Source organism: Setaria viridis, chromosome 3, assembly GCF_005286985.2.
Source record: "Setaria viridis chromosome 3, Setaria_viridis_v4.0, whole genome shotgun sequence".
Lineage (NCBI taxonomy): Eukaryota > Viridiplantae > Streptophyta > Magnoliopsida > Poales > Poaceae > Setaria > Setaria viridis.
The window spans coordinates 22124861-22194337 of record NC_048265.2 but is presented as its reverse complement, the minus strand read 5'-3'; the positions used below and the strand labels follow the sequence as shown (position 1 = coordinate 22194337).

Below are 69477 nucleotides of genomic sequence, written 5' to 3'. Positions count from 1 at the left end.
TTTTTGCCGTGCTGCTGGAGAGGAAGAAAGTGGAGAAATTGGGTCCGTGGGTCGTCTTTTATGGGGCGCTGAAGTGAAGATTGTTCATCCTGAAACAGGGCTTGCCCTGCCTCCTGGTATGCCAGGGGAGCTTTGGGTTCGAGGGCCTTTTGTGATGAAAGGTAGGTCCATAGCTGTCATTTAAGAAAACAATATGCTACAATACATTTTGCTCATATGTGCAATAGTTCTGCATTAATAACACCCTGCTCTTGTAGCTGTAGTTTGAATGGACAGTTGGATACACAGCGTATTAGGATATGTTTGCACCATGTGCCATTTTTGTGAAACTCACATATGTTCAGACTAGTTAATATCCTAGAAAAAGATTCAAGTTTTGGATAACTGACAAAGGATTTCAGCATTTATAGTTTTAAACAGTCTATTTGTTCATGAATGTTCTTTAAGCCACCAAAGATGCTACCAACCCTTGCAGTTATTTAGAAAATTAGGACACATGCAACAGAATATGCGAACATTTCATAAGAAATTTTGTGTGTTGGCATTTTTATATGGTGTCTTTAACTCTTGATGGATGCTGTCAGCCAATTTCAACTATATGATTCAAATCAATTTTCATAATTTCATCAGTGCGTAATAAGGTGCCTGTTCTTGATATATTATTTCTATCCCTTATATTGGATATAATACTCTAATGGCACTTTTTCTCTTTTGAGCACTAGCATAGGTTATGCTGGTGATAAGGATTCCACATCTAAGATCTTGGATAGTGAAGGTTGGTTGAGAACAGGAGATCTTTGTTATATTGACAAAGATGGATTCGTTTTTGTTGTTGATCGGCTGAAAGAGTTAATTAAGTACAAAGGCTACCAGGTAACCACTAACGTTTTAGATTATTCTAATCAACAATCTCATGTCCTAGCAGTCCCTCTGTTACGGACTTGCAGTGTCCACTTGGCTTCTCTCCTGACGGCATTTTTTTAATGCAGGTTCCTCCAGCAGAACTAGAAAGCCTGCTTCAGACACACCCAAATATTGATGAAGCTGCAGTTGTGCCGTAAGTATACACACCAGAACATGAGATAAATCATAAATCTGCTCTGTATGACACTCCAGTGAAAACTGAAAAGGGCAAGCTGATTGTTGTTCATACAGATACCCTGATGATCAGGCTGGGGAGTTGCCGGTAGCATTCATCGTTAGAAGCTCAGGAAGTAACTTATATGAAGCACAAATCAAAGAATTTGTCGCCAAACAGGTATATGCCTCAATACAGCAATTTTATAATCAGTAATGTGTAGCAGGGGACCTAATCGTTATCACTCATTGCGCAGGTTGTGCACTATAAGCAAATACACCATGTCTTCTTTGTGAATACAATACCAAAAAATGCAGCGGGTAAGATTTTAAGGAAGGACTTGGCAAAGTTAGCATTGCAGCATATTAGGTCTAGGCTATAGTATGCATCTGTATGTGTACGACCTAAGTAATTGCTGTTTGATAAATAGAATGATTAATTGCAATGTGAATTCAGATGTACATGAACAAGTATTGGACAATGGCATTAATAGATAGACCATTGTTTGCAAGCTATGCGAATGTACAAAAGATCATGCCGTTATTTTTTTTAATGTTGCTGTATGTAGTTTGGAATCTTTGAAAGGAAGATTTTTCTTTTGCGAAGTCATAGCCCCGTTTTCTTCCGCTGACTTATTTTTAGCACCCGTCACATCGAATGTTTAGATACTAATTAGGAGTATTAAACGTAGACTATTTACAAAACCCATTACATAAGTCGAGGCTAAACGGCGAGACGAATCTATTAAGCCTAATTAGTCCAAGATTTGACAATGTGTTGCTACAGTAAACATTTGCTAATGATGGATTAATTAGGCTTAATAGATTCGTCTCGCCGTTTAGCCTCCACTTATGTAATGAGTTTTGTAAATAGTCTACGTTTAATACTCCTAATTAGTATCTAAACATTCGATGTGACACGTGCTAAAAATAAGTCACCGGAAGAAAACGCCCCATAGTTACACCAAACAGTGCTGATCAGTGATCACTGTCAACATTCTGATCTAATGCGCATTAAGTGTGTGAAGTTCTTGAGGACTGAACCATCATCCTCGAGTGCTCTAGTGTCACATGACTCACGGAACGCATTAGATGGAAAGTTTGCTAACATCTATCAGCAAATATTGCACAAATAGTGGCTATTATTTTTACCTTTAACTTAGTCGACTTTGTTTAATTTCCACATTTTAAAGGTGCCACACCGTATACTAAAGACAGCACATTGGTAATTGGTTTGAGAGTTAGGGGTGTTTGGATACAAGCTCCTAAACTTTAGGAGGGTCACATCAGATGTTCGGATGCTAATTAGGAGGAATAAACATGAGCTAATTATAAAACTAACTGCAGAACTCCTATACTAATTCGCGAGACGAATCTCCATCATTAGCAAATGGTTACTGTAGCACCATGTTGTCAAATCATTGACTAATTAGGCTTAATAGATTCGTCTCGCGAATTAGACTCCGTCTGTGCAATTAGTTTTGTAATTAGACTATATTTAATACTCCTAATTAGTATCCAAACATCTAATGTGACAGGTACTAAAGTTTAGGAGGGTATATCACACCTTAATTGGACTAAAATGGACATAAAGATGGTCGTCCCAGAAGAGGCAATTGATAAAATTAAGAACTGCTACTGCATGCACAATGTTTAAATATTTATTAAGGAGGTTTAAGTATGGTGATGTGCCGAAGGCTGATGGGTGGGCTGCTACAGCATTCCCATTCCCCTGCTACAGCAATTTTTTATAGCAATGCCTCTTGAGACAGAGGAGCCCCATCTCAAAGGCTCAGACTAGTGTGCCGTGACCCGTGAGGCTGATTATGTTTATCATGTCTCGCATTTACGATATCGTTTGAGTTGGTTCTATTTTGTTGCGTACGTCCTGCCTGAAAGACTAGTAGTAACGGTTCATACTTTGGTTTCCCCCACACTGACAACACTTTCAGTGCTTTCAGGGCTCCCTTGTTCCTTCACTTGACCCCGAACGGTAATCCCAATGGCCTTTCGTTTGCTCCGTCCTCATAGACGTCATGAAATGCATGCTCTCATGTCTTTTGGGTTTTGATTATTTAATCTTACAAGCACTCCTGTCCTCGTTAGCCCTGGCTAAAAAACATCGATCCCTCTTTTCCATCTATGATAAACCCGCACATTACACAAAAAGTCGATGTATGCGCTAGCGTTGGAGAAAATGAACTGCAATCGTCGCCAGTCTTAATGCATTAAAATCCAAGAGGGCTGCAGCGGCCGCTGGCGAATCGGATTTTCATCTGACAAAATCCAAGATAAATCCACCCCCACGAGCATCACCTCTTGTCTTTTCCCCAAATCAAATCACCGAGGAATCATATGCAGGGCAAGCGTTCCCTTTTATATTCGAGATGCAAATAGCAGCTCGTCCATCTTCTCTGAATCAGCACCTGCAGTCTTGCAGAGCGTGCGTTGAGCCGGCGAGCGACGGCAAGCCAGCAATGGCGGGGTCGTGGGCGCGGGAGGCGAGGCCACGGGTGACGGCACGGGCGCACGGCTCGCGGCGGCCGGGCCTGCCGGCAGCTGCTTGAAGCGCGCGTGCTGGCGGCTGCTGCTAGGCTCGCGCAGACGGCGGCAGCGGTGCCGAGCGGGCGGAGGGGGAGCGCAGCGCTTGGGAGCTAGCGGCCATGGGGAGCGAGCTGGTGGGCGACAACGCCGAGGGTGCGGTAAGGCTCAGGGATGAGGTTGTAGACACTGTAGCTCTCGGAGCAGAGAGATCGGAGGCGCGGGGGACGGAGAGCTCGAGCGGCGGACTCCACTCCGCGGGGAGCTCGAGCGCGGACGTCGCGGGACGCAGGAGGGCAGCAGCATATTGTCTGGATCTTGCGGCGAGCCGGCGAGCAATGCCCGGCGTCCGGCGGGTTTGGCACGCGCCTCGGAGCTACTTCCTGTTCATTGGATTACGAGCGAAACCGGGTCGTGCATGCGACACTGGGTCTTCCTCAGCATTTTAGGAACGGGGTTTCTGAGAACATTGGGAGAGCCCTAATGCACCTTGTTGAAAAAGTAAATTGCTGATGCAGTGGTTTTCTAGAATAGGAAGTAATTTCCAGACAGTGGTACTGTGGGTGGCATGCCAAAACCTCTCCATCAGCACCATCAGCAGTAACTGTGTAGGTCTCAGGGTCAACTTCTATTTTTGGAAGCGCGTCATTGAGCTTCATGTCGAGCTTTGTCAAACATCGAACACCACTAACAGCTTCCACCCTTTTTTCCAATTACTCTGTTGCAACTCCAGCTTCTTTATAGCAACCTAAAGATTGAGAAATTGATCTGTCAGCCATTGTAAATTGGCAAGAGCAGACAACAAGATTCAAGCTTTTTTTCTTTTTCTTGATGTGCAAGATATTTTCTGTAGCCATGTTTCCTCAGTAGTTTGTGCAGTCAGATTGGTTCTTTACTAAACATATGGCTGAAGCTATTTGGATCAGAAATATAGAACTGCTATGGAAAAAATTATCACAAAAAATACTCACATAGTTTTTACAAATAGAAAATAGTAGTTTAACGATTGAAGCCACATTGTATTTATTATGAAAAGTCAAGAATGTCATTTTTCTTGATTGAGATAGAACCAAACAATGTTGTTCATCCATAATATATTAGAACAGGTGCAGTTGATCTACCTTGCTCACAAATGCAATCGAGTTGGAACTTCCAGCCTTTCCAAATGCACCAAACATAGGACGCATCATAACCTGCATGAAGAAAAAGATGATGCATGTTGTAACCTGAGCAAACATGTTGTATATACATGTGCATATACATTCGAATAGGATGTTGAACTATACTTCTCAACTTCATCATAGTTGACAAAGTAACTATTTACATTTGCTGAAGATCCATTTCACTACCCTTGACAAGTTGTCGTGCGCTAGCAGGGGACACAAACATCCCGTTAAATAAAATACTAAATCATCTAGCTCCCTAGGGCTATAGTTTTCCAAATGGGCCGCCCGGCCCTAGCCCGGCACTAGCCCGGTGTGGCTCGGCACTAATGGGCCCGGCACTAAATAGGCCCGAAGGGTTTTCGTGCCGGGCCAGGCTGGCACTGCGTGTCGAGGAGGCGGCCCAGGTCCGGCCCGACGGCCTTTTTATCGGGTCGGGCCAGCCCGCTGGCACGACGGGCCTTGCCGTGCTAGTGCCGGGCCAGGCACTAGCAGCGGTGGCGGCCAGCGAGCGACCCCCCGCGACGGCCTCGACGGTGGCCCCCGCGGCGGCGGGCGCCCTCCAGGTGGCCCCTAACGACAGCAGGCGCGCGGCGCGCCTCCAGCGGCCCCCCGTGGCGGCCCCAGGCGACGGCCCCCGTCCGGCGGTGGCTCTCGCCGCGCGGCAGCCACCGGCGGTCCGACGGTGGCGGGAGGGGCGGCGGCCTCAGCGGTGGCCCCTCCAGGCGGCCCTCGGCGACAGCAGGCGCGCGGCGCGCCTCCAGCGCCCCCCCCCCCCCCCCCCCCGGCGACCCCGGGCGACGGCCCCCGTCCAGCGGTGGCTCCGGCCGTGCGGCGGCCCCCGTCCGGCGGTGGCACCCGCGCCTCCAGACCGTCACGGCGGTCCCTGGCAGTTCGGCGGAGGAGGAGGGCAGGCTCGCCTCCAGGCCGCGCGGTGGCCCCCGGCGGTCCGGTGATGCTGGGTGGGGCAGGCGCGTCTCGGCCGCAGCACCTCCCGGCGGCGGTGGGCGCCCTCCAGGCGTATCACGGGAGAGACGAGAGAGGGAGGGAGCTAGGAGGAGCAGCGGCTGCTGTTGGAGGAGTGGAGGAGGGTAGGAGGATAGAGAGTTAGGTTTTTTCTCTATTATATACTGAGCTCTCAACAGTGCGATCCAACGGTTAACAGGGGAGCGTATGCTCATCCAACGGTTGGGAGGCAAGGAGACGCTGGGGTGTCGGGCCAGCATTGGGCCGGCCCAATAATCATGTCGTGCCCATGCTGGCCCAACATGCCGAGGATGCGGCCCAGGCCCAGCACTATCATCGTGCCGGGCCCGTGCTCGTGCCGAGCTTTTTAGTGTCGGGCCTCGGGCCGCCCAATGGGCCTGGCCCATTTGGAAAACTTTGCCTAGGGCTATTCAAATTGGACAGTTTAATCCCCTAGTAGAATTTGTATTTTGTTTCTCCTAGAAGTGTTTGGATCCAAATTTTGTGGTGTGGTGGTTGACACCGTACTATACCCTATCCTACATAAACATATTAGAAATTCTTTTTGTGATTATTTTCATACTTGAGAGAATCTTATACTACTGTAACCCTTAGATATGAAAATGCAAGGAAAGTAATCTAAAAAGGTTGGCAGAGTATTTTTCTAACATAGGTTATGATACCAATCATCATCCCACAATATTTAACTTAAAACCTAACTTATACAGGGTGGAAAAAATAGACATATCATTTGGAGATGAAATTGATCCATCCAAAATAACTAAAGCGATAAAACAAATCGAAATTTTGTAAAAATGGTCAAATGGACAAAGTGAATTGGGGTAGTAAAAGCAACTTTTCCTTTATGTCTATGCTAATTGTTAGCATGGGCATATATGGCCAGCCCTCTGGGCCCTGGGTAGTAGCCACACAGGCCTCCTTGGCCGTGCGCCAGCCCCATCCTAAGTTAGATGGATGGATGGTTTAGGTTAGATAAGAATATCCTCTGATTGGTGTTGATGCTATAAACCAAACCCTAGGACCTCCTTGCGTGTATATGTACATGAGCTTTGACTCTCTAAATCAATCTAATCTTTCCATAGCTATACTCGCTTTCATGGTATCACAAGTCCGGATCTTCCACCCAATTCCAACCCTTCCGCTGCCTTAGCGCGGCCTCGCGGCTACGCATCCACCTATGGCCGAGACTCCTCCCCTCACCCCTCCCACCTCCACCGCCGCTGAGAAGCAACACGCGGCCGTGGACGTTGACGCCCAGCACGAGGAGCAAGAGCGTGTCACTCAAGTAGGGCATGACGCGGCCCTTGCTCGCGCGCAACAAGCGGAGAAGCAGGCGGCGGACTTTGCTCTGGAGCGCGCCGCCGCCGCCAATCGCGTGCATGAGGCGCATGCTCACGCCGCCGCCGTCGCTGCCTTCCCCACCTGAGACGACCACAACGCCAAGTCCGCCATCTCCGACCATGAGCGTTGCCCTATCAATGACTCCATGAGGCCTCCGGCGTCCCCAACCTCCACGCTCAAGCCGTCACCGTGTAGAGCATCCAGAGCCTCATCCCCATCATGTTGGACATCGCTTTCGACAACTACATGCGCTGGCGGGAGTAATTCCTCTTGACGTTCTCCCTCGAGCACCACGTCCTCAACGACAACGCCAACACTGGCCCCTCAGACTGGACCCGCATGGACTGCATGGTCAAGTCTTGGATCTACGGCTCCATCTCCAATGACCTCGTCGAGACAGTCATGTCCGACGGCGCGACGTCACGCGATGCCTGGGTTGCTGTTGAAACTCAGTTTCTTGGCAATCGCAAGATGCGCGCCCTCTACCTCGACGCCAAGTTCTGGACCTTCGAGCAAGGTGACCTTTCCATTGCAAATTATTGCCAGCACTTCAAGTCCATGGCAGATGCTCTTCGGGATCTTGGCGAGGACGTGAGGGATCGCACCCTCATTCTAAATGTCATCCGTGGCCTCAACAAGCGCTTCACCACCATCGACTTGCATCTCCATCGCGGCATACCCTTCCCCAGCTTCCTAGATGTGCACGCGGACCTGCTCATGGAGGAGCTCACGTGTCCCACCGGTCCACTGTGCTGTCCTCTACCCTCATCGCCACCACCAGCGGTGCTGCCAGTGGGTCCTCGTCGTCCTCCAGACAACCACGCCACGTCACCCAGCAGCCACCCCCAACAGCAGGGGCACCGGTGCCGGGGGCGGCTCCAAGCCAACCAAGAACCGTCGTAGCAAGAGCGGCGGCCAGGGTTGCAACGGCTTCGGCAATGACAGCGGTAAGGCCCCAGGCAGCGCAGGCGACACTGCTTGGCCCACCACCCAGAACCCATGGACCGAGGCCATTCACATGTGGCTTGGCCCACGCGCTTCCTCGGTGCCCTTCTCGCCAGGTGAGGCCAGCAATCCTCAGCAAGCCCACCTGGTGCAGCAGGCCACACTAGCCCAGCAGCCCACCCAAGTTGGCTCCCAACGTCGCCTATGTTCAGCAGCTCCAGCAGGCGCAGGCACAACTCCAATAACCCTACGCCACTCTTGGACAGTGGATGTCCCCAGTTGGGGGGTACAACCCGATGGCCGCCTCTCCATCTTGGGATCAACAGTGCCTCACGTCGACGTTCAGCACCATGACATTGAACCAACCTCAAGGCCACGAGTGGTACTTCGATTCATGTGCTACCTCCCACATAACTTCTGATTCAGGCATTCTTTCACATTCTTCTTTACCGCGGTACCCTTTTCCTTCATCAATTGTTGTCGGCAACGGTTCCTTGCTTCGCATTACTTCCACTGGTGCAGCACATCTCCCTGGTTCTTTACACCTTAATAATGTCCTTGTTTCGCCAAGTCTTATTAAGAACCTTATTTCTGTTCTCCAGTTTACCACTGACAACAACTGCTCCGTTGAATTTGACCCCGTTGGATGCTCTGTGAAGGATCTCCAGACACGGAACGTTCTCGTCAAGTGCAATAGCTCCGAACCGCTATACCCACTTCGCTTCCCAGCCACCGCTGCCCCCACCGTTGGTGCTTCACCGTTCCTTTAGCACCGGCTCCTCAGTCACCCCGGTCACAAAGCTTTATCCAAGCTCACTTCAGTTTTGCCGTCATGTAATAAAGAAGCCAGCTCTTCTATTTGCCACGCGTGACAGTTAGGTTGACATATTCGTCTCCTGTTTCATCCGTCATCGTCACATGCATCTCTAGTGCCTTTGATCTTATTCATTGTGATTTAAGGACATCACCTATTGTAAGCGTCTCAGGGTACAAGTACTATTTGGTCATTCTCGACGATTGCACCCATTACCTTTGGACGTTCCCACTGCAGCTTAAATCTGACACATATCCTACTTTGGCTCACTTCTTTTCGTATATGACCACTCAGTTCGGCATGCACATCAAGGCAGTCTAGTGCAACAATGGCCATGAGTTCAACAACTCTTGCGCCCGCACGTTCTTCCTCTCCCGCGGCCCCCACCTGCGCAGACATGCCCATACACCTTGTCCTAGAATGGTAAAGCTGAGCGTATTATTCGTTCCACCAACAATATTATTGGCTCGCTCTTATTTTAGTCCATCATCCCGCCACCCTACTGGGTTGAGGCTTTGCACACAGCCACTTATCTGCTCAACAATCTGCCTACCAAGACACTGCAGTTCCATGCTGCACTATGCTCTTTTTGGCACTACACCTTCCTATGAGCACCTACGTGTCTTTGGTGGCACTTGTTACCCCAACCTATCCGCCACTGCCGCACACAATCCTGCTATGTGCTCCTCTCTATGCATCTTTCTCATATACTCAGCTCATCATAAAGGATACTATTGCCTTAGACCTCCTCTCCAACAAGATCATCATCTCTCATCACATTGTTTTTGACGAGTCAGCGTTTCCTTTTGCCGATTGGGCCACGCCGCCAGCCCCTGCAGCCTTTGATATCTTCGATCTTCTCACTAGTGTCGTCCATACTCCCATAGGCCCGTCATGGCCCCTTCTCTCTGCAGGTCCCCCCAGCATCTCCCTAGGAGCTCCCACATAGCCATGTGCGGCACCCGACGCCTCGCCGGCCAATGCAGCAGGAGCATTGCCCGCATGGCCCCGTGTGACCCTCGAAGCCATGACGCCTGGCATGGACAGCCTGCTGCTAGCCGGCTGCCCTACGCGGCCAGCCCCCTGCCTAGCACGACAGCCTCGCCGGCACTCCTAGCCGCCCGCGGTTCGACGGCTGGCGTGCCCCCGATGCACAGCAGCCAAGGCTCTGCCCGACCAGCTGGACTTCTTTGCTCGTTCGCTTTTACCCTTAGCTGTCATTTCTAAGCTATGTACATGCCTCCACCATTTTTGTTTGTGAAAAAAGGGGTGTTTTGAGTTGCTTTCGCTAAAGTTTCGTTCCAAGCTTAGGGATATCCGACCCTGGCTCTGCCCCAGGGTCGCATATCCCTCGGGGCCTATCAAGGGCTCCGGCCCAAGACACTTGGCGTCCTCTCAAAACATCATTTTTTCCAAACCAACCCTCTTCCTAAACGTTTGAGCCTGAAAAGAGAGGAGTGCGCGAACGACGCTCGGGCAAGACCGATCGGACTATGAGAAACCCACGCCCCAGCAACTACGGTGCCTTTGCTCATCAGCGCTTCCTGATGCACCCGACTCGCACTCTGAACTTTCCAAACCCAAAAAATAGAAACAGGATCAAAAACGAAAAAATTGCATAAATAGAAAGGCCTCTGTGGCCATCACAAAGGCAAGTTCAGAGTTACTTAATTCTTTACATATTTTTAGGCATCTTTGCCCGATACAGCTAACTCTCATCACGGGTGCTCTAGTGGGACGGCTTCCTCCTCCAAGAGCTGCGCCAAGGCCTCCGCAGGAGCAAGCACCGACGCGTCAATCTCATCCAGCTCAGCCTCGGTATAGCCGGAGGCGTACCCCCCGCTCATCGAGTTGAAGTTGAGGCGGTCGTAGTGGGATCCAAAGACGCCGAAGGCCCGCCTCACGCCAATGTGGAGTGCTTCACGGGCAATTTTGCGCACCCGCTGGTACGTCCCGAGGACACGAGCCGCCAGCGAGCTCGTCCCCTCCTCTTGGACCACCCCAAGGTCTTCGCAGACGATGCAACGGCGTCCTACAGGTTGGCGTGCTCGGTGCGCTCCGCATTGGCGGTGTCCCTCAACTGAGCAAGGTCGCTCTCAAGGCCTGTCAAAAAAAGCCCACAAAATCAGAAACCAGCGCAATGCTGCAAGTGAAGAAAAGAGGACAACGAAGTCCTTACCATCGGATTGGGGTCGCAGCAGACGTTCCCGATCGACTCCTTGGGATACAGCAGTCTAAAGACCCTGCACCTGCGACTGGAGCCTACTGACATCCTCGCTCAGGTCGGCCACCATCTTCTCGGCCTCAGCCTTCCAGTCTGCCTCGAGGTCGCGATCTCGGCTGGCCGCATCACGCTCCTGCCGAGCGGTGTGCCGCTCGTGCCAGATGCATTCGACGGTCTTCTGAAGAACTTCATGCTCCTTCTTCAATCGGGCGAACTCCTCGGCGTCACGACAGGCCTTCTCGGCGACGACCCAGAGCTTGTCCTCCACCCTCTGCGCACCTTCCCGTGCCTCCTTCTCCCGCGCTTCCAGGGCAGCGGCGTTCTGGTGTGCGGTGGCGAGCCGCCCGGCCAGCTCCCCGCTCCACCGCGCCTCCCTAGAGAGGCGTTCCCAGACCCCCCGCTCATGCCGGAGGAACTCAGGCTTCCCCCGGCTGCAGTCTTGAAGGGCCTGCAAAACAATTTGCGCTCAGAAATCGTTTGAAGAAAGAAGGACAGAGAAAGGAAAAAGATAACCACCAAAGAGAACACGATACCTGACCAGCGGAAGCGACGACGCCATCCAACTTCCCCATCGCGGAGGACAGGGCGGCACGGACGTTTGCAAGCCCGCCCTGCACGTCCGACCAGCTCTCCAACTCCTCGACATCGTCCGGGACAAAGAGGGGCCTCTGCGGTTCTCCAACTAGCGCACAGTCGCCCCCCCCCCCCCCCCCCCCCCCCCCCGCGTTGGGGTCGCATCCAACCTGGACAAGGGCGTTGGAAGACTCCCCGACCGGTGCCAACAACTCGACGACCAACGCCGACAGTCCCCCCAGAGCGGGCGCCACCGTCTCCACCGCCACTCCCGGAACAGGTGCCACCGTCTCCACCGCCGCCGCCGGGATAGGCGCCGCCGCCATCTCCACCGCCGCCGCCGCTGTCTCCACGATCGGCACCTCAGGCACGGGCACCTCCCCCGCCAGCTCTTCCTCCACCTCAAGGTCTATAACCTCATTGTGCAGAGGAACCCCAGGGGCAGCATCCTATCCCACTGGGTCGGCTATGGGGGCAGAAGACGAGGCGGAGGTCGGCGCTCGCGCTGCGCCCGATTGCGGCACCCTCTCTTCAGCCGCCACCTTGGACACCGCCTCCGTGTGGGGCGCCACAGCCTCACCGACGACACCGCCGCTCGCTCCCAGCGGGGTCACGGCTGGCCCTGCAGAAGCAGCCGGAGTGCCTTCTTCGGCGCCAGCGGCGGGTTGAAGCCACACGGAGCAGCACTGCAGAACAACGACGACTTCATCAAATGCAAGAATCGGCTCAACAACAAAAAAGGATAAGGTACGCGGGAACTTTCCACTCACCTTTCCACAGTACAAGGGCGACAGGAGTGCTTCGACCCCGAGCTCAACGCCGACCCCCGGACATCCGATAGTGGTCGCTTGCCGCTACCCCTCTACTCGTGCGACGCAGGCAGAGGGTTGGAGGTCAGTCCCGTCGACTCATGACGCGCGCCCCTCGCCGACCCCTGGGGTGCGGCCTTCGAGCCCCGCGGGGTCGGGCCCTGGGCGGGCGGTCCGCTCGACCGGCCCCCCGCGGCCGGTTGAGAGGGTGGTCCCGGATGATGAGCACACCCGGCACGAAGGCCAGGACATAACCTTCCTCCTCCTCCTCCTCGGTCTCATCTTCATCATCCTCATCGTCATCATCGTTGTCGTCGTCCATCACGACTGCGTCCCTCCGCAGCCTTCGGAACTCCACCGCAGCTTTCTTCTTCTTTCTCACCGTCTCCTTGTCTTTCCTCTTCTTCTGTGCTTCGGTAAGGAGGTGGTTCCGCTGCCTCTGCACCACGTCCTCTGACACCGGTGGACGAGAGGCTACAATGTGGTTTAAGTTACCCTGTAGATTCAAAGACTCCGCGTCAGAACAGCAAACTAGGAAATGCAGGAAAGAAGAACGAGAGTGCAAATTTCTCACCAGCGGGACGTAGCCCTCGTCCGGGCGCATCAAAGGGTGCCCCGGCACCGGGAACACGACATCCCTATCGTCCAACGCCTCCCGGACGCGCTGCTCGATCTCAGCGTCAGCAATCGCCCCCATCGCGAGGACGGTGCCATCGGTTGCCGCGCCGGGAACCATCTCGTCGAGCGAGCGGGCCCGCAGCATCAACGGCACCACCCTCCGGGTGTGGTACGCCCCAACAACTCCAGCCCCGGTTAGGCCCTCCTCCTTCAGACGGACGATGGCTTCGAGGAGACCTCAAATACTCTTCTTCTCCTTCTCAACAGGGCCATACATCCACGTTCCCAGCGCCTCCACGATGACACGGCCGGTGAACTCCGGCATGGGGACATCGGGACGGTTCTTCACATAGAACCATTGCTGATGCCACCCCTTGTGGGACGACAAGGTCTTCATCGACATATAGTCCTTGGACCGGTGCCCGCGGAGGTGGATGTCAGCACACCCCATCGGCACCGGAATCGTCCGTGTCTGGTCTCCTCTCTTCTCGGTCCTCTGATGAAGAGTGACCGCGAAGAAATACTTCCAGAGGGCGAAGTTGGGCTCAATCCCCAGGTATCCCTCGCACAGCGCGACGAACGCTGCGATGTGCTGGATTCCGTTAGGGTTGAGGTGCTGCAGCTCGATGCCGTAGTAGTACAGCAGCCCCCGGAAGAAGCGACTCGGGGGAACCGCGAACCCCCTCTTGTGGAAGTGTGCGAAGGAGACGATGTACCCGTCCTCCAGTTGCGGGACAGCCTCATTCCCGGGATACCACCACTCGTTCTCAGCAGTCCTATTGTGAAGAAGGCCCTTCTTCACAAGGTCGGTCGCGCGTGCGGTGTTGAAGGTTGACCGAGACCACAAATCCATCGCCGAGGAAGGGGAAGGCTCGACGGTGGCGATGGAAAGGTGACTGCTCTGGCTCGAAAAAGGACGAAAAGTGGACAAGGAGGCGAAAAAGGCTGAAGACGAACAGGGAGTGGAGCCAGCGAGGTAAGCTCTCTCATTTTATAGGGGGGCACGGGAAGCGAAAGGGCAATCTGATCGTAGTTATTGCGACGCTAGGTACACTTGTCACCTCCGCTTTTTTCGAAAACCGTGCACACAATCTCTTCCAACTGCAGGGAACGTCTCCCCTCCTCGTTTCGCGGGCTCGGTGTTTTCTGCCACTTCACCTCCCAGAGGATGCACGCACACGACTTCCTCCACGTACGACCCACCAATAGGTAAAAAAAGGGATACAGAGCTGAAAACGCTCCTACAACCCATTACGGTCTAGGGTTAGAAGGCTAGCCACCGCAGGGTTTGACAGTCGCCCCAGGACACTCTCGAGCAAGGGGTGAGAAGGGACGGTTCCGCTAGCGGCTACCACCCAGGCGAGCGAAAGCCAAGGGCGTCCCGACCTCACGTTCGAGTCCGAACTGGCGTTTAAGTTCATGGTTTTTCCCCGAAGAAAGGCAACGAGCCCCCGGATCCTATCGAACGGATCCAGGAACTATATGAACTGGCCATCCGGAATCTGGAGTACGCCACCAGCTTTGCCCGAGCCGGACCCCCAGAACGGGGATCGGGACTCTACCCGAACTGACCCGTTCGCAGCTCAACGAGCACCACGGTTCGTCCAACGAGGATAACGTGGCACGGCTCACCCCCTCCGTCCCAACGAACGGACGCTTGAGGGGTAACGATCAAAAGTCAATCCAACCTCTCGATCGGTCTCCTGCAACGTGCGGGGGCTCGGGGGCTGGCATCGTAACCAACGACCACGCGTGTGGTCACAATTTGGAGTTTTGGGGTAGGAGTGGTCGTCGGAACGATAGGGAATCTTCACGAGCCGAGCTATCCTCGGAACACCCGGCCTACCCAAAAACTCCCCGGCTAGACCGAACGAGCGAAACTTTTCCTCCCTGATCAAATGCAGGTTGCAGGTTACACAAAGAATCCCTGACAAACGATGAACATAGCCTCTGGAGGAGCATTCCTGCTCCACCAAAGGCTCGGGGGCTACTGTCGAGGGAAAATATTAATGACTTTGTTATTCTCCTTATTTGACGGTCGTAAGGGTCCGGGCCCACCTCCGCCGACTTGGCACGATCAGGGAATATTCCGTTTCGCCTCGCCCGACCCATTGCCCTAGGGTCGGACGCACCCGACCACCCGAGGACCGCTCCACATCCCTTGCCACAAGGTTCCGCCTCACCCGACCCCTCACCGTAAGGCTCCATCTCACCCGACCCCTGGACGCTGGGTCGGACGCATTCGGCCCCACAGGTCAAAGCTTCACCTCGACCGAGGACATGCGCGGACCTACAGATGACGATGCAGATATCGTGGGTCCTCACCGATCTTGCCATAAATGCAGATGGGACGTGCATGTCCGGAATACGGCTCTGACACACGGAGAGACGCCCGCACTCCTTGACGTGACCCGCCAAAATGTTGGGCAGTGCGCTGCTGATATGACTGCACTGCTGCCACGACTGCACCGTCCTAACCCCCCACTGTAACGTCCATCATAGGGCATTCATCGCCCATGGTACCTGACGGAGGAGGGCGCACCGCTCGGTTTCCCGCTCGGCCTGGCAAGAAGGGCACATCGGTCACGCCCCCGGCCAGCACGCGTGGCTACAGTGGTCAGCATCGCCCGCAACGTGCATGGCTACAGTGGCCAGTATCATCGTCAACTCGCATGGCTACAGTGGTCGGTCGCCACGCACGTCTCGCATGCTCGGCTACAGTGGCCGACCGTTGGGTCATCGATGGGACCCAATGGCAACCACCCCTCCTCGGTGGCCATGCTGACAGGACGCAGAAATCAGAAGGGAAGGCAGCAACCCCGGTGGCTCGGCCTGTCTCCCTCTGCTTTCCCTTCCTTCTTACCTTTCTACCTTTTTACTTTCCTTACGCCCGGCTCATTTGTAACCCCTGTATCCTCCTTGCATTATAAAAGGAGACCAGGGGGCCCGAGGGAAAAGGATCCAGAGAGACCGAACCTCGAATTCACCCAAGTACGAACCAACCGAACCACCAGACGAAAAACACCCACAGAGACTTAGGACCAGCTTCCCTCTCTCGCCCGTTTGTAACCCCTACTACAAACTTGGCACGAGTAACACGAATAGCCTCTCACACTAGACGTAGGGCTATTCCTGCCCGAACCAGTATAAATCTCGTGTCCTCTCGTGCAACCATCCGAGCCTTACGCGCATAGAAAACAAATTTACTTGCCGGAGTCTTGACCCGTGATTCTTGACACCGACAGTTGGCGCACCAGGTAGGGGGCCTTTGCGCGTACGACGATCATCACCAACTTTGGATGGCCAACCACGACATCGGCTTTGCTCCCGGCTCCCACATCCGCTTCGGGAGCCTGGACTTCCTCACCACGGGAGAGGGAATCGAGATGATTCCTCTCCTCGTCCTGCCCGCTCACCCCGTCACCTCCGGCTCCGCCGCCAGAACAGTGGTGAGCGGCCAGGCGCGCACCACAAGGCCTCCTTCGGAGGAGCGGCCCTTTGGCCTACGCAACGCCGCGATGACTTACGGTCGTCTCCTGGCACGATCCATGATCGTGCCACCCGCAAACAACGAGTTCGTGGGCGTAATGGAAACGGCCTCCGACGCTGGTTCCAACAACGGGAGCCACCACCCCTCGCGTGAGTGCTTCATGGCCGACGTGCACTCTGCGGGGTCCAACGACGACGGCGGCGAAGGGAGGCAGCACACTCCCCCACCACGCGCCGCAGCTACAGCCGGAGCCCTCGCCAGGGTCCCGGAGCAGCCTCGGCTGCCGGACGAGCGCGCGGTGCCCAATCAGGAGGTCGAGCACCCCCGCAATGAAGGCGGAGCGCGTCAACGGGCACGCGACGTCCAGCGGCGCACGCGACTTCCTTATTACCTTTCTACCTTTTTACTTTCCTTACGTCCGGCTCATTTGTAACCCCTGTATCCTCCTTACACTATAAAAGGAGACCAGGGGGCCCAAGGGAAAAGGATCCAGAGAGACCAAACCCCGAATTCACCCAAGTACGAACCAACCGAACCACCAGACGGAAAACACCCACAGAGACTTGGGACCAGCTTCCCTCTCTCGCCCGTTTGTAACCCCTACTACAAACTTGGTACGAGTAACACGAGCAGCCTCCCACACTAGATGTAGGGCTATTCCTGCCCGAACCAGTATAAATCTCGTGTCCTCTCGTGCAACCATCCGAGCCTTACGCGCATAGAAAACAAATTTACTTGCCGGAGTCTTGAACCGTGATTCTTGACACCGACACCATGCGTGAGTCCCACGTAATAAACAGATGGCATCAAACCACCTGTCTTCTACTACTATACTTGCAAAGAGAGGACTATTAGGGACAACCCACCAACATATTATGAAGTGAAGCCAACATATTAGAAACAAGCGAATAATAACGTGAGAGCAAGTAAGGACCCGTAGCAACGCACGAGCATTTCTGCTAGTGTTATTATAAAGCTATATAGAAGTGAAAATGAGTACATCAGCAAATAGTTTTAAAAAGAGTAAAATGCACCGGAGATCCATCAAGAACTCTGAAAGTATATTTCTGGATCCATAAACTTTTTAAATCGTTTATCGTAGGTCTATACCCCTCCACATTAAGCCCTAGTGCTGACAGGCACATTGACCTTACATTTCCTCTCTCATCTCTCTTCCTCTTCGTCGCTTCTCATGATCTTTGGCTGGCGCATTTAGTCAAACATGTGGGCGAGATGAGCTTCGGCGGATACGCGGTTCAGCAGCCTCGCCGTCATCTTCATCTCACGGTGCTCCAGGTCATCCATACGCAGGCATGTTCGTGTCCACGACCAGCTCCTCCCAGCGAGGGAGCTGGAGCGTGCGAGGGTTTCTTTGCCTCCGGTGAGCCCCTCCCATGCGGCGGGCTGCAGGAACGGGGAGGGAGCAGGAGCAGGAACGGGATTTGGTGTTTGAGATTGGAACGATTTTCAAAGAAATCGAACTGAATCGAGGTAGGAGATGCACAATCAGCATGACGTGTCACCGCTATGCGGTGAACAACTTAAAAATTTACGGAACTAGAAGTGCACTTTGGAGTTGATGTACCACAGTTGTGGACCATTGATGCATTTTAATCTTTAAAAAAAGAGAATTTTTTAGAGTGCTTAAAAAATAAGAGCCGTACATCCAGCGAAATCGAATGGTGGAAACAAAGAAAATACCATGAAATATCTAAAGAGAAATACCAAGAGGTATCAATTTGGTAGGACCAAGAATCAAAAATAGTGAGAAATTACTATGATATCCTTTTAATTATGTTTAAATCTATTTAATTTTTTTTAATGCAAAGCATCGTAACAAAGCTCAAAAAGAAAAAAAGAACAGCTGTTGGAACAGTTTTTTTCAGCACTCACGGCGCAGTAGCCATGGCAGCACAGGCGTACGGTGCTCACCACCAGAAAAGCTCTGCTGTTACGCTGTAGTATAGCACAGGAGGCAGTGTTCGAAATCTGAACGGCCTAAATAGCCGTTTAAACGGCGTCTAAACAATGGACGAAGGCCAAGTATTTAGTTTAGACTATAAACGGTTCATTAAACAGAAATGAGTTTAAACGGTTAAAAAAACAGAATTAAACACGCTAAACGGCCTAAACAGAATGAAATTAAATGCCATTATACAGGCTAAATAGCTATTTAATACACTGTTCAGGTGAACTTCAATTCTTACTTCCATAAAAATATATACTTAAGTTTTTTCATAGATAAATATGAATACATGCACTTAGTATTTTATATGCATAAATATATATACTTTCTAGATTAGAATACTTACTATTTTATGAGCATGATTATGTATAATTTAGTGATAAAGTGCAAAACTAATTAGACCGCTCAATTCCATTTAAACACTGTATAAACCATCTCAACATTGAAACACTGTATAAACCATCTCAACACTAAAGTGACCGTTTAGCGTTTAGGATAATAGTACGCTGATTCCAGCAGCTTTTATATATAGAGGTATTATATATAGAGGTATTGATGCTGGAGCATGAGAATATAAATCATAGCGAGGTGCGAGTAAACAAGTTACCAAGCTCACCAATCCATTAGGAGGGGCACGATCAATATAGAACAGTTAGTGTAAAAGTTATAATTGAACTTCAGAATAAGTTTGGAGTGTACAATCAACACTTTGGGTACCACCAAACCATAGTCGGATTTCTGAGAAGCCACGGACGCTCACAATCTCATCGCGTTTTTTGACCAAAAAAAACTACACATATTATTTCCAAAAGAAATTCCAGCGATAATACGCCGTGTTTGCTCATTTTTGGCCCATCGGATGACTTTCTGGCCCAAATAGCCCATTCGTGGTGCCCTATCGCACTTCCTTAAGTTAAAACCTAGCTCCATCCCGTCGGACCGCAAATACCCCAGACGCAGTCAGCCGCCGCAGACCGGGAGTGCACGAGCGGCGAGTCGCCGACGCGCCGTCACCTGCGCCTCCGCCTCCTCATCCTCCCGACGCCCCCTCCTTCGCTTCCTCAGGTGCCGTTTCTTCTGCGTTACTCGATCTGTGCTCCTCGATGCTGTCTCCACGGGATCGATGTTGTCCAGGGTTGCCTCCTCGGGCCAATAGCGATTTGGCAGTCCGGTAGTGATTGCGTTGTGGATTTGGCAGTCCGGTAGTGATTGGGTTGTCGATTTGGCTGCCCGGTAGTGATTGGGTTGTCGATTTGGCAGTCTGGTAGTGTTTGGGTTGTTGATACTCGCATCTCCGATTCCGTAGGGTTTGTGGGTTTCGTGTGTTCGCTTGATTCGAGGATTTGATTTTTATGGATGGATTCATCTGGATCTGGATAATTAATTAGAAACTGTAGGTTGATTTGTTAGTTGTACTTGTGGATCGGATGTTTAGATGTAGCTACTGTAATTCCGTTATTTTTGAGAGGCTGCTGCTATGTATCGGGCTGTATAGTTTATGTTTATTTAGTCGCAACGTCCTTTTTTGATCTAGTTTCAGATCAGGTCTGTAAAATTGTTTTGTTACTGTCTTGTAAAAGTGTTTATATTAGTGGCTTCCAAATTCTGTGCTAATACTTGCTCGTTTGCTCTCATGCAGCGGTTTAAGCTTCACCTGCAGCCATGGGTAAGGAGAAGTCCCACATCAACATCGTGGTCATTGGCCATGTCGACTCTGGCAAGTCAACCACCACAGGCCACCTGATCTACAAGCTTGGAGGTATCGACAAGCGTGTGATCGAGAGGTTCGAGAAGGAGGCCGCTGAGATGAACAAGAGGTCCTTCAAGTACGCGTGGGTGCTTGACAAGCTCAAGGCTGAGCGTGAGAGGGGTATCACCATTGATATTGCCCTGTGGAAGTTCGAGACCACCAAGTACTACTGCACAGTCATTGATGCCCCTGGACACCGTGACTTCATCAAGAACATGATCACTGGTACCTCCCAGGCTGACTGTGCTGTCCTCATCATTGACTCCACCACTGGTGGTTTTGAGGCTGGTATCTCCAAGGATGGCCAGACCCGTGAGCATGCTCTCCTTGCTTTCACTCTTGGAGTGAAACAGATGATTTGCTGCTGCAACAAGGTATAATTCCAGAAATCCCTATCTCATTATGGTTCATGATCTGAAATGCCCTTAATTACACATGCCAGTAGTCCATTTTTATTCATTTGCACTAAATTGTACTCCTTCCGTTCCAAAAGCATTGCTAGTGATGGGGTATGCAAGTTTGGTATTGAATTTGTCAGTGCATTAAGTGCCTATTTTTGAACCAGCTGTTTCCTACATATTTATGTTTGATAGTAGCAGTTCACCTTCATTGAATTGCATTTTCTGATATATGTGCAGAAATGTTTTTTCTGTAATTTTGTTTTAAGTTTCTCTCTCAACTGCTTTGAGTAGTTTTATGAAGTTTGAAATGTAGCATACAGAATGAGAACACAAGTTGTGTTATTTAACCATCTTCCTATGATTGGTATTGTTAATTAATGTGCTTTGTTAGTATTTAGTAATAATGTGCTTTGTTAGAATTTAGCTACAACTTTATTCCCTAAACTAGTGCCGTGTGCCATTTAACATTAATTGATACTGTTCTTGTGTATATACAGTTTGTCTGCTGTTCATGCGATCTCTTCAGTTAAGCTAATAATGATGTTTTATTGATAATCTGTTCGTAGATGGACGCCACCACTCCCAAGTACTCCAAGGCCCGTTATGATGAGATTGTTAAGGAAGTCTCCTCCTACCTGAAGAAGGTGGGTTACAACCCTGACAAGATTGCCTTCGTCCCCATCTCCGGTTTCGAGGGTGACAACATGATTGAGAGGTCCACCAACCTTGACTGGTACAAGGGCCCAACCCTGCTCGAGGCTCTTGACCAGATCAACGAGCCCAAGAGGCCTTCGGACAAGCCCCTGCGTCTCCCCCTTCAGGATGTGTACAAGATTGGTGGTATTGGAACCGTCCCTGTTGGCCGTGTTGAGACCGGTATCATCAAGCCTGGTATGGTTGTCACCTTTGGTCCAACTGGCCTGACTACTGAGGTGAAGTCTGTTGAGATGCACCACGAGGCTCTCCAGGAGGCCCTTCCTGGTGACAACGTTGGCTTCAACGTGAAGAACGTTGCTGTCAAGGATCTCAAGCGTGGGTTCGTGGCCTCCAACTCCAAGGATGACCCTGCCAAGGAGGCTGCCAGCTTCACCTCCCAGGTCATCATCATGAACCACCCTGGGCAGATCGGCAACGGCTACGCCCCAGTGCTGGACTGCCACACCTCCCACATAGCTGTCAAGTTTGCTGAGCTCATTACCAAGATCGACAGGCGATCCGGTAAGGAGCTTGAGAAGGAGCCCAAGTTCCTGAAGAACGGTGATGCTGGTATGGTGAAGATGATTCCCACGAAGCCCATGGTGGTGGAGACCTTCTCTGAGTACCCTCCTCTTGGTCGCTTCGCTGTCCGTGACATGAGACAGACAGTTGCTGTGGGAGTCATCAAGAGCGTGGAGAAGAAGGACCCGACCGGCGCCAAGGTTACCAAGGCTGCCGCCAAGAAGAAATGATGCGCCTGGTGGTTAATCCTGTGTCTGCTTTTGCGATACCTAGATAACTTTCACTATCACATATTAGTTTTGTCCCCGGTCATTGCTGTTGTCTCGTGATATCTCTGCTGGCAATGTGCCCTCGGTCTGTTACTCGGTTGTGACGTTTACATGCAGTTTTAATATTCGGACTCGGCGATACCTGAGATTGATGTGTCTGTTGGCAATTGTTCAATGCAAGCGCTTGGGTGTCATTAAGTTTCCTCTTTGTCCCATCTGCTGATTGAATTTGCTTGGTAATTTGTTCAGAGGTTCAAATCCATGTATATCTGATTGTCCTCCTTTAATAAATGCTGCCCTAGTTTGTTATTGGCATGGTCGTCTGCACTGTTCAATTAAGGTCCTGTTTGGGAGGAAGGTGCTAAAATTTAGTCCTGAACTAAATTTTAGTCCTCTCAAAAAGAGCGCTAAACTTAGCCTTTGGGGGTTTTAGCCTTGGGGGTGTTTGGGAGGGAGGCTAAAGTTTAGCACCTGCTGTGCCAAATGACCCTTTTACCCCTGTATAGCTGCCCCTTCGGATCGCCACCCGCTCCTTCTCAGCCCCTTCGTCGCCAGCCAGTGCCGCACGGCAGCGAGCAGCAGCACGGCGGACAGGTATTCCCCGGATTCCGGCCCTGTTCGCCAACGATGCGCCCCCTCCTCCGCCGGCTAGCCCGCCCCCGCCGTCAAGCGGCTGCAGCATCGGCATAGTGGGCATCAGCGCCGCGCCCGCCGACGTGGTGGCCACGGAGGGCGCGGCCGTCGCCGACGGGCGATGCCGCCAGAGGGCGCGCGCCCGCATGGTCCTGCTCAGCCGGCGGCAACAGCTCCGTCGACACCGTGGACCCGTTTAGCCTCCACCACGGGTCTCCCCCCGCGCCTCCTACTCCTACTCCGCCTGCTCCCCCTACCGCGGCGCGCCCGCCGGACGGCCCGGCCCCGGGCGCGCTGCTCGGCAGGCTGATGTGCAGCGATAGGTCCGGCGACGCCGCAGTGGCCAGCGAGGCGAGGCCGCATGGGCGGGCGGGGCCGGCGCGAGGGCCGGCGAGGCGAGGCCGCGGGGGTGGGCAGCGACGGCGGGGCCGGCCGGAGACGGAGGCGGCGGCGGCAAGGCGGAGGCGGAGGCGGCGGCCGGACGGAGAAGGATGGCGGCGAGGCGGAGGCGGCCCGGCGAGTTGGAGGCGGCGGTTCGGGCGAAGGAGGCGAGGAGAGAGAGAGACTGAGGGGAGGAGAGAGAGGGGAGGGGGGTAGGGGGAAAGTGGTCCGGGGGACCACTTTTTAGTCCATTTAGTCCATTTTAGCTACCCCAAGTGACTAAAGGATTAGTGGGGGTTAAAATTTAGTCCACCAGTTTTAGCTCACCTGTTTGGGAGCACAAGTGACTAAAATGGACTAAAGTGAGGGTGCTAAAGTTTAGCACCCCTATCCCAAACACCCTCTAAGCATTTGCTATTGCGGCAAGCAGTGTATGTACCCGAAATCTGTCGCAGCCACTGAAGTTGTCATCTAATTCATTGGTTAAGTAGATGTTGAAGTATTATTGGCAGTTGTGTGGCTATTACGTTTCGAATTTCAGCGCTCATTTTGATTTGTACGAGTAAAATATTGCAGTGTATCAGTGTGTGAGTGTTTGACCCCAGCGTTGTCCTTGTCCAGGGGCTACTAGCTAGTTAACGCTTTGTAACACTTTGTATATGACCCTGTTTGGGAGGAGGGTGCTAAAATTTAGTCCTGAACTAAATTTTAGCCCTCTCAAAAAGAGTGCTAAACTTTAGCCTTTGGGGGTGTTTGGGAGGGGTGCTAAAGTTTAGCACATGCTATGCCAAATGACCCTTTTACCCCTGCATAGTTGCCCCTCCAGGACGCCGGCCAGTGCCGCGACGGCGGCGAGGTGATGCACGGCGTGGAGTACACGGAGGCGACCATATACTCGGACGGTGCCGCGGCGGCAGCTGCCCTCGGGCCGTAGTACTCGAGCGGCAGCGGCGGCGAAGGCTCCCCGCGCCCGGGGCTGGAGGATGTACGGCCATGGCCTTCATCAAGACCCTGAACCCTCTCATACGCAGGAGCACCACCTGTTCCTCTCGTCGCACCATGGATGCTCTCGCAGTCCGCGACGCCGCTAACGGCCGCGGCTGCCGCCCTTCGCGCCAAGCTCCGCAGGGCCCAGGCCCTCGCCGGCGGCCGCGCGCAGGCCATCGCCGAAGCCGTGCGGTGGGACTACAGGCGGATCTCCGAGGGTGGGGCGGAGGCCGCGGGGGCGGGCGGGGCCGGCCGGAGGTGGCGGCAGCGGTGGCGGCGAGGCAGAGGCGGCGGGCGGCGGCGGGGCGGAGGCGGCGGCGAGGCGGAGGCGGCGGGTGAGGCGTGTAGGGATACGAGGTAGGCTACACTAGCGCAAAATAAAATTTTCTACCGCGTAAACCAGGAAAGCTGCCATATAAGGATCACGAGATTACCACTCGACGCGCTACTGGTGCGGAAGATGTAGATTCGCGTCGATGCAGCGAAGTGGATCAGCGTAGTCGTACGTAGTCGATCACGTCGACGTCCAGTAGCTCCTCAGCAGCTCGTCCACGTGCAGCAAGATCTCCCTCGTGCCGCGGCTCGTCGTCGGCTCGTCGACGGCTCGTCGTGGCTCGTCGGCGGCTCGTCCAAGTGCTGCAGGCGCAACACCTCCAAGGTATCCACACATGCAGGGAGGAAGCGTCGCAAGCCGGACTGCTAGATCCATGAGTTGCAAAAGGCGAGGGCGTGGAAGGCGCAGCAGATGTGTTTCGCCAAAAAGGTGTAAACCCTAGGGCGCCCCCACCCCTCTATTTATAGAGGTTCCTAACGGGCCTCTGGGTTCGAGACCCATTAGTACTTCTAAACCTAATCCAACTCCTATACGCACACGAAGATCATATCAGACGAACCATCACAACATAATATACATGCTATTCCCTTTGCCTCACGATATTTGGTCTAGCTTCAAGCCGACCGCTCTTTCTCGATCCTGTGATTCGGAATCCCTTTGTAGGTTAACTCTTAACCGTACGTAGTATGGCCATACATTTTCAGATCCGATCACTCGAGGGGCCTAGAGATATCACTCTCAATCAGAGAGGGGCAAATCCCATCTTGATTGACCATGTCTCATAGCATCCTTCTTGACAAACCCGAAAGCTATCTTTATAACTACCCTGTTATGGCGTAGTGTTTGATAGCCCCTAAGTAGGTCGATCCACATCTTGAATACATGCGACAATCTCAGGTCTAAGGACAAAGCGTATATGTTGTTTAAAGAGAGAACTACTTCTCGTGTTGGGTCAGTCCTAGCACATGTCTCCACATGTGCCCACATTATTAGTTCAGCATCTCCATGTCAATGACTTGTGAAACATAGTCATCAACTAATACATGTGCTAGTCTAATATTCATGTGTGTCCTCTCATGAACTCCGACTAGGGACAACTTTAGAATAACCATACAAGTAAAGAGTTTCACACACAATTCACATAATTGCAAATCAATTCAAGTAGCCTTTAATGGATATTCAAGGAACACAATATAAATCATGGATACAAATGGAATATCATCATCTCTATGATTGCCTCTAGGGCATACTCCAACAGTCTTCCACTTGCACTAGAGTCAATCTAGAAGGTACCTAATACCCATAGCTCTTACATGCGCATCATGCTTAGCCTGCGGGAGTGGTTTTGTCAACGGATCAGAAATGTTCAGATCCGTGTGTATTTTGCATATCTTGATCTCATCCCGGTTAACGAAGTCTCGAATGAGATGAAATCGCCGCATTACGTGTTTGTTCTTCTGGTGGTTCCTTGGCTCCTTTGCTTGCGCAATTGCCCCATTGTTATCACAGTAGAGATTCAATGGGCTGGACGCATTCGGGAACACACCAAGCTCAATGAGGCAATTCCTTATCCAAACACCCTCCTTCGCGGCTTCCGAAGCCGCGATGTACTCGGCTTCTGTCGTAGAATCGGCCACCGTCTCCTGCTTGGAACTCTTCCAACTAACAGCACCACCATTTAGCGTGAACACAAATCCTAATTGTGACTTTGAATCATCTCTGTCGGTTTGGAAACTAGCATCGGTGTAACCTGTTACAACGAGCTCCTCCTTACCTCCATAGACGAGGAACATATCTTTAGTCCTTCTCAAGTACTTAAGAATATTTTTCACCGCTATCCAGTGACTCTCACTTGGATCAAACTGGTGTCTGCTTGTCATACTTAGCGCATATGAAACATCTGGGCGAGTACTTATCATTGCATACATGATAGATCCAATAGCCGAGGCATATGGCACTCTACTCATGCGATCCCGCTCATCAGCAATCGAAGGACACTGAGTCTTGCTGAGATGTATGCCATGTGACATAGGCAAGAACCCTTTCTTTGCCTTTTCCATGCTGAACCGCTTCAACACTTTGTCAATGTAAGTATCTTGGCTTAATCCTATAAGCCTTCTCGATCTATCTCTATAGATCTTAATGCCCAGAATATATGCCGCTTCCCCTAAGTCCTTCATCGAAAAACTATTTTTCAGTGAAGTCTTTACGGACTCAAGCATAGGAATGTTATTTCCAATCAGCAATATATCATCCACATATAAGATTAGAAATACTACAGAGCTCCCACTAACCTTCTTGTAAACACAAGACTCTTCTTCGTTCTTGGTGAAGTCAAACCCTTTGACCACTTCATCAAAACGAATGTTCCAACTCCTAGATGCTTGCTTCAATTCATAAATGGATCTTTGAAGTTTGCATACCTTTCTAGCATTTTTCGGATCGACAAAACCCTCAGGCTGTATCATATACACGTCCTCAGCTAGGTTTCCATTCAGGAAAGCTTTCTTGACATCCATCTCCCATATCTCATAATCGAAATATGCAGCTATAGCTAGAATAATCCGAATGGACTTAAGCATCACTACGGGCGAGAAAGTCTTGTCGTAGTCAACTCCTTGAACTTGTCGAAAACCTTTTGCGACAAGTCGTGCTTTATAGATGTGAACATTTCCATCCATGTCCTTTTTCTTCTTATAGATCCATTTGCACTCTATGGCTTTAACACCATCAGATGGGTCAACCAAGTTCCAAACTTGATTGTCTCCCATGGACTCTATTTCGGATTGCATGGCACTCTGCCATTTTTCAGAGTCTGGGTCCATCATTGCTTCTGCATATGTCGCAGGCTTATCATTGTCCAACAATAATATTTCCCGCATTTCGCGGAGCCTTGCCGACCTTCGTGGTTGTGGCGGTGCTTCTCTTGCCATGGGTATCTCAACTTGTTCTGCTATGTTAGCATCACTCATTGATTCTTGCCCGATTGGCTCATCTTGAACTTCTTCAAGATGCTATGTCTTTCCACTCTTTTCTCCTTTGAGAAACTATTTCTCTAGGAAAACCCCGTTTCGAGCGACAAACACTTTGCCCTCTGACCGGTTGTAGAAATAATATCCCAAAGTTTCCTTTGGATATCTCATGAAAATGCACTTATCCGACTTGGGTGTGATCTTGTCCGACTGAAGTCGCTTGACAAACACTTCACATCCCCAAATCTTTAGAAAAGACAAACTGGGAACCTTTCCAGTCCACATCTCATATGGTGTCTTAACTACGGATTTAGATGGTACCCTATTAAGTGTGAAAGCTGCTATTTCTAGAGCGTATCCCCAAAATAACAACGGTAGGTCCGACTGGCTCATCATTGATCGAACCATGTCTAACAAAGTTCGATTACGTCGCTCGGATACACCATTTCTCTGAGGTGTTCCAGGCGGCGTAAGTTGTGGAACAATTTCGCAACTCTTTAGATGATTGCTAAACTCGTGGCTCAAATACTCGCCTCCACGATCAGATCGTAAGGCCTTAATTTTCTTGTCACCCTGATTTTCAACTTCATTATGAAATTCCTTGAACTTTTCAAAGGTTTCAGACTTGTGCCTCATCAAGTAGACATAGCCATATCTACTAAAATCATCAGTGAAAGTTATGAAGTATTGGAATCCTCCTCTAGCCGTCGTGCTCATTGGTCCGCATACATCACTATGTACGAGTTCCAACAAGTCTACTGCTCTTTCAGGAAATCCTGTGAAAGGCGTCTTGGTCATCTTGCCTAGCAAGCCTCACATGTCTCGTATGATTGAAAAATCAAACGAAGTTAGAAGTCCATCAGAATGGAGCTTCTTCATGCGTTTTTCACTTATATGACCCAAACGACAATGCCACAAGTAGGTAGGACTCAAATCATTAGGCCGAGGCCTTTTAGCACTTACGTTACAGACAGGTGAACCATCAAGATGTAAAACAAATAATCCATTCACAATGGGTGCAAAAGCCATAAACATATCATTCTTAGAGATCATACAACCGTTGTTTTCACTCGCAAATGAATAACCATCGTTCATCAAGCATGAAGGAGACAAAATGTTTCGACTTAAACTAGGAACGAAATAACAATTATTCAACTCCATAATAAATCCTGACGGGAGGTGGAGTTGCATCGTCCCGACGGTCAACGCAGCAACTCTTGCATTATTGCCCACACGGAAATCAACTTCTCCTCTTTCCACGCTTCTACTTCTTATCATTCCCTGCATCGAATTGCAAATATGAGCAACCGATCTGGTATCAAATACCCAAGAATTAATAATTGTATCAGCGAGAAAAATGTTGTCTATAACATTAACAACAAGCGTACCTGAGGTAGAAGTACTCTTACTTCCGCCATTCTTCAATGAAGCTAGGTACTACTTGCAGTTTCTCTTCCAGTGACCAGGTTCGTGATAATAAAAGCACTCTTTATCTAGAGCAGGTCCAGCTTTAGCCTTGGGCGCTAGGTTTGGCTTGGACACTCCAACCTTACCCTTCTTCTTCCAAGAATTGCCCTTCTTCTTGAAGGTAGGCTTGTTCTGTACAGCCATCACATGGCTGGTACTAGCGCTTTTCTTAATGTCTACCTCTGCTGTCTTGAGCATACCAAGCAGTTCATTCAGATCCTTCTCCGTCCCATGCATATGGTAGTTCGAGATGAAGTTCCCATAGCTAGGCGGAAGAGATAAAAGAATGAAGTCAGTGGCCAACTCTTTGCCCATTGGGAAGCCCAGTTTCTCCAATCGCTGAGTGTAACCAACCATCTTGATTACATGTGGTCCTACTGCTGCGTCTTCTGCTAGCTTGCACTCCAGAAAGGCTTTGGACACATTGAACCTTTCAGTCCTAGCCTGTGTCTGGAACATGTCCTTGAGCGCCACAATCATATCGTGTGCCTCATGATTTGTTTCGAACTGCATCTGCAGCTCGGGTTCCATGCAAGCAATCATAAGGCAGCTTACCTCAAAATTAGCATCGAATGCCTTCTTGTAAGCAGCCTTAACGGCAGCAGATGCATCATTAGCAGGTACTGGTGGTAGTGGGGTGTCTAGAACATCTTCCTTTTTATCGGCCCTGAGAACAATTCTCAGGTTATGGATCCAATCCGAGTAGTTTGTTCCATTCAACTTGTCCTTCTCAAGGACCGAACGCAAAGCAAACGGTGTGGTGTTGCTAGGTGTCATTTAATCTACAACAAAAGTAATGCAAAATACACTAAGACAAACGTATCCATGATAGAGCAAATTACATTAAACTATTTTAACAGAATCTACTCCCACTAAAATCAATATCCCTCTATTGATACTTAGTGATTCAGGATCCACAACTAACAAGTCTACTAGTGAGCTTTAGCATCACCGCTAGCAAAACAAGGTAGATCGGTACGCAACTTTTGCTAATCATATCACATATGACTCCTGTTGTTGGGTGACATCTCCATATCTCGACGCCCAACCTTTATGCCCCAAGATCCTTAACCGTTAAGTTAACCTTGTTAAGCAAACCAACCCTTATGCGTGTAAGTGCCGACACAAACCCGTCTAATCAAGGAAAACTAGTGGCACCCTATTTTCATAGACCCACCACTAATTGTACAAGACATGGGACGGTGCAAGTTTTAGTTGGGAGGGCATACTTACTTAAACTTTGTGAGGGATCGTTCTACTTCTAACATCACAGCATGCAGAAAGTAAAACATAAACAGAATAGCATTCACACAGTTGTGACACAGTATGGCCCGTTTTCATATGGTGATCTCCATCTCCATAGAACCTGTTCACCATGGTGATCTCCATCTCCATGTTCCATGTGCGCCATCCTCCTGGTGATGAGTCCTCCAAGAACTAGAACATGCTATTACGCCTAATAGCTAGTAAGGAAGCTAGTAATGAAGATTACATAGTTGCTTGGATCATCACAGATTAGTACGCGGACCATTAAATATATTAAGGTGACAACACATATGGCTCCTGTCGTGTTGCCGTACGCGCGACACGCAGGTCACGAATGAGTTACACACATGCATCACATACACAAAGGGGCCATACTGATCACAAGATACATACATACATACTGCAAAACAGAGTTAAGTGTCCTAACGGTCCAAACTTCGGATGCCCGAAACTCCATATTCCAAGCCAAATTTGGGAAATCTAATTTCGCCGAAAATGGCGAAGCGGTTGAATTTCATGTGTAACTTTTTCTGTAGATCAATTTTCATATAAAATTCGCCCCAATCCGAGATCGTACCGAAAAGTTACGGCTGATTTACCGAAGCATACGCACACGGCAAAAATTCCGACCTGCACATATCATGCACCTGGCGTATGAACCTGGATTTCGATTCGACCAATCACATTGATCTTCGCTCACTGCAACTGGAATTACATGTATCACTTAACTCCGATGGCGGAAACCGACTGGTAGGAGTATGTCGTTACACTACCATTGCAGCAAGAACACGAAACTTGGACATAGATCAAACTGAAAACTCGCATATCTCCATATGCCCACATCCCAAATCCAAAACAAAGCAGCTACGGCTCTGATACCATTGTAGAGATACGAGGTAGGCTACACTAGCGCAAAACAAAATTTTCTACCGCGTAAACCAGGAAAACTGCCGTATAAGGATCACGGGATTACCACTCGACGCCCTACTGGTGCGGAAGATGTAGATTCGCGTCGATGCACCGAAGTGGATCAGCATAGTCGTACGTAGTCGATCACGTCGACGTCCAGTAGCTCCTCAGCAGCTCGTCCACGTGCAGCAAGATCTCTCTCGTGCCGCGGCTCGTCAGCGGCTCGTCGTGGCTCGTCGGCGGCTTGTCCAAGTGCTGAAGGCGCAACACCTCCAAGGTATCCACACGTGCAGGGAGGAAGCGTCGCAAGCCGGACTGCTAGATCCGCGATTTGCAACAGGCGAGGGCGTGGAAGGCGCAGCAGATGTGTTTCGCCAAAAAGGTGTAAACCCTAGGGCGCCCCCACCCCTCTATTTATAGAGGTTCCTAACGGGCCTCTGAGTCCGAGGCCCATTAGTACTTCTAAACCTAATCCAACTCGGATCACATCCGAATTGGGCTTCCAGACCCTTAAGTGTGTGACCCTATGGGTTCGGATACGTATAGACATGGCCCGAGTACTCCTACTCGGCCCAATAGTCGGTAGCGGCCTCTAGCAAGACGTGCCAACTCCTATACGCACACGAAGATCATATCAGACGAACCATCACAACATAATATACATGTTATTCCCTTTGCCTCACGATATTTGGTCTAGCTTCAAGCCGACCGCTCTTTCTCGATCCTGTGATTCGGAATCCCTTTGTAGGTTAACTCTTAACCGTACGTAGCATGGCCATGCATTTTCAGATCCGATCACTCGAGGGGCCCAGAGATATCACTCTCAATCAGAGAGGGGCAAATCCCATCTTGATTGACCATGTCTCATAGCATGCTTCTTGATAAACCCGAAAGCTATCTTTATAACTACCCTGTTACGGCGTAGCGTTTGATAGCCCCTAAGTAGGTCGATCCACATCTTGAATACATGCGACAATCTCAGGTCTAAGGACAAAGCGTATATGTTGTTTAAAGAGAGAACTACTTCTCGTGTTGGGTCAGTCCTAGCACATGTCTCCACATGTGCCCACATTATTAGTTCAGCATCTCCATGTCAATGACTTATGAAACATAGTCATCAACTAATACATGTGCTACCCCAAGTGACTAAGGGATTAGTGGGGGCCTAAAATTTAGTCCACCAGTTTTAGCTCACCTGTTTGGGAGCATAAGTGACTAAAATGGACTAAAGTGGGGATGCTAAAGTTTAGCACCCCTCTCCCAAACACCCCCTATATCTAACCTGCGAGGGTGGTAGGGTGATATTGGCTTAGGTTATACGTGCACTTGGTTCTGCCTTATTTAGGATGAGCATGACACCTTTTCTATTCCAATGGAAATTAAAATGTTTTTTATATTTTTTTATTTTCTAGGTCCCAACTTTTAAGTGGATGGAATTGGTGAATTTAAAATTGTTATTTGTGAAACTCATAATTATTAGTCTAATAGAAGGTAGTATGAAACATGTCCATATGCAACAGCAAAATGATAGAAGAATAATTGAAACATACTCTACATGCGGAAAAGGTAGTCTGAACAGTGAATACCACCTAGCTGTTATTCTTTTCAGTCCCAACTTCTTATCAAGTTACAATCTGAAAAGAGTAAATTGCAAAAGACTCCGAATTCTTCCTACTCATGGAAACACGATACCACCTGAAGACTGAAGAGGCGCACACTCTTGATGGTAAGTTTCAAGGTTCCCAATTAAAATTTTAAACCCCCCCTCCCAAAAAAAAATCCAACATTCTTCTAAAAATAACAAGGATTAATTTTGGCAGTTAATGACATGCCTTCTATATGCACATAGAAAAATAGAGATAGGCCCTACTCCAATCCGGCTGTGGCAGAACCACCCAAATTAACCCGGCTAAAGTGTACTAAATATCACCTCAAATACGAACAGACACTTTAATCGGATAAAAATGGTAGTCTATCGGGTTTCACCTAATACAACCATGTATTTCCAATCAAAACAAGCACATAGTACTTGTACGAAGATGGGCCCAGAGATTACAACAATCCAAATGTAACATTACAGACGTCTCAAATTATTTATTACAAACCGAGTTCAAATCATAAAGTAGTTCAGAGTTCAAATGGTATCATGGTGAAACGATAGTCTAACGACAGTACATAGTATCATGGTGAACCCATCCATGACATCACTCACCACAATCCTCGCCCACCGAGGACGGGTCCCACTCAACCGTTCATCCCGGAGGGAGTTGGTACGGCCAAGTCACACTAGCAACCACATCATCAACATCATTACCTGAAAACATAGCCACAACAAGGTTGAGTATACTAATACTCCGCAAGACTTAGCCGTCAGGTGGCATCTAATCCACCAACTCCTATACATGCAAGGCTTTTTGGCTGAGGGGTTTGTTTTTGCCAAAAGCTTCTAAAGTGGATCCTTACTTTCAAGTTTTAGCATCAAGTTCTAGTTGATTAACCATTCTAGATAAGCACCTATTCTAAGCAAACATGGTAGAACAAGCGTCAAGCATCAATATTAAGCATCATCATTGTTCATCTTCTTACTCAATGCAGCATAGTGATCAAGTAGTCCCAAACTGTGAGAAGCAGACGATTCGAATCGAATTTCTTAACCTTGCAAGGTGGATCTAAACACACGGCATATGTGCACCATGACAGGTTCACATATTATCAACGGTTCCCATCGATCCATGACGCTTGTCCAAAGCCCACTTCCTTGGATACAAGGCCCCACCAGTCCTCGAAACGACGCCGTGCCGTGGCTGCACTTATACCCACATGATGCACCAAGGGAACCTAGTCCCAGAGAGAGCGGGGAAAAAGGTCCACACCGGTTCAATCAAGTACTAGACTTACTGATTCCCCCATACTCTCAGCATGTGTTTAGTACATTCAAACACTTGACCATGAACACCGACACGGTTTGACCTTAGCAATTTTCCTCTATACAAATGGGGCGTCAACCATTTCAGGAACATAGCACCCAGCCCCGCCCGTCAACCTTATGATTCCAACATAAGTAAACAGACAACTCCTATAGCTCGCGAGTGATAGGAAATCACTTGACTTTTACCGTGTCCCTATTTAGCATAGCAACTACGTGACCTAACATGCTAGTATTCAAAACATTGGCACTAGGAGCATGCAACTAAGGTTTCAATACAACTCCTATGAACTTAATGCACAAACATAAGTAATAAGAATATGGTATAACTTTAGAAATCAGGGTTATGCTCTTGGGCTTGCCTTCTTGTCCTAAGTTAGCCTTGGGCTCTTCCGAATCTTGGTTTGGGTCTTGGTTCGTCTCGATCAGGTTCAGCTCAGTGGGAGGGTGTCCTTCTTTAGGCTCCGGGATGCATATGCATAAGATTCATTCACCTAGACAAGTTTATAACATTTCTCTTTATTTTGGTCACATTCACCTAGACAAGTTTATAACCGTTCCTTTTCTTCACAAAACAAGCATGGTTAGAAAGAAAACATAGATTTATTTTGATGGTGATTGTGTACACATATAAAATTCTTAGAAACTTATTATTCAAAAGACAATAGTGGGTGTCATGTTGGTACTGTTTAGTAACCTTTTTAGGAGTGATCATGTTACTGATAAAGAACACAAATAATTACTTGTGAGCTTAAAATCCTAGTAGCAATCATCATTCATAACTAAACTAGCTTTTAACATGAATAAAAGTTCAGGAAGCATCTGCTAGTATATGAACATGAATGATTTACAAGAGCTTTCCCCCTACACAAGAAATCTACTGTAAAAATTTGAGATGGATTTGACAACCACCGAATTTACTAAAAATCAAATATGGTCATTTTGCAGATATCAAGAATGATTTATAACTAGATTCCTGTCATCATTTTAAGTATACAAATTTTACAGGAGGGTTTTCAATACTATCATAGACTACTGTGAATTTATTAGGATTGTATAAGTATGAGAACTATTTATTCCATAATAAGGAGATTAAACAACATGCATTTTGTTAAGCAACCAAAAATGCATATTCCACAAGGATAAATATTTTTACTAGTCAGACATGAGCATCAAGAATCTAACAAAATTTACTTTGCATTTTTATCTATTTTCCACTAATTATCATGCAAATAACAATATTAAGACAGCAATCAAGCATTTAAATTTAAAACAATATGAGCACCATAGATTCTACTAACACAAGTTGTAGATCTGGAACATACATGTTAAATGGAAGCTAACAAAATTGGTTTCACAATTTTTAGGTCATCAGATAATTTATAAGGCATTTAACAGGTCTAGAACAAAATAAATTATAGCATCAGATATGCAATAGTAACATGCCCATGAACATTTTTGAAATAAACTACACATCCTCAGGAACTAAAAAAACAAGTTTCACCTTTTTATCATTTTTATATATTTTTCTAGGCATTTTCCAAGTTTGCAGCCATTTAAATGCATTTTATTCAAATCTGAGTTTTCATTTTTACAGCAGGACCCTTAGAGTTTTCAAACTTTCACAACAAGACCCCTACATATTTACACTTAGAAGCCTAGGACAAAACTCAAGTTCGTAATGTGGTCCTCGGGCTTCCGGTGAGGGGCCGCCGTGGGGGCGTGGGCTAAGGGCGGAGAGTGATGAGGGGCTCACCAGATACTTGTCCGATGTAGGGCTTGGGGGCGGAGGGTGACCGGCGCCGGCACTCAGCGAGGCAGTGGCGGCATAGCCGCTTCCATCTCTGCTCCGACGAGGGCGGCAACGGTGGTGGCCGGGAGTGGGGCTAGGAAGGTGGAGTGAGGGTCAGGGCGGTACTTGGCGTGCTTAGGTGGCGGCAGTGGTGACCGGAGGTGAGGGCTCCACGGGGCGGCGGCAATGGCAGGCGACGGGGTTTCGGGTAGGCGGCCGGCGAGTATGGGCGCTGCCCTTTTTATAGTGGCAAAGGGGAGGAAGAGGGAGTGGAACGTCCAGCGCAGGGTCTTTGCGCATTGGGCGACGCTGCGGTGGACGAGCAGTGGGCGGCGCACGGGAGTGGTCGGCGGCCGTGCGGTGCGCCAGTGCGCGGCATGGCGCACGAACGGCGATTGGCCGGCCAGAATATGGCATGCAGGGGGAAGGATAGCATGCGCGCGGGTTGGCCAGCTACGGCGCTTGTGCTGTCGCTGGGATGCCGGCGGTTGGGCGGCGCGGTGACCGTGCCTAGCGCACATGGCGTTCCCGTGTGGCGCGCGAAGGGCTGATCTTCTGTGCGCATTTTCTCTCAAAAATTGAACTACACGGTCAAAACTCCAAATACAAAAGTTGGAGTTCAAACTATAGGCTCCAACTTCTATAAAGGTTGACATGTGAAAAACTTGACGGATTTGGAGATAAAATCGAGGGAACTTTGGTAGAACGCCGGTCAAACTGGTTTTGAATCAAACTTAAATTTTGGCCGAACTTCAACCCAGTTTTTGAACGCCTTCCACTCAAAATCAGAAAAGTACCAATTATGAAAGTTGCTCAATTTGAAGAAACCTACCACTTTTATATTGGTCAAAATTTGAGTTCTTATGTAAAATTTGTTTTTATTTTCTACCCAAGTGAGCCCCATTCTAAGGGAGTTCAACATTTAGAAATTTTGATTTGTCTTTGAGTTTAACACTTAGCAATTTGATTTTTCTTTGATTTATTTCTTAATTTCTCTTGATTTGGCTCTTAATTACTTGGAATGTCACACCAACATAGTATTGAGCAAAGTGCGGGCTGGATTGGCAAAAAGCCTGAAATAATTCGGGCAAAAAAAATGTGACCCTTTTCGGGTCGGGCTCGGGCGGAGCCGCCTGGTATTTTTTCGGTTGGAAAATAAATAACAAAATAATTAGACCGGCCTTGGTCCACTCAATTTTTTGGGTAAAAAAATGGGCGCCAGCCCTATAAAAGCCACGGGTCGGGCTAGGCTAAATTTGCTCAGGTTTATCCAACAGCTCGTCCCCCTTGCCAAATAATTGCTTGTTTTAACAATATTCCCTCCGTCTATGTTTATAAGGTACAGTATGATTTGGTATAGTTTTCAAAATAACACTTTGAGAACTCATTTATTTTATATTATATTTTCTCCATCCAAAATTGTAGGTCGTTTTGGCTTTTCTACGTACATTATTTTTACTATACACCTAGATATATATTATGTCTAGATACATAACAAAATCTATGTATCTAGAAAAACCAAAATGACTTGCATTTTGAAACGGAGGGAGTATTGTTTATGGTTATAAACTTATGATCATTGTAGAATGATCATTGTAGAGTATATTTATTGTGAATAAAAAATTAATAGTTAAATTATTGATCAAAGATTGCAAAGTTTGAATCTTGACATGCTTAACATGCAGGCAATCTTGTTTAGATTGTCTGAATAGTGAAAAATGCACTTTATCCCAAATAGCATTGCAAAATAGCTTATGGTACCTTAAATCAGAAGCCAACACATATGCAAACATGGTAAACTAAATATACTGCCTAATAATGGAGAGGTTAGGGGATTATTACTTTTCCCTGAAGTTGCATCTCTATCCGAATAGCACTCAATTTTGGTCGAGTGTGTTTGGTAGTCTCAACCCTCAAATGCTAGAATAATAACAGCTTAACAAGGCTTGTGTTTGCTCATTTTTAGCCCATCAGTCATCAGATGACTTTCTGGCCCAAATAGCCCATTCGTGGTGCCCTATCGCACTTCCTTGAAACCTAGCTCCATCCCATCCGCAAATCCCCCAGACGCAGTCGGCCGCCGCAGACCGGGAGTGCACGAGCGACGCGAGGGCGAGCACGCGAGCGGCGAGTCGCCAGCGCGCCGTCACCTGCGCCTCCGCCTCCTCCTCTCGACGCCGTTTCCTTCGCTTCCTCAGGTGCTGTTTCTTTGCGGCCCCTCCTTTCTCGATCTGTGCTACTCGATGCTGTTGCGATGGGATCGATGTTCTCATGTGTCGCCTCCTAGTGATTGGGCAGCTGTTGATACTCACGTATCTGATTCCGTAGGGTTTGTGATTTTGCGTAATCGCTTGATTTGAGGATTTTTAATTGCTCGTGCGAGTAGCGATTTGTCAGTCTGGTAGTGATTGGGTTGTCGATACTCATATCCAATTCCGCAGGGTTTCTAGACTTTGCGTAATCGCTTGATTCGAGGATTTAATTGCTGGCGGGAGTAGCGATTTGGTAGTCTGGTTTTGACTGGGTTGTTGATACTTGCATCTCCGATTCCGTAGTGCTTGTGGGTTTTGCGTGTTCCTTGATTTGAGAATTTGATTCTTATGGATGGGTTCATCAGGATCCGGATAAGTGCTTAGATACTGTAGGTTGATTTGTTAGTTATACTTGTGGATCGGATGTTTAGAGGTAGCTGCTGTAATTCCTTTATTTTTGAGAGGCTGCTGCTGGGTATCTTGCTGTATAGTTTATTTTTATATAGTTGCAACATCCTTGTTTGATCTAGTTTCTGATCTGGTCTGTAAAATTGTTTTGTTACTGCCTTGTAAAAGTTTTTATATTACTGGCTTCCGAATTCTGTGCTGATACTTGCTCGTTTGCTCTGTTTAGTGTTCCTAACAATTGACTCATCTGATGCAGCGGTTCAAGCTTCACCTGCAGCCATGGGTAAGGAGAAGTCCCACATCAACATTGTGGTCATTGGCCACGTCGACTCTGGCAAGTCGACCACCACCGGCCACCTGATCTACAAGCTTGGAGGTATCGACAAGCGTGTGATCGAGAGGTTCGAGAAGGAAGCTGCAGAGATGAACAAGCGGTCCTTCAAGTATGCATGGGTGCTTGACAAGCTCAAGGCTGAGCGTGAGAGGGGTATCACCATTGATATTGCCCTGTGGAAGTTCGAGACCACCAAGTACTACTGTACCGTCATTGACGCCCCTGGACACCGTGACTTCATCAAGAACATGATCACTGGTACCTCCCAGGCTGACTGTGCTGTCCTCATCATTGACTCCACCACTGGTGGTTTTGAGGCTGGTATCTCCAAGGATGGCCAGACCCGTGAGCATGCTCTCCTTGCTTTCACTCTTGGAGTCAAGCAGATGATCTGCTGCTGCAACAAGGTATAATACAGAAATTCTTATCTCACTTTGGTTAATGATCTGAGAGACTCTTAAATACACATGTCTATAGTCCAGATTTATTTGTTTTGCACTCAATTTGTACTGCCTATTTCTTTCATTGTGTTGTGGATTGGTTTCAATGACAATGCTAGTATAGTAGTATGTGAGTTGTATACTGAATTTGACAAAGTGCAACAAGTGCCTATTGCTTCTATTGAATGTTTATATTTATGTTCGATGATAGCAGTTTACCCTCATGGAATTGCATTATCTGATATATGTTCTGGCAGATTTTTTCCCGATAACCTTGGTATAAGTTTCTTGTTTAACTGTTTTGAGTAATGTTCTGAAGCTATTGGAATACTTGTAATGCATATAGAATGCAAGCACATGTGTCGCATCATTTAACTGATTCGTTTGTTACTTAATAATGTGCTGTGTTACGATTTAGTAATAGGATGACGTAACTGATGAGGTCTGTATTTGTACTTGCTTTATGTTTGTTATAGCCATCACTAGCTAACTTGGGTACGCCTGTGATATATAATTATCTACCTATTTATATATTTGTTTCTTACTGTTGAGATGCAACTTTAAACAAGTTTATTCCCTAAAGAAGTGCAGTGTAGCAGTTAATTTTGATTGATGTGATGTTTTTCCGTATATAGTGTTTGCTTTCTGTTCATGCGATCTATTCCATTATAAGCTATAATGATCTTATGTTGCTATTCTGTTTATAGATGGACTGCTGTTCTTCTGTATATACAGTTGTCTGCTGTTCTTGTGTACCATTTAACATTAATTGATACTGTTCTTGTGTATATACAGTTTGTCTGCTGTTCATGCGATCTCTTCAGTTAAGCTAATAATGATGTTTTATTGATAATCTGTTCGTAGATGGACGCCACCACTCCCAAGTACTCCAAGGCCCGTTATGATGAGATTGTTAAGGAAGTCTCCTCCTACCTGAAGAAGGTGGGTTACAACCCTGACAAGATTGCCTTCGTCCCCATCTCCGGTTTCGAGGGTGACAACATGATTGAGAGGTCCACCAACCTTGACTGGTACAAGGGCCCAACCCTGCTCGAGGCTCTTGACCAGATCAACGAGCCCAAGAGGCCTTCGGACAAGCCCCTGCGTCTCCCCCTTCAGGATGTGTACAAGATTGGTGGTATTGGAACCGTCCCTGTTGGCCGTGTTGAGACCGGTATCATCAAGCCTGGTATGGTTGTCACCTTTGGTCCAACTGGCCTGACTACTGAGGTGAAGTCTGTTGAGATGCACCACGAGGCTCTCCAGGAGGCCCTTCCTGGTGACAACGTTGGCTTCAACGTGAAGAACGTTGCTGTCAAGGATCTCAAGCGTGGGTTCGTGGCCTCCAACTCCAAGGATGACCCTGCCAAGGAGGCTGCCAGCTTCACCTCCCAGGTCATCATCATGAACCACCCTGGGCAGATCGGCAACGGCTACGCCCCAGTGCTGGACTGCCACACCTCCCACATAGCTGTCAAGTTTGCTGAGCTCATTACCAAGATCGACAGGCGATCCGGTAAGGAGCTTGAGAAGGAGCCCAAGTTCCTGAAGAACGGTGATGCTGGTATGGTGAAGATGATTCCCACGAAGCCCATGGTGGTGGAGACCTTCTCTGAGTACCCTCCTCTTGGTCGCTTCGCTGTCCGTGACATGAGACAGACAGTTGCTGTGGGAGTCATCAAGAGCGTGGAGAAGAAGGACCCGACCGGCGCCAAGGTTACCAAGGCTGCCGCCAAGAAGAAATGATGCGCCTGGTGGTTAATCCTGTGTCTGCTTTTGCGATACCTAGATAACTTTCACTATCACATATTAGTTTTGTCCCCGGTCATTGCTGTTGTCGTTGAACTTTTAAAGGTCCGCTGGCGGTGTGCCATGTGTCTGTTGTTTAGGTACCCTCTTATTATATCTGCTTGGGCAAAACTTGAATGCTTTAATACCTATGTGTGCTCTTTTGGGCATCTTTAAACGAGTTGGGAGTCGTCTAGTTATCTTTATGCAATTTGTTTCGTATTCTCTAAATGTTTGCTCCACTGATTTGCATTTGGATTTGTGGTTTCAGCCTTCCTGCAACTGAAAATGCTGTATTCAGCTTGTTCTGCTGTGTAGTATACTATTTGTCGGGATCAGTTTATTTTGGTAACTGAGTGTTTTCAGTGTCTTGCTAATTCAATTTTGACAGGAGCGTCACGTGCGATTGCATCGATTTTTGGGTCTCAATCGTATGTAAGAGATCCTTTTTGTTTAACGTACTCGGCTTTGAAGAAATTCTTCACTCTTTGAAGAAATTCTTCACTCTTCGAAAAGTGGCAATAGGTTGTTAAAATTTAACACCCGTCACATCGGATGTTTGGAGGCTAATTAGGAGTATTAAATATAGGCTAATTACAAAACTAATTGTACAGAGGGAGTGTAATTCGCAAGACGAATCTATTAAGCCTAATTAGTCCATGATTTGATAATGTGGTGCTACAGTAACCATTTGCTAATGATGGATTAATTAGGCTTAATAGATTCGTCTCACGAATTAGCACAGGATTCTGCAATTAGTTTTATAATTAACTTATATTTAGTTCTCCTAATTAGCATCCGAACATCCGAGGTGACACTGTTAAAGTTTAACACCTCGTATCCAAACCCGTTTGCGCCATCCGCGTTCTGGCACACGACGGCGTGCGTTGGTGAGAGAGCCTGACCGCGCACGACGCCGTGCGGTCGTGATCCCGCATCCGTTCCCAGTCGAAGGACGCTTTTCTCTATCACGCAGATCCCGCCCGTGTTGGCCAACCGTTGTCCCCCGCGCAGCCGCGCTTCCCTTCCCTTCCCAGATATGCAACGGCTCGTTCCGCGAACAAACCTAGCAAGCAGTGAGAAAAGATCTTATGCTCCCACACCGTCCCGTGCTCCCGGACGATATGCACTATTGGTGACAATAAGCGCTATTGGACGGCGGGTACGATTCCCCAAAAATATGACGGTCATCTTCATCAGCCCTCCGAGCTGCATCGTCCGATGAGCACGGGAGCACCAGATCCTCTCCCAGCAAGCAGTAGCAATCAACAAGCCGAGTGATGGGTTGATGGCAGGTGCGACGAACTTGGTCTCTATTGGTGACTCGGGTAACACAATGGGCGATGACTAATGATCAAGTGAGCTAACGATTCTTGTTCCAAAATCTTCTTTTCAGCACACCCTGTCCCTTTAGGCTAATTTGAGCCGGTTTGGCCTCCATGTTAAAAAGTAAAATTTCCATTCACGTGACAAGTGAAGTAACCCTTCTCCATTCTATCATTCCTCGGATTTTTTTCTCTCCTATTTTCTAGCAGACCATCTTGACTTTCCAAATTTCATGATCAATGGAGGAAAACCGCATGAGCTCCACAACTCCGAGCACTTAACATGTCGTATTTGCCCACATAGCATGCGGTGAGTGGGGTGAGTTAACTGTGGGAGTGCGAGGCCATAACACCACTAACATGCGGGTACTCGGAATCAATTTGATTGCCCTCGCACTCTTATATATCGATAATTTATAGCATGAAAAATATATCCTTCACTATTTTATCATATACGGTATACATAGCATATAATGTGTATTATATGTACATATTTACACATAGTTACGGTACATCTTCCATTTCTTTAAAGTTAATTTATGAAGTCAAACTTAATATAACACATATTGAAGGGAGCCGTGTGGGCTCCACAAACATGCAATTACAAGTGAGTTGTCACAACTTAGAAGTAAAATAATTATAAAGATGATAGAGAAAAACCGTGTAAATTTCATAATTTCTCATGCGTATTCTAACGCTACATACGCCCACCCGCTCACCAGGTGAGCCGGGTGAGGCTTCATGGTTTCTTCTAAAAGCAATTCACCTTTCCTATTTTTGGCAGCCAAACAAACCGCATTGACTTTACACAATGATAAATCAGGCAAAGACGCTTAGGAACAAATCCTGTTTCCCACACAAAAGTTCAAATAGTGCTCTCCAAAAGTTTGCTCACGTGAGTAAAATACGGACCGCGTCGAGGAGAAATAAAAGGTAAGTAATAATTCTTTTTGAGTAGATAAAAGGCAAGGACCGTTCTCATTGGAAAAGATACGGAAGGAACTCGACCGATTTCCTGGGGACTTCAGGTATCCCGGTATAAATATCGGGCCACGGCAGGGCGAAGGTCAAGCGTCAAAGGTGGCCTCTTCGTTCCAGCGCTTTCAGAGTTTCAGTTGTGCCGTACTTCCTTCGTCGACTCAATTTCGTGCCGTACTTCCTTCGTCGACTCAATTTCGTAACGTTCGGGAAGAGAGAGAGAGAGAGAGAGAGAGAGAGAGGGAGGGAGAGGGAGGGAGAGGGGATGGGCGGGTGCTTCTCCGTTGCCGGCGACGTCCGCGGCGGCATGGAGGCCGTCGGCGGGGGCGGCGGTGGGAGGAGCCACGGGGGTGCGGCGGCGCAGCAGGGCGGGCCCAACGACGCGGTCGACCATTTCTTCCAGGCGCGCGGCCTCCGCGGACTCTACACCCCCATCGAGGTAAGAAAAATGCACGCAGTCATGCTGCATCTGTTCTCCGGTGGCTGGAGTGGTTGGGAGAGGGGATTCGGTTGGTTGCGGTTTTGGTTTTGGGAGGAATTGGGGTTTTGTTGCTTCGTAATTTGGTGGGTTTTGCCTCGTTTCGAAACGGTTAGGCGGGATTGGAGATTGGAATCAGGATCCTCGGCTGAAATGTGACCATGATTTTCGAAATGTACTACACTGGGTTACTCCGCAAATGCGTTGAAAAATAATTTTGGTTTGCTACCTTCTAAAGTACTTGCGGTTTGAAGTGGGGTTTGGGGTTTTCGGCTTGCGTACGAACTAGATCATATATACTAGTACATATTCAGTTTACATTTATGGTTTCTCAAATTTTGGTTGCTAGCATCGTGTCTGAAAATTTCTGTATTGATTTTCGGTAACTTTCATACCGGAGGCTCTTTTCCTGAAAGGGATTAGGAAAGGTCAAATACATTTTAAGTTGGAGTGGGTGGTGGAGGAGCTGGATGGGGGGAGGAGGAAATATTTTGCTTTATAACTAAACCATGGGACGTGTCCAGTGACTGATTGGTACTGTGATAACTTTTCTTTTGACGTAGACCTGGTGACGCCAGACAACACTCCCTACCATTTAATAAATAGTTAGTCAATATTTATTTTGTAGACTTTCTACTTCTCTGATAAAATATGAAACAGTTCAAATAATATAAGTTTGCTATCTGCTGCTCATAAGAAGATATCTGGGCTGTGGCGTGTGGGCTCATGCATTACCATTCTACACTCATTCCTTGGTTCTTGTTACCATATCCCTTTGTGGCCAGTGCATGCACCATGATAGTTGGACATATAGGAAATGTACGGCTATTCCTTAATTGTTGGTTGGTTGGTTTGAAGTTTTTCTTAGCGATCTTTTAATGCCTTCAATTTTTGGTGTCCTACCTATTATGCTGTGTCACCAGTTCATTCTACATGGCATACTATACATGTTGCCAAGTTGATTGTGGATGTCAATCTGAGGATTTCATGTGCTGATATGTTGTTTTCTTGCTCTAATTCCAGCTGTCATTCTCAGCGACAAAACTGCGGAACATGGATGCTTTTTCCAAGGTGCAAAATAGGATTATATTCTTTTTAAGTACTTTAATCTCAATATTCTTGCTTCCATCTTGGTAGTACAAGTCTTGTTCTCCACAGGCATAATAGCATTTCCTTGTAAAATTAAGATAAATCAGTCCTGGAATGGGTGTCTCTGAGTTTTGTAATGTTGGATATTCTTTGTTGGAAGTGATACGTTATGTTGTGGAAATGAACATACTATAATTTGGTAATTGTTTATAGTTTTATTATGTTCCATATCAACATGCCTGTCTTTTACCGACAAGCGGACCATACAATCTTCACTTTTCTTACACCTAACCCACACAAAATTTATTTGTTACAACGTGTCACATTGCAATCCTGCTTGATTGCTTCGCATCTGAATTTTTTTCCTTTAAAAGTTAACATTTTGTATGCCTGCTCCAGAGTGATCCTATGTTAGTAGTCTACACTAACATAAAGGGAAAGCTAGAGGAGATTGGTCGTACTGAAGTTATATTAAATTCTTTGGAGCCATCATGGATCACAAAGGCTACAATGTCTTACCAATTTGAGATTGTCCAACCACTCATGTAAGTTTCTTATTACAGATATGTAGATATTGCTTGAACTAAGCTCCTGCAGTCCTACTAACTTAGTTTTTCAAATCATTGTAGATTCAGGATATATGATGTTGACACAAAGTACCACCAGACTTCAGTGAAGGTATTAGTATCATGTACCTTTAGTTCGTTATTTAGTTATTTTTTTCTGTTCCTCTACTCAAATTGAATAGACGAATACTTAATTACTTACTGGATGTCGGCTTAAATCAGCCAACAGCTTTCTTACTTAATTACAATATTCTGCATATGGTCACATTTGCAAATGTATATCACCAGTTATTCTACATATTGTACACGAACAGTAAATATTTGCTTCAAAGTTGTATGATTAGCTGGCAGAACAATTCTCTCAAATTCTATTTTTGAAAAAAAAGTATCAAGTAAAAATAGCCTAGAATAGAAGTTCCCTTCTACCTCAACTTGTATGCATTATTTTGTGAAGAAAGTTTCATCAAGCAATATTAAGAGAGGGCTCCTGAGAACAATGTTGATTTGATTTATTTGTAGTCAATAATTTTCTATATAACCTATAAAATCTGCATTTGTTGATCTATGCAGCTGTTGAAGTTGGATCAACAGGACTTTTTAGGGGAAGCTTGCTGCAACTTATCAGAGGTTGGTAAAACATCAATTGCATTGATGATCGCAAATACCATGAATAATTTGTCGCAGAATTTTCTGTTTTATACAAGTTATCTAATTATTTGCAAAATATGAAATGAGGCATTAATGTCTTGTCTGATTTTTGTCTTCTTTCACAGATTGTCACAAAATTTAACCATAGCCTGACATTGAATCTTCGAAGTGATTGTGGGCATGGTCTTCATGGAACAATGACTGTACATGCTGAAGAAAGCGACTCCTCAAGAATGGCAGTTGAGATGACGCTGCATTGCTTGAACTTGGAAAACAAAGATGTGCTTTCCAAAAGTGTATGGACAAATTTCCTTCACTGCTACAGTAATGTTATGAGCTGATGAAGTAGTTACAATTCTCAAAAGTCTTACTTGTTTACACAGGATCCCTTCTTGAGAATCTCGAAACTGGTAGAGACTGCTGGTCCCATTCCTATCTGCAAAACAGAAGTCGTAATTAACAATTTAAACCCTGTTTGGAGGCCAATCACTTTAACATCACAGCAATATGGAAGCAAGGTAAGTGCAGTTTTACTGATATGAAGATATTTCTGTCAGCATGGCTTAGCAATGCATAATTCAATGTTGACCTGGACCTGGTGTTGTCCCTCTCTTGTGCATTTCAGGATAACCCACTGCTAGTTGAGTGTTTTGATTTTGAGTCCAGTGGTAACCATGAACTGATAGGGTACGTAAATGACTACTGAAGTATTTGTATCTTCTGGCGTTGTTTCTAAAGATTAATTATACCTTGGTTGTCTGATAACAGGGCATTCCAGACAACAATTACACAGCTTGAAAACCTATATGCCTCAAAGTCTGGAGCAAATTTTTACAGCCATAAGGGACAAAGAAAGGTTTGAGTTTTCCTATATGTTGTGGTATACTGAACAAAAAAATCACTTAAACTAACTTCTCTTGATTTGTATAAATTGGTTTCAGATGAAAGGACAATTGTTTGTGGATCAGTTGCAGGAGAAAGTCCAGCATACTTTCTTGGACTATATTTCCAGTGGATTTGAGCTCAATTTTATGGTGGCTGTGGATTTTACTGGTTAGTTCGGTTTTTTATCTTATGATATTTTGCAGCTCTGTCTGTGTTAAAGATCTTGTGATTTTTACTTCCATTTCAGCTTCAAATGGTGACCCCCGTGTACCTCAGTCCTTACACTACATTGACCCCTCTGGCAGACCTAATTCATACCAACAGGTTAGGATTCGTCTGATTTCCTTTTTTTTAAGGCAGCAAAAGCTTGCTAATTGGTTCATTCACCAGGCAATACTTGGGGTGGGCGAAGTTCTGCAGTTCTATGACAATGATAGGCGATTTCCTGCATGGGGTTTTGGAGCAAGGACACAGGGTCATGTATCACACTGTTTTAACTTGAATACAGCAACAAATGACTCTGAGGTCAGGTTTTCATAGCATATCTTCCAACCATGCTGAACACTTTTTTATGTTATATTTCCTTCAAACCATATAATCATGGACTATCATGTGAACGATAGTATAGTATGTAGATTTGGAATTAGTATGTCACTATGTCTGTTAGCGCAGTTATGGTATTGCCAATCATGTGTGTTTTTGCTCCTGATATCTTGCTGAACATTCGACAAACTGGGCAACACACAAACCATTACTGACAGCATTCTCATTGCTTATATTGATGCTATCTTTGTTTATTCTCCTAATGATGGTGTTTATAATTGACAGATCATCATTGATGTTAAGGTTTTATTTATGAACGCAGGTTGTTGGAGTTGAAGGCATCATGTCAGCATACACCTCTTCCCTTTACGCTGTTTCTCTTGCTGGGCCAACTATGTTTGGGCCTGTCATTAACAGAGCTGCAGATATTGCAAGCCAGTCCCTTCAATACTCAAACAACAAATATTTCGTCCTGCTCATTATCACAGTATGCAATGAGATTTCTGCACATGACCTCTATTGGTCCGTGTTATTTACCTGAGCACTTTTGCAGGATGGAGTTCTTACTGATATTCAAGAAACAAAAGATTGCATTGTAAGGGCATCAGACTTGCCATTGTCGATTCTCATTGTCGGCGTTGGAAATGCTGATTTCCAACAAATGGAGGTAAAGCGAAAATCTTCATCTTTACCCTGATCAAATAAAATATTCTTGACAAATAAAATATTCTGAATATTTCCCTGTCATCTTTACCCTTATCAAACAGTATGCACATTTCCTTTATGCTGTAAGCGAAATCATTCTGTAGACAAAATTGATCCAACACCTCACGATGTTTGCTTTTTCAAGCTGAGCTGTTGCATGTTGTACCTGTCCATAGTTTAGCCTGGCAGTTTATTGCAGCACGGCTCTGCACCTTTTTAATTGCACCTGTAGTACCATGCATTCGATGAATCTACAGGCACGCCTTCCCTTGCATCTGCCAGAAAGTTTGTCTACTTTGTCTGATACTAAAACAAATGCTGTTGGATTGCAATACACTGTCCTGTGATCTTCTTTTCTGTCCGCTTAAAGTGCTTAACAATCCTCCACTGCAGATCCTGGACGCTGACAACGGTAAGCGACTGGAGAGCTCGACTGGGAGGATCGCGACACGCGACATCGTCCAGTTTGTCCCCATGAGGGAAGTCCAAGGTCAGCAGCAACCTGCACCCATCACATTCGCACTTGTTACCATCAACCAACTCCAGCTGTCACATTACAGCCACAGAATAATAACGTTGCTGATGCAATTTCATCGCCGGGCGGATCTTATGTCCTTGTGCGCAGGTGGCCAGATCTCCGTCGTGCAATCTCTCCTGGAGGAGCTGCCTGGACAGTTCCTGCAGTACATGCGCACCCGGGGGATCAAGCCGCAGCAGCAGGCTCCCCCGGGGCATGCTTCGGCGCCCGTCTACCCTCCCCAGCAGTGATCCGCCGCGCTCTACGTGAGCTGGTCCTTCAACCGAAGTGTAGATTCCGCGGGTGCCCTGTGGTAGCGTAGTACTCTTGTTCATACAGTCTCTGCTCTGCCTGCTCAAGGCCTGTCTGGTTGCGCTTGGCGCGTCGAACGCAGTTGAATCTGCGCCCTAGTTCCAGCATTAGGTACTGAACTGCGTTTATCCTCCAGGTTGAACGCGTCGCTGTAAATTCCACCAACGTTATTAACTTGTTATCCCATGCTTACATGTTCTTCTCCTTGTTTTGAGGTTCTGTTAAGCTACAAATGGAACAGATTAGATGGAGCATTTGCACTCCTCGTCTGGTGATATAAAAGAGAGAGGGGTGTCTTTGGTGGTGGTTATGAGTTGACCGCAGCCTGCCTAGCTCCATGATGGACCCCGCGGCTGGCTGGGGGAAGGGGGCACGGGGCATGTGCGTGTTAGCCTGGAGGCCAGCCTAGACTCCCTAGAGCTCGTGGGCATGTTAGCCTGGAGCTCACTCACAATCACCGGGTGAGCGAGCGCGCGACATGCCCGCCGCGCCTCCTTCCCTCCCTGGCAGCTCTGTCCCCCCTCCTATCTTTTGGTCCTCTTCCACAACCCCAATTCGCTGGAGGCGGCACCCAGCTGCCGGGGCGGCGTCCGTGCACGCCGACGCCGCCAGAGCGAGCGAGGCCCGTCGCCAGTTTAATCCGGGAGGAATTTCTTTGTTTGACCATTTTTTTTCTGGAACTCATTTGTAATAACTGAGACTGGTCCCCGTGAATGTGAGTGAGATGGTCCATGTGGAGGTGACATAGTCAGATATTGCTTTTGTGGTCATTAGATTAAGGCCATATTATTTTTTTCTCGCGAGAGTTTTCCCGTGAGTTGACTTGTTTTCCGGCACAAATCTTTTTTATTCATTAAACTCCTATTGTTTTGGAAAATAGTGGAGAGATTGCTGTTTAGGAAGTCTAAGCGGACAGAAGCTGAGGATAACTTTTGGTTAGTAGTGCCTCGAATCATTTGAGACAATTAACTCTCTGTATATCCTATTAGACATCACCATCTTTCCCTTTTCCTAACGTACTATGCCAAAGCAACGGGACAATCATGTGGACTGCTAGGTGCACCATGTGTATTGTTCCCTTTCTTCCCCTTCTTTTTTGGCACCGCTTGTTAATTTCAATACAGTTTCCCGTTTCAGCATTGGTAGTTTCAGTTGATGATGCTATGCTTTCTTAATAGCATTTCTATCTTCTTTTCCAGCACTAACAAATCCACTCATCTTAATAATTTCAGTATTGATTATAACACCTCGTTATAAACAATTCATCCCCCCCCCCCCCCCCCCCCCCCCCCCCCTAATCTCATAAAAGGTGGTGTCCAACGTTACACCACAATTCTTGCCCCTTGCCAGCCCATCCTGAATAACATTTGATTTGTTAGCATTATTCATATTGATCGCTAGGACTTGCGAATCCAAACTTTTCCTTGGACAAACTTTTTCACATATAAATTAATAACAAAAGGTGGACAAAGGTATTGTTAGATGAATCATTGTTGAGGTCACATCTAAGCAATATATATATATATATATACATACATACATACATATATACATACATATATATATATATATATATATAGAGAGAGAGAGAGAGATATGTATCTTTTGCACAGGTAATCCCTAGGAATAACTTTGTTTTCACCATCAACCTTATGTATCCTCCCTTAGTAGAATTTGGGAAGAAAAAGCCTTTAGAAGGTTTACTTTGACCATAAATTTCTCTTATTACAATATTATTGTCAATTTCCACAATAGATGTCATGTTGCAATATTTATTTAATGCGTACGCCATATAAAAAAGGGAGTAACATGTATCACTCCTAATTTTGGTACCCCTAGCAGTTTTAGAGTGGTATATGCCAGCTCTCAGACAGGAGGTTTGAGAGGGAGAGTTTGAAGCCTTCGAATTGTCAAGTTTCTGCAATGCGTAGCTCATCTGTCCCTTTCCATAACAGCATGATTGGTGGAGAATCCGTCCCACGGTTAGCAATCTACAACAACTATTTTCACTGTCACCATTCACATTGGGGCACGGGATGAACACATGGAACCAACGATTATTTCACTCCCAACATTTACATAAATAGCATTAGTGACCATTCTTATCCCTAATAACTTTCTTACCGCATCATCTCATCTACTCTTGAGCCGAATGTGACCTCGGTAGGTACCAAATGGTGCTTTCAAATAGCTAATTAACTACGTAGCATGCTATTTTAGTTCATTTCTCCTTAATTAATTGCATGAGCTAAACTCAGGCTCATTTGTGTGATAATAATTTTTTAAAGCATTTGTGTGATAAATCATAAAAACGGATGTCTGAATCGAGCTTTACACTGATTCTGCCTAGACGCATTTTTCACAAAATTTCTCGATCATCTTACCACGAACATTGTCGTTATCCTTTGAGGCTTTGGGCCTGCCCCGTCGTCGTGCAACGTTAACGTTCCAGATAACTCCTAGCACTCGATAAATAAATAAAAACTGCAGGAGATTTTATTTAAATGGCAATGCTCCCAGAACCCAATTTAACCGGACATAGTTTTCGCTGCCCCCAGGATCGGGACAAGCCCTGACAGAAGAAGACGACAAAGGAGAGAGAGAGGGCAAGGAAACCGTTGGGAGGGGCTTGGGCCGCAGAGCGAGATCAATCACAGGCAGGCAACCGCACACCACGAGCACCGGTTTGTCCTCCGCTTCCTTCCTCTTCGTCACCCCACCCTCCCCATCATCATCACCACGCCACGCTAATTTAAAATCGCCATTTATTTACCAAGTATTAACCCCGCGGCTCCGTCTCCGTCCCCGCCCTTCCTTCCTCTCCTCCGCCCTGAGGCGACCAACCAACCAGCCCCCCCCTCCCGCGCGCAAACCCTAGCCCAGCCAGCCAGCCAGCCCGCCAGCCAGCTAGCGCCCGGCCAATGGCGGAGGACGGCGGCGACAGGGACCAGCAGCAGCAGGCGGCGGGGGGCGCCGGCGCCGGGGTGGCGGCGGCGGAGGGGCGCGGCAGGGAGAGCGTGAAGCTGTTCGTGGGGCAGGTGCCCAAGCAGATGACCGAGTCCGAGCTCGCCGCCATGTTCAGCCGCGTGGCGCTCGTCGACGAGGTCACCGTCATCCGCGACAGGGCCACTAGGGTCTCGCGAGGTAACGGATCCGTACGCCTCACCGCACCTCCGCGCGGGGATTTCCCTTCGCCCGCACCGCCAATGCGACTCCCGCGCGGGGCGGCTTCCCTCGGCGCGGGATCTGGGCCGCGGGTCGCTGAGGGGAAGCGGCGGAGACGGAGCTCCGGGGCTCCGTCGTCCGTACGTCGCTTTTCTATGGGGGGAGGATTTCCTTGCTCTCGGGGGGGCTCTCAGCTGGGCTCTGAGCTTGGTCCGGGGCAATGTCGCCGCAGAGCTCGAGTTGCCGCCTTCCTGTTCGCGGATGCTCCGGCGGGGTCGAAAGGCCTCGTGCTTTTCTGGGAATTGGTTGCTTGGTTGGCTGGCCATTCCTGTGCAATGCGGTTGGGAATTTCGCGCTTTCTGGGGGATTTTGCTACCTTTTGCGCTGAATTCGTGGTACTCTTGTTCTCTGTGGGCTCTGGAGGGATGCGACGCCGTGACGCGAGCTCCATGTGGTTGCGAGAAAGCCTTGGTCAACTTTGTCAAATTCTGATCCAGCGCGCCCCTAGTAAATTTTGTAGGCTTCTGGTCGTGCTATGTAAGGAGTTGCTGCGTTTGCTTGAAACTCCTCGTTTTTCTGCCATTTGAGCTCAGGGCATTTCCCCTTCAGTGTTTGTTTGCTTGAATTACTGGTTCTTGAGCCAAAGCTGGCATACGATGTTGCAAAATTCTGTGTGCTTATATTCAGTGCTCATCTTTTGATTTTTTTCGGTGTAGGGCTAGATCAGACTTTCCAGTTTTGGTTCCACTTGGCATACCTTGTGGTGCAAACTTAAGATTTGGTATTGTGTTGAATTCTTGCGATTTAGAGGAGTTGAGCTTCGATTCGAGCTGGTTGATTTCACTTGGCCCGCTGAATATAGGCTGTCTTTGGTGGCACAGACTAACTGGGAAGTGGGAACTGAACAAAGCTACATTTTCTCTACATGTGTTTTGGGTAAAATTTAGGGACAACTGAATTGCACACATGTTTGCTGCTTTTGAGGACGAAAAAAAATTCATTGTTCTCGTAAAGGAATTCATTGCACACATGTTGTTCATGTGCAAAATTCAACTGGAATGCCATTTGGCATAAATTAAAAAATTTGATGCTATATAATGTGGATATTTAATCTGCAGATGGCAAGCTGCTAGCCTCCTACCCTTTTGTATCCTTAATTTGATCTTTGATCTAAGTGTACTGGAACTTTGCAGGTTGCTGCTTCCTGATCTGCCCATCAAGGGAGGAGGCGGACAAGGCAGTGACTGCATATCACAACAAGTGTACACTAACTGGGGTATGTGGTCATAACCCTGCTTGTTTCACCTATATTTTCCTGGGCGCAGTGTAGTGACCGATCCCTCTATAAGTTATCAACCCTGCTTGTTTCACCTCTATAATGCCTGTCTAGGTTATCTTCTTTGGGGTCCGGAATTATTGCAATGCTTTGAATTTTGCTTAACATATTGTGCCGAGCTGGTACTGTCTGTGTTCAAATCTATCTCCAAACTAATCAACTGCTTACATAGTAAACTTAGAGGTCTGAACTCAACACTAGCATTCCCATATTGTTGTTAGATGTCTAGTTTGAGCAGTCAATGGTAGAAGTGCAATTTAGGAATCTGAATAAATCAAAATAAAACTTGCCATTGCCGTTTGCCGATGCACTCTCTGACAGTGATATATTAACATGCTTCTAAGGATGGGAAATTTTTGAAATGCTTCAAAGAAAGTTTTAAGGGCCTCCATATAAAATTGCAACCAATCATTTAGGAATTATTTCAAATTCCTAACACAATTATTAAGTTATTATATTGTCAAACATCTTTTACTTCTCCCTGATGCTTTAAATGTTTCTTTTTCTCATCTTTTCTCTGTTTTAAACCAGGCATCAAGTCCATTGCAAGTAAAATATGCTGATGGAGAGTTGGAAAGATTGGGTATGAGGATCTCCAAAATTGTATCGTTTATAACAAATTTGTGCGTTGATCTTGGCTCAGTTATTTATCATTTCCACTGACATGTTTTTGTTGGGTTACTTCCAGAGCACAAGCTTTTTGTTGGAATGCTCCCGAAAAATGTAACAGATGCTGAAATGACTGATTTATTTTCACAATATGGGAATATCAAAGATTTGCAGATTTTGAGAGGTTCGCAGCAGGCAAGCAAAGGTATATTTATCTAGTGGCGACAGTAGATAGGGATGGAAGATCGATTGCTTATTCACTTTTATTACACTTTTCTGTACATTTAATTTCATCATCCGTGGATGTTGCAGCTGGCTGTGCCTTTCTGAAATATGAAACCAAGGAGCAAGCTGTAGCTGCAATAGAAGCTCTAAATGGAAAGCACAAGATAGAGGTTTGTTAGAACTAAGGATCCATTTTTCTTTTCCTGTTTGTGGTGGCAATATTTCACTCCACTTCTCCTGAAAACATCACATAACCCCACCTACTCTAAACTGGGTTTATGCAACCCAGTTTTCTTAAATCATAAGACTACTGCCACAACTCCACAAGCATGATCCAAATTGTTTTAGCGTAGTTAGCCCAAATCTTGCATTGGTATTAAGTGAATATTGCACTCGCTGTCAGTATCAGACAGAAGATGCTCAAACAAAGCAGCATGGGCCTTGCTAAATTTTAACATCGCCTTAGTTCAAAATTTTTATGTGTTGCTGACATGTAACCCCAGGCACCACTTATCGGCCACACATTGGTTAATATTTCCAATTTAAGACATCTTCTGATGGTACTGACTTGTGACTTCTGTCCTATTTTCCTAAATATTTAGAGCCAGCAATTCTGGATTCCACTTCGTTCATTACTTGAACATAATCTGATAGATTCAAGTAAAGTTATGCATGCTGGACTCCAGTCTTCTAGAGTAGCTCTTGCGTGCAGTTATTTTTTAGATAAAAGATATTTCCTTCATGGCATTTTGTCTTATGTTTGATGAAGATATTGATGCATACCATGAATCATTAATACCTTTGGCATCATGTGATTTTTGGATTATTGCTTCTAAAATTTCATGAGCAGTTACATAAACCTAACATGCCCTGTTCATTTTTGTTAGGGTTCAAGTGTTCCCTTGGTTGTGAAATGGGCTGATACCGAAAAGGAAAGACAGGCTCGAAAAGCACAAAAAGCTCAATTCCAGTCCTCTAACATGTTGAATGCAAATGCCATGCAGCAGACCTCATTGTTTGGAGCTTTACAGATGGGATATGTACCTCAGTACAATGGATTTGGCTACCAGGTAAATTATGCATAAAGATCTTGAGGTTGGTTAGTGCATGTTACATTGAGCGGCTAATTTGAGAAGTGTAGTAGTCCCAACTTGTTCTCAAGATAGCTCCATGACAATATTTCATATGCTGCTCCCACGCTCAACAGAAGTGAGCATTCTTTTGAATTGCAAAGTTTGCATCATCCTTATGTTCGTGCAAGTCTATAACCAAAATAAGGATGCTACTTGAACTTTTCTTGGATTTTATAAAATATGCAATGACCGAAAAACTAAGTTATGCAGTATGGCAATATGCATGTAAAGTGCCTCTACAGCACTTCTTGTATTTAACTTGTTTGGCATTGTGGATGATAGCTCTACTTATATTGCTCTGTGCAGCCACAAGGAACCTATGGACTTATGCAGTACCCTCCTCTATCTCCTATGCAAAATCAAGCTGCCTTCCAGAACATGGTTCAGCCTGTTAATCAAGGAAGCTCAATCCGTGGAGCTAATTCCGAGCTTTCCCCTAATTCAGCTCCTAGATCATTTAATTCAACGCAGTTAGGAAGCCCCTATTCACCTTTGCCTGGCATGCAGTATCCTGGAGCGTATCCTGGTGGTGCTATTAACAATCGTCCTTTTGCAAATTCTCACAATCCAATCAAAGTTCAAAATTCAAATGCTAATTCACCCACGTCTTCGGGTGCCAGCAGCAATCCTGGTCCCCAGATAGAAGGTTTGCTGTCTTCTATACTCATGAGATTACTTATTTTAGTTTGTATAAGTTCTTAACTTTGTTTCTAACAGAAAAATTCTTATATTTGTTTAGATGCATCATTATTTGAAAATTTCTGTCTTAGAAATGGTTGTCACATGTACAGGTCCTCCTGGAGCCAACTTGTTCATATACCACATACCACAAGAATTTGGTGACCATGATCTTGCAAGTGCATTTCAGAGTTTTGGTAGAGTTTTGAGTGCTAAAGTTTTTGTAGACAAGGCGACTGGTGTTAGTAAATGCTTTGGTAACTAATTCTTCCTAGCTTGAATTTGGATGATAAGTCGTCTTGGAAACATGGCTTGCTAACTTATTCCTGAATCTGTACAGGTTTTGTAAGCTATGATTCTCCAGCTTCTGCACAAACTGCCATTAGTATGATGAATGGATTCCAATTAGGTGGTAAAAAATTGAAAGTACAGCTCAAGCGAGACAACAGCAAGCACAGTAAACCTTTCTGACAAAGCGACTCTGGTGTACGCTCACACGATCAGGAAAATCGGTACATATGTGTCATAATTGATCGTTACATTGTTTCATCTGGCCTCCCACCACACTGTTGTCAGTGTCGGCTCTTGTATCTTTGTTCAATTCACATTCTTGAAAACTGTCACATTGTGTATTTTCGTCGCAGCATAGTTGTAGCACTTGTACCATCAGACCCCTTGTACATCAGACATTAATTCATTCAATTGTTCTTTTATTTCTCCTTTCATGAACCATTTCATGTGTGAACAATTTTTTATTTCTGGCTTTTAAGTGTTTTCAGTGTATGCATCATCATTGACCTTGCGGAAGAATTTTCCTTTGCTCTGAATTTGGCTCTGCCCTGGTTTAGGTACATCCAGAGTTTTGGCTTATCTAGTTGTAGAAAGACTGCGCAAAGAGCTCAATTTCGAAGTTTTGCAGAGCGTATATCGGCCAAAGCAAAATCTCGTGCAAAACTGTATAAGCGTCTATACTGGATCCCACCATTTCTCTGTGTTTCGAGCACCGTTACAAAGCGAATGCAGGGCAAACACATGTGCAGCACACAAGGGCTTGCCGCATCTGGCTTTGGTCACTATACACATGCGCACAGATGCCCAGCAACTGCTTTATATCCCCGATCCATATTCACACGCTATCCAAGTATACACCATCACCTCCAGCTAGGGTATGTAATTCTGCGCCTACCACCGTCTCAGAACAGCAAATCTTCTGCCTGTTCTGGACTATATTTAGCTTAGATCGACCGCCTTCGTCATGGCAGACCCATCAGCATACACATGAGCAGTGCGAGGGCCCATTGCCATTGACAAGAATGCCTTTGGGTGGCATATGCTGCAATTGCACAAACAATATCCGGTTAGTACTTAGTAGCAAGAGAGGAAATGTCGATAGCGTTTGAAAAGGAGATACAAGGTAGCATTTGATGAGGTCCGCATGGCTGTGACTCAAAGTTAGAGGAACTAGCATGGTGGCAAGGCTGACATAGTGAATGAAATGATTAGACACTTTGCACTATTGTAGTTCCATTCAATTCAATATGTCTAACCTATTGCTGGTAGCAAATTACTACGGTAAAAGTAGAAAAGTTTCACAGATTTGATATTCTTCTATTTCTTTTGACCGAAGATATTCTTCAAATCTGGCATAGAGCTACAAGAAAAAAGATATTTAATAAAAGTAACCACTAACTCCATAATCTTTATGTACAAGTATTGTTTTAAAATAATAGCACATGGTAGTTGAGGATATTCAAACAAGGACCAGCCGATCAAGGGAGAAGCAACTCACATGAATGAGGAGCAGGGGCTGCAGCTGGCGTTTGAGCAAGATGTCCATGAATGAGAGGTGCGGCATGCAAGTGGGGCTTCGCAAGTGCTGGAGAAGGAGCAGGGGCGCTATTGTGTCTCCTGGGATTATTAGGAGAGTGATGAACGGAAGGCAATGGACTAATGGATGGTGGTGGCACTGGACGAGGTGTGGTTGCAGGTGAAGCATAATGGTGGTTACTAGCTACTGGCTCAGCAGCTGGGGCTACAGGAGCTTTATTCTTTGACTTGTTGGTGTATCCATATGGAGAAGATGGGGATGGAGATCTATATTTGGGCTGTTGGACAGGAGAATGTACAGGAGCAGGAGATGGAGCAAAATGCTTCTTTTCCTCATGACTATTGTGATGGTGGTGGTGGTGGTGGTGAGGGTTATCTTGATAAGGCATAGGTGCTGGACTAGGTGCATTAGTACCACCCCCACTATGCCAAACACAGTGTGATTCAGTCCCAAGTTTCCTGAGGACGAATTAGCAATTGTTTGGGCCAACTGCTTCATCCTTGGAACGGATGGCTGGTGATTCCCAACTTCAAGAATAATGGAGGCCTGAACAATTGTTGGAGGAGCAACCGTTGAGCCTTTTGAATTTGTCAATTTGATGTAGAGGTTCTGCAAAGTACAAGAAAGGAGACTTGGTTGAACAACAAAATCTAATAGTGCACATTGAACTGGTGTGGCCTTTGCAGCATGTCATTTCTCCCAACCCAAATTTTCTTATGTCCAATAAACAAGAGTCATTACTCATTAGTCCTAAGGCAAGTAGTGAATGTGAACACCGAAAACTAAAATAGCAATGATCTCTCCTCATTCCTTATGCACTACACTACCACCAGTTACTGGCTTGCTAGAACATTTGTAATATATAGAGAAATATCATCTTTCATTGTTCTTTTTTAAATGCTTGCCCATGTTTTTTCTTCAAAAATGGCAACAAGTATCAGCTCAGTAACCAGCATAGTATTGACTATACGAGATAACCAGTACAAAAGCGCCCCAACCAGCAATTATACGATGACAAGTATTGGCACCTGTTCCTTGTATATGACACCTAGCAAACCCATTTTTAGAACATCACAACTTTCGTAAAAGTGCAAAGTTCTACAGTAACATCCTGTAGTCCATATATCTATGCTTGAATGTTCTCCTGTGCTGTTATATATGCACAAGTGCTCCCACATAGACCACTACTTGGCAGCGATTTATGCTATCGAGGCTACACCTGGTTCACGAAGGACAAAATGAGGCAAGCTACACTCCATCAAGTGCCAGTTACTCAAAAGTATAAGGAACATGCATACATGCATGCTTATAACAATTGCATGCCCACCAGGTCAAGGTCATAGAAATTAAACGTATGGTGCATGTACACATGCAATATGGAATATCTCAAGAAAGCCAAGTGAGCATAAAACAATGCTGAAATGAATGTCTCAAGGTTGCAAAGGCCATATATCAATAAAAGTAGGAGGCCGACATTATAGTAAAACAAGCTAACACACATCAGACAGAAAAGTGCAGGTCTGTACTGGAAGTGCAATCAAGAGAGCATTCAGCTTCGGGTGTCTACTAAATTTCAAGCACACAAAATACAGGTAACAAGTATAAGCTACCACTGATGAAAAAATGGAGTACACATCATTCTGCTTAGTCAAGGACACAAGTGAAAATCATCATAGTACTCACAGGTAAATGCCATATCTAAGCTTCAGGTTTGTTTCAATGTGGAGTCACTGGTTAGGACTATATATATATGATTGAGGGAAAAAAAAAACTCAACTTCAGTTGCAGAATTGCTAAGCTAAACTAGCTTGAGGCCTGACGTGAATGGCATGGAACAGGTCTGTGGAACTTACCTCGACATTTTCTCGAACAGCTTGCAGGCAGTGGAGCCAACGTGGTTGCTCCATGGAGTCATGGATTTCGATTGCTCGCAAGCCTCTCGTTCGAGCATGGCCTCATCCTGCCTGCAAGCCGCAGCACACAAAAGACAGACCAAACTTTTGAATCACGAGTTTAACGACACACCATGTAGAACCATGAATCGAGAGAGGCGAGGTCCGCGGGCGCCGCCGCCGCTCTCTCGTGCTGGTCGGATATGGGGAGAGGCGAGCTGCTGCTCTCCTCCGCATCGTCGCGTCCACCGAAGCAAGGAGCTCCATTGAGCACGCGCCGCCGATAGCTCGCGCAGCTCCCCCCGCTCTTCCCCGCGTTGCTGTGCCCACCAAATGTTTGGAGCGAGGGATTTGGAGGGGAGAGTGAGGGAATGCCCCATGATTTGGAGCGCGAGAGCGGGGAAGGGTGAGGGAGGCGACGCGTCGGAGCTGCAGCAGATCCGGCGATGAAACGAAGACGGTCTCACTGTGTTTCGTAGCGTTTCATCGGACCTGGTAACCGCGTCATGGGCGTTTCTCTCTCTTATCAGCAAATTGATGATGTGTTCTACAATTTAATATTCATGAAACTTCCCATGAAATCCCATTAAGACTGGCCTTAGGTATTCTTATGGGTCGTGTGAATTTAAAGTACATTTTTATGGGTCTGTTTATGTGGATCGCGGACACTTTAAGACGTGTGCAGCTTCAGCACTGAATGCTTAGGCCCTCGATTCTACACACCTCGCTGAATGTTTAATTTTCTTTCTTTCATCCATAGAAAAGAGATTGCTAGAGTCAAACAGGAGAACAAATACCAAATCATTAGCTCTCTAGCCCTCTAATTTTGTCAAAGCAGCTCTGTACACACTGGATGATATCTGGCGTGATACAATCACCGCCAGCCAACTTGTATTGCTCATATTTCGCTTCCTCGCACTCCATGGCAGCTGCCTTGCACGCCCTGATGCTTCCTAGAAAGTGAATGTGATGATCAGCTCAGCAGTGGCAGTGTGGCCTTAAAAAATAGCAGCCCTTTTACTTAAGGAAGCACTGATCATGGAGTTTAAGCAGGAAAAACACTGCGAAATGTAAATTTTTGAGTTCTACTTCTAAATGACGAATACTGTTTAGACAAACTCAACTTGTATTTGATATGTATGGTATAGATGCTATGCGACCTTCACTTATATGACATGAATAATGAATGCAGTTGTTCCATGGAATATCATAGAGAATATTGAAAAGAAACAGGCATACATCTCTTTTTTGAAAAATGCAACAGGATAGGTTACCCCTAATATAGTAAAAAGACAGGCAAAACAAGCCAATTGGACACAAAAGGATACAAAAAACATAAATTAAAATATCACATCAAGATTGAGACTAGCCATTCTGATATTTGAGGAAAATAACTATGTTTCGCTCAATGGGTAACCATGCTAATTTCATTTAAAGAATCTTAAGCTTGCAGACTTGTGGAACCAGGTTACACTATTAATAACCCAATCAGTTTTGCTTCAGCTCATTAGGATGATAACCTTCAGCGAAAAAGCATGCAACTCTCTTGATAGCTTTTTACAGTAGTTCATATACTGACATAAGATGGCCATATCAAATCCTTTCTAAATCGCATTTACTTCTAACTAATTCCCCATGTAGAAAAAGACAATACAAGAGACATCATTCAGATATTTCAGAGAAGATTCAGGGTTATTGGACACAATCAAACAACCGAGCAAAAATTACTGCAACCATGGTACTGTCATCAATCTGAGAGAACCACTCACCACTCACATCCAGCAGGTTGAATGATACTGGAATCTTTCCAATGGACCTGACCATTGTAATTGTGGTCCATACTTTCTGGTGGTCTTCACGTGACACTCGGACTATGCAAACCTTTGTTACAGGGTTAACATACTTCACTGAACATTGGCACATTTAGTACTTCTAAATTAAAATAGTCAGTATTAAACGCTAAACGCGCTATGGAAAATCCTGCACAGACAATTATTAGTATTTATTACCTTGCAATGATCCAAGAGATGCAGCTAGGCCACACTCCCCAAAGTTGAGTTGAATGCTGTCTCTGATTACTTTGGTTATATTGAACTGAGTGAGGATAACAGGATCAGATTCACCTCTGCCAACATCAATGAAGACCTCCATCACCATATACCTGTTCTTGAAGTGAACCATGATGACAGTATGCTTTCTTTCAGCAGTGATCCTGCACCCAGATGAAAGATCAATCAACACTCGTAATAAGGAGATCATCTTCAAGATAATCAGTGCATAGGATTATCTACTTGTTGCTCCTTTTTCCTAAACATAAAGTAACATGATATTTGTTAGCAATTTCAGCTCTCAATAAAGAAATAAAAATCAACATCCAGACATTGAGGGGAGGTGATTTCCGAAGTAAATTATGTTCATATATGTTAAAATTAAATACTTATATATGAAGATGTCGGCACCTATAAAACTAAAAGTAAGTAACCATATATCGACCTCCATTTACACCATATGAAAGACTATATATCTGCTCTCATCCCTACCACATAACCTTGCTAGACCAGTGCATGTATTTTCTTCTAAAAAGACTATTGATTCTTCATTTTTAGCTCGATAGAAAAGAAAATTCAAATAGGAATGAGAAGCTTTGGGAAGACAACTAGCACTCAAAGTTCCCGTCATAGATGACTTTCATGTGCTGGTGAGGAAATGTTCGGGGAATATTGTGTGTAGACAAATGTTCAGAATCTAAACTCAAATGGTGGAATTTGTGATGTTGAGAGGTTGCAGAAAGCTGAAAATAAACAGGGTTCAGTGCGCATGTGCCAAGGAACCATAATTTAACTTTGCACCTTTTCAGCCTTTTGAGTAATTTTCCTTCTACTATGCATCCACTTAATTGTTGAAGCTCACTGCTTAGTACAGGTTGTGCAGCATACTAACTCATATGAATGTAAAGTAAACACAGCAGGACATTAATGAATATCCTTGTGCCCTTGGAATGGGTTGCATGTGGAAGGAGATGTCTCCAACATTTACTTGTGAAGGTATTGGTCATTGTATCCGTATGTAATGCAACACCTAGAATGTTACAAGTGGTTTGTACTTTTGTTCAAAGAAAGAGCATTACAAGAGGCTGCCTTTAATCTTAAGCGACAGAATTTACTGTTGGGGCGACGCTCTTTGCATCGAGTCAGTATGATTGTCTGCAAATTAACTTGCAATGTATAAAGTGCAGAATGGTCTTAGCATTTACTAGTGAGGCATTCTACTAAAGAAAAAGATAATTCCTAGTTCATCCTGGTTGGCTACTATCCCAAATTCACCCGTCCTGAAAATTGGCCGCTGATACCAAGCTCGATAGCATAATCGGATAAGGCGGGCCTTACGGAACTGACCTGTATCAATGGTCGTGGAGACGTGGAGTGGAGACTGGAGCGGAGATTAACGGGTCAGCAGTTGCCGGCTCTTGCGAGTCCACTCTGGTGACCGGCTACGTAGGCCGCGTGGAGGATCTGACCGGTGTACGGGAGTTGGGGGACGGCGGGCGGAGCGTCTCGCTAGCGGCGGCGGGGGCGGCGGCGTTAGGTAGGAACCATGCCCGGAGCCAGCTCCCAAGAGAGAGGAGAAGCGTCGTCGGGCAGCCGAGAGCCGATGAACGAAGGCCAAGGCCCAATAGACACTAGCACAGACATCTCCTCCCTTGTGTTTTGTGTGGACCAGGCGGATCTCCCGGGCCCATCTCCGGCCAACAAGCGGAGTTCCAAAAAGTTCTGTTTTACATAACCAGTAAAGTGCACGCACGTGTTTGAAAAACCACAATAAACAAAAAATTATGTTTATAAAATGAAGGTACATGGGCATATTCAATTAAAAAACCAAAATCCATACCACAATAATTTTATTGCCAGAAGCAACAATCCCGCAGCCGGGAGAACGCGGAGGCCCAGCAACAATCTCACGGTGATGCAGATCTTTCATGACTCTACGAAGGCTATAGCAGTCCATCGCAGAGTGTTTGGAGTGTGAGTGCCACAAGCAGTGCTTCTTTAGGAGCTCCTTGGCTGGAGTCCTTTCTTGATTTTCGCCGCTCTTCTTGGAGGACTAGGACATCGCCACGACAGTATTGTCTGGCTTCCTCTTACAATTTTGACCACCCGAGTAGTTGCCTCGATTGTCATTGGGGCGATCGTTGCGGCTCTTATCGTTGTGTTGCCCGTTGTTCTGGTTGTTGTTCTTCTGGCCTCTATTACGACTAGACTCGAACTGCTCGATCTCTTTGTCTTCTTCATCTGTCCAGGCTTGTATCACGGTCTTGAGAGACTTGATATCTTCTTGGCGTCTTCTGCCCAAATCTTGGAACATCCAGTAGTCATAGAGACCATTCTGAAAGCGCTCTATGGCATCCCGTTCCGTGATATCCATGATAGTGGCCTTCTTATCGAAGAAACAGTGTAGATAACTGCGTAGGGTCTCGCCTTGTTGCTGCTTGACTTGGGACAAGTCGATCCTATTGCGAGGACGTTGCATTGCTCCTGCGAAGTTATTTGTGAGCGCCGCCTTGAGTTGACTCCATGTGTCAATGGAGTCTCTCTTTAAGGACTCGAGCCATGTGAGTGGCCCGGCCTCCATGCAGATAGGGAAGTAAATGACTTTAGCATCATCGTTTCCTCCCGCTGCCTGAACTGACAACGAGTAGTACCGCAGCCATTGGATTGGGTCCTGCTTGCCGTTGTACTTGGTAATACCCGGGGTTTAAACTTGTCGGGTAGAACCATTTTGCGTACTCGTTTTGAGAAAGCGGGGAACCCATCGGAATCTTCCCCCACAAACTCGACTTCTTGTTCCGCTCACGATGACACCCTTCAATGATGTCACGAGCGTTGTGGTTGTTGTTGATCTACTGATGGAGGTTGTGCACTGGTTGTTTCGGTTCTTGGTGGAGCCCATGATGGCCGCAGCCTCCCGAGGGTCCCGTCCGACTACCTTCTGCCCTGTGCTGACTTGCTCTGGGGTTCTCAATTCTGAGAACCTCGTTTTGACTAGGTTTGGCACCCTCGTTGCGACTTGGATGCCTGCCACTACTGCCATGATGGGAAGAGGTGCGTCGAACCGAGATGATCGGGTTCTGTTGTTCGAGTTGCTCGTACACATGCTCCGCCAATATAGCCAGTTGCCTGGTGTACTTGGTTTGTGGCATTGCCCGAGTAATTAGGTCAATGGATGCGACGGCGGTGAGAGGAGTACGATGGTGACACAATTGAACTGCTTTAAACGCATGTCCTAAGTTCATCATGGGTAGATCAGATGCAAGCCAGCGGTGACGATCTACTCGTGTCGCGTTTCTTATTCGCTGACACAAGTCATTTGACTCTCGATCTCTTCTCCTTGTATGTTGGCGGAGAGCTCATCCGCTGACATGTCATCTGGGTGGCGCTTGCGTCATGGATTCCTTTTTGGTGGTTCTTCACCGTCGCCCTCTTGAGGAGCGATGATAGTGAGTAGTTTCCGTTCTGAAGAAAAACTACTCGAGCTTGACGTGATAATCTCTGTGGGACCGTCATCTTCGTAGATAGGAGACAGAGGGGTACCCTCCTGGTATAGGAGAGTATCAAGGTACGCGACAAGGCGTGACTCGTCGTCCTTGGCGAGAGCAGATGGCTTCATGTCAGGCCAATAAACGAATATGCCTTATGGAGTAGATGTGATTACCAGGCCCTGCTGTGGACCTTATAAAGGGATTTCCTCATCCGGATCTGAGTAGTAGTAGGGTTTCTCGATCAAATTCGAGTTGGACTGAGATCTGGATAGGGTAGCTTGGTAGACAGCACCCAAGTTTCAGAGTCCAAGCGGGAAGCGACTTGTATCCTAGACCGATTCACACGATGGCTTAAGTGCCAGCTTGTGGGAACCAGTTCGATTGGTGGAAGAAGTTGAGTTGTACTCGGACTCGTCCCTTGGGCCTCGGAAGATGTTGAAAATTTTGTTGAATTTTTCAATGAAATTCACCAAAGCTTGGCGATAGAGGTTGATGTCGTAGTGCTTCTCCTCCGGGGCCGGCGCAATGTGGTGGTGGAAGTTTCTAGCAATGTCCGTGACGCAGACCCAGGAGCCGAAGACGAATGTCGTGCCTGCTTCGAACGCGACGGTTGGCTTGATGTCCAGCTGTCAGTATTTAGACCTGGCAACCTAGCGAGGGGGTACCTGAGGTAGTGTTTTAAGCGTGCGGCTCGCCAAAGACCAGGAACTCGAAGGTGAACTTGAACACACCATTTAGATAGGTTCGGGCCGCTTATGTCGCGTAATACCCTACATCCCGTGTGTTGGTTAGATTGTATTGATTGAAGTTGTTTGGAGAGGGTCCCTACCTTGCCTTATATTACCGGGGGCAGAGTTACAGGTCGGTTGTTTACAAGAATACTAGTCGGATTCGACTAGAGGGTTCTACTCTAATTGCTACGAGTAGTTTCCTAATCCTCGACTAGTTCTTGTCCTCCACGTGGACCATGCCGTTCTGCACCGTAGTCTCCATGTCTAACATGTCTCGATCTACAGCCCCATATTATAGGACTATCCAAGTCTCCTGGTGGGCCCATAGATGTATGACCGACAATTGCTGCTAGGTACAGTGAATTCGCAATTGAGTGTATACCACTATTGTATTTGCGAGCTCACTGATACAAATCAACCTCATTGACACATCGTATGTAAAGCACTTACAAAAATGAAACACGAGGAATCAATGCCACATCAATAATCCACAAGGTACTCTGTGTAGAAAGCATTTAGCATACTTCTTCTAGAGCACACATTATGTACCATGCTGCTCCCCCGCGCTCACAGGCCCTTAATACTTCTTCCACACAATGTGGGGCCTGTGAGCATGGGGGAGCACACATTTAGTATACTTCTTCCAGAGCATGGTACACACCTATTTAAACATTGGGTATAGACCCTTGCTGCTCCCGCGCTTACTGGCGGGCGCAACCGGCCTGCTCGTGGAGCTCCCCACCGGGGAAGCCTACCTCAGTGGTGGATCTGGGGAGAAAGAGAAGGGTGAAAATGGTGAAGGGGAAGAGGATGACAGCAAGAGAAAAGAAAATGAAAATGGTAGGGCTGTCGCGTATTATGTGTCGAATCAATCATGAGTTTCCTTCCACATGGTCATAGATTTCTCATTTTGCGGGCTTGCCGGTGGCAGCCATGGAGACCCCTCCCCCCCCCCCAACTCGGCCTAATAACCTGGCCCCAGACCACTCCGATTTGCCCCGCAAGGTGGAGGAACGGGCTTCCGATTTGGCGGTGAATTGGAGGAATGGGTCGGGGGAGAGAGATGGGGGTGGCGGTCCAAGAGGTTGAAGACGACGGGTTTATCAACGCAATAATATAACGTGTGGAGGAGAAGGTGCCACGTCTCCATTCGTCGGTCTTCATTATTAAGCAGCGACGCACGATCGCCCAATAGGATTTTTGGAAATGTAGGCTTAATAATACGCTCGTCATCGAGTCCTCACCCATGTGCAACACATGTGGTGACAAGATACGAGGAGCTAAAAAAGAAGAAGAAGAATTGAGAAAAAGAAAAGGGGAGAATTGAAAGAATAAAAGAAACAAAAAATGAAAAAGAAAGTAAAAAAGAATAATGCACCTCGGTTCTTGAAACTTCATGATTGGCCAGGAGTTCTTGTTAATATCATACTCATGCTTACAACCATGTGAAATCCGATAATGAGAACTTCTTTTGTATCTTGGGACCACCCATTTGCCTTTACACATACCCACTATCTAAATGTCTAACTTCCATATTTATCCCTCTTCCAACATTATTTCTCTATGACCTTTTTGACAAGTCTTAGTAAATCCAATAAAAATTTCCCTCGTTTGATAACATTCTGATTATAATACTTTGTTACGACTGTTTCTACCTACCAAGCTTCAGATAAACCTTCCATTTATTTATATGTGTGTTACTCACCTCTCACGTTGTGTGCACATATTTTTTATGTACTATAAAAACTTATGATGATGTATATACTCTTGCATATTGTAGAAGCAAAATATTTGTACTTTTAGAAATCTAGAATGCACATAATTTTAATTTTGGAATGTTCATCTTGATCTGATGATGACCAAAGTTGTGTCTAAAAACCCATAGGCAAATAGTTTTAATATTTATGTTAAATGTTATTAGCATGCACATTATCAGCCTGCTCTTTCCAACTCGATTCCACTGCATGCTCGGCTGCTCCTTTTTCTTCTCACATGGTGGGTCTGCTATTTCAGCACTCCATTCATTTTCTTACCTTCTCTCTCCTTTTCTTTTTCTTCTCTCGGCGTTGTTATCGTTGTTTATCTTCAATATTAGCATATAGATGACACCATTACTATTGATAATACCTAACAATCAAGACATTTTTGCATATACCTTGTGGTTTAGAGAATGTTTGTAACGCCTCGAGTGTTCATCTTAGGCATCATGAACCTCCTTAGCATATTTGAGCATCATTTCATTGCATTTATTTAAGCTCTTTAATTGTTGTTTGCTGTCCAAATTCAACATTGTGAAGTAAATTAAATTTTTGCTACATAACTGTGGTTCCTGTTAATTTATTTAAATGCTAGATGCAAAATGGTGAATTTAAAGTATTTTTGCATAATTTTTGGGTGATGTTTACTTGTGTTAAAAATTCGGTGAAGTTTCAATTTTAACTGTTTTCCTTTTAAATTTGTGTGAAATATGATCAGCTCTAGAGGTGATTCAAGTTTCTTCCTGTTCTTTCTAATGAATATTTTTGGTCAAATTTTAGGCAAATGTAGCTAGTTCGTTTGAAGGGGAAGTTTATTTCAAAATATGCCGTCGGGCCCGCCTGTCATCTCCTCCTTTCTCCCTCCTACTGCCCATGCCGGTGCCCATGCCGCCGTGCCGCCAACTGCTCGCTCGTCCTCGGCCGTCCTCGCGCCACTGCTCTTAAGTCCTCGCCATAGTCCGGCAGCGCACGGACGCCAAGCCCCGGCCTTATCTCCTTCCCAGCCGCTAGTCTTCTCTCCTCCCATTTTCTTCTTTCTTCTTCCTTCTCCAGCCAAAGAAGCACCGAGCAGAGCGAGCTCTTCTTGCCGCCGGCCCAATCCCCTGCCTCCACTTCACCATCCTCAAAGCACCACCGCCCACGCCTGCCTAACTTTCTCCCCTACCCCCTCGACCACCTCTTATCCGCCGTCTGGGCTCCTGGCGCCGGGGATTCAAGATCCCGCGGCCGCCCTTACCTCCAACCCGAGCTCGCTCGCCAGATCGATTCGCCGGCCACGGTACGTCTTCGGCCGATTCGTCATGCGCTAAGCTTCTACTTGACACCGTGCACCCATTTTGCACATCACCGGCCATCTTCTCCGTCCGTGCGGGCCTCCCCGTGCCGCCCCCGTCCGCCGGCCCGCCGCCGGCCCTGGAGCTCCCGTGCGTCCCCTCCTCGCCGGGCCGCCACTGCTGGTGAGCTCC

General features: G+C 46.8%; 6 protein-coding genes and 1 long non-coding RNA gene across 9 annotated transcripts in view; 5 read left to right on the top strand and 2 right to left on the bottom strand.

Moving 5' to 3' along the window:
- LOC117850698 (4-coumarate--CoA ligase-like 7) overlaps nucleotides 1-1683 on the top strand; it is a 3110-nt gene extending 1427 nt beyond the window's left edge. Inside the window, exons 2-6 of the mRNA XM_034732557.2 lie at nucleotides 1-161; nucleotides 728-873; nucleotides 990-1057; nucleotides 1156-1258; nucleotides 1335-1683. The exon at nucleotides 1-161 is cut by the window's left edge and continues 29 nt beyond it. Of these exons, the coding sequence (XP_034588448.1) occupies nucleotides 1-161; nucleotides 728-873; nucleotides 990-1057; nucleotides 1156-1258; nucleotides 1335-1460 (604 nt within the window). The 3' untranslated portion in view covers nucleotides 1461-1683. The remainder of the gene's footprint in view (nucleotides 162-727; nucleotides 874-989; nucleotides 1058-1155; nucleotides 1259-1334) is intronic.
- Nucleotides 1684-19453: 17770 nt separating this feature from the next.
- On the top strand, nucleotides 19454-22389 carry LOC117850313 (elongation factor 1-alpha). The gene is made up of 3 exons (XM_034732141.2): nucleotides 19454-19613; nucleotides 20188-20672; nucleotides 21266-22389. The coding sequence occupies exons 2-3, from the start codon at nucleotides 20211-20213 to the stop codon at nucleotides 22145-22147; spliced, it is 1344 nt and encodes a 447-aa protein (XP_034588032.1). The 5' UTR covers nucleotides 19454-19613; nucleotides 20188-20210; the 3' UTR covers nucleotides 22148-22389.
- A 15501-nt stretch (nucleotides 22390-37890) lies between these two features.
- On the top strand, nucleotides 37891-41286 carry LOC117850314 (elongation factor 1-alpha). Its single transcript, XM_034732142.2, has 3 exons — nucleotides 37891-38051; nucleotides 38770-39254; nucleotides 40152-41286. Exons 2-3 carry the CDS (start codon nucleotides 38793-38795, stop codon nucleotides 41031-41033), a joined length of 1344 nt encoding a protein of 447 aa, XP_034588033.1. The 5' UTR covers nucleotides 37891-38051; nucleotides 38770-38792; the 3' UTR covers nucleotides 41034-41286.
- Nucleotides 41287-43628: 2342 nt separating this feature from the next.
- LOC117850996 (protein BONZAI 3) lies at nucleotides 43629-49325 on the top strand. 2 transcript variants are annotated; one of them, XM_034732892.2, is made up of 16 exons: nucleotides 43629-43817; nucleotides 44880-44927; nucleotides 45345-45490; nucleotides 45575-45623; nucleotides 46082-46138; nucleotides 46285-46455; nucleotides 46543-46677; nucleotides 46785-46846; nucleotides 46928-47015; nucleotides 47101-47212; nucleotides 47292-47368; nucleotides 47435-47569; nucleotides 47910-48074; nucleotides 48141-48254; nucleotides 48686-48782; nucleotides 48918-49325. In XM_034732892.2, exons 1-16 carry the CDS (start codon nucleotides 43644-43646, stop codon nucleotides 49058-49060), a joined length of 1773 nt encoding a protein of 590 aa, XP_034588783.1. In that variant the 5' UTR covers nucleotides 43629-43643; the 3' UTR covers nucleotides 49061-49325. The 2 variants fall into 2 exon arrangements, with proteins under 2 accessions (XP_034588783.1, XP_072148901.1); XM_072292800.1 differs by lacking the exon at nucleotides 43629-43817 and adding an exon at nucleotides 44637-44675.
- Nucleotides 49326-51879: 2554 nt separating this feature from the next.
- LOC117848424 (RNA-binding protein BRN1) lies at nucleotides 51880-56992 on the top strand. Its single transcript, XM_034729831.2, has 9 exons — nucleotides 51880-52265; nucleotides 53480-53562; nucleotides 54154-54205; nucleotides 54311-54436; nucleotides 54544-54626; nucleotides 55344-55526; nucleotides 55896-56235; nucleotides 56381-56524; nucleotides 56608-56992. The coding sequence occupies exons 1-9, from the start codon at nucleotides 52043-52045 to the stop codon at nucleotides 56736-56738; spliced, it is 1365 nt and encodes a 454-aa protein (XP_034585722.1). The 5' UTR covers nucleotides 51880-52042; the 3' UTR covers nucleotides 56739-56992.
- Nucleotides 56993-57194: 202 nt separating this feature from the next.
- LOC140222376 (uncharacterized) lies at nucleotides 57195-58302 on the bottom strand. The gene is made up of 2 exons (XR_011897818.1): nucleotides 58057-58302; nucleotides 57195-57600 (listed from the first exon to the last, which is right to left on the bottom strand). It is a non-coding gene; the product is annotated as an uncharacterized lncRNA (long non-coding RNA).
- Nucleotides 58303-60665: 2363 nt separating this feature from the next.
- On the bottom strand, nucleotides 60666-63669 carry LOC117848425 (probable ribonuclease P/MRP protein subunit POP5). 2 transcript variants are annotated; one of them, XM_072292799.1, is made up of 4 exons: nucleotides 63383-63669; nucleotides 61997-62294; nucleotides 61757-61894; nucleotides 60666-60940 (listed from the first exon to the last, which is right to left on the bottom strand). In XM_072292799.1, exons 2-4 carry the CDS (start codon nucleotides 62244-62246, stop codon nucleotides 60792-60794), a joined length of 537 nt encoding a protein of 178 aa, XP_072148900.1. In that variant the 5' UTR covers nucleotides 62247-62294; nucleotides 63383-63669; the 3' UTR covers nucleotides 60666-60791. The 2 variants fall into 2 exon arrangements, with proteins under 2 accessions (XP_072148900.1, XP_034585723.1); XM_034729832.2 differs by having other exon boundaries at nucleotides 61997-62199; nucleotides 63383-63667.
- Nucleotides 63670-69477: the final 5808 nt, after the last annotated feature.

Bases quoted from the DNA above. Each gene is read 5' to 3' on its own strand.
- LOC117848425 (XM_072292799.1), bottom strand. From the start codon at position 62,246: ATGATCTCCTTATTACGAGTGTTGATTGATCTTTCATCTGGGTGCAGG. The intron at 61,895-61,996 runs GTAATAAATACT...GCCAATGTTCAG, and splicing joins ATCTCTTGGATCATTGCAAG to TGAAGTATGTTAACCCTGTA. The intron at 60,941-61,756 runs GTGAGTGGTTCT...TTCACTTTCTAG, and splicing joins CAACCTGCTGGATGTGAGTG to GAAGCATCAGGGCGTGCAAG.
- LOC117850314 (XM_034732142.2), top strand. From the start codon at position 38,793: ATGGGTAAGGAGAAGTCCCACATCAACATTGTGGTCATTGGCCACGTC. The intron at 39,255-40,151 runs GTATAATACAGA...ATCTGTTCGTAG, and splicing joins TGATCTGCTGCTGCAACAAG to ATGGACGCCACCACTCCCAA.
- LOC117850313 (XM_034732141.2), top strand. From the start codon at position 20,211: ATGGGTAAGGAGAAGTCCCACATCAACATCGTGGTCATTGGCCATGTC. The intron at 20,673-21,265 runs GTATAATTCCAG...ATCTGTTCGTAG, and splicing joins TGATTTGCTGCTGCAACAAG to ATGGACGCCACCACTCCCAA.
- LOC117850996 (XM_034732892.2), top strand. From the start codon at position 43,644: ATGGGCGGGTGCTTCTCCGTTGCCGGCGACGTCCGCGGCGGCATGGAG. The intron at 47,016-47,100 runs GTTTGAGTTTTC...AATTGGTTTCAG, and splicing joins GCCATAAGGGACAAAGAAAG to ATGAAAGGACAATTGTTTGT. The intron at 47,570-47,909 runs GTCAGGTTTTCA...TTATGAACGCAG, and splicing joins CAGCAACAAATGACTCTGAG to GTTGTTGGAGTTGAAGGCAT.
- LOC117848424 (XM_034729831.2), top strand. From the start codon at position 52,043: ATGGCGGAGGACGGCGGCGACAGGGACCAGCAGCAGCAGGCGGCGGGG. The intron at 54,206-54,310 runs GTATGAGGATCT...GGTTACTTCCAG, and splicing joins TGGAGAGTTGGAAAGATTGG to AGCACAAGCTTTTTGTTGGA. The intron at 55,527-55,895 runs GTAAATTATGCA...TGCTCTGTGCAG, and splicing joins ACAATGGATTTGGCTACCAG to CCACAAGGAACCTATGGACT.